Source organism: Rhinopithecus roxellana, chromosome 5, assembly GCF_007565055.1.
Source record: "Rhinopithecus roxellana isolate Shanxi Qingling chromosome 5, ASM756505v1, whole genome shotgun sequence".
In the NCBI taxonomy this organism is placed as follows: Eukaryota; Metazoa; Chordata; class Mammalia; order Primates; family Cercopithecidae; genus Rhinopithecus; species Rhinopithecus roxellana.
In genome coordinates, this window is record NC_044553.1 from 26,868,493 (window position 1) to 26,939,671 (window position 71,179).

At 46.8% G+C, this 71,179-nt stretch overlaps 1 protein-coding gene and 1 pseudogene across 2 annotated transcripts; one reads left to right on the forward strand and one right to left on the reverse strand.

The window, feature by feature from the left end:
• Positions 1–13,276: 13,276 nt before the first annotated feature.
• Positions 13,277–53,262, forward strand: FAM174B (family with sequence similarity 174 member B). Its single transcript, XM_030931450.1, has 3 exons — positions 13,277–13,750; positions 40,007–40,138; positions 51,178–53,262. Exons 1-3 carry the CDS (start codon positions 13,413–13,415, stop codon positions 51,179–51,181), a joined length of 474 nt encoding a protein of 157 aa, XP_030787310.1. The 5' UTR covers positions 13,277–13,412; the 3' UTR covers positions 51,182–53,262.
• A 4,501-nt stretch (positions 53,263–57,763) lies between these two features.
• LOC104668666 lies at positions 57,764–58,860 on the reverse strand (annotated as a pseudogene). Its single transcript, XR_748864.2, has one exon. The product of XR_748864.2 is annotated as a glutathione S-transferase Mu 5 pseudogene (transcript).
• Positions 58,861–71,179: the final 12,319 nt, after the last annotated feature.

The following is a 71,179-nucleotide window of genomic DNA, read 5'->3' on the forward strand; positions in this document are numbered from 1 at the left end:
AACAGGAGGGTGTATCCCTGAGGCTGGAGGGGAATGAGAAAAAAGATGGTCAGGAACGCCGAGCAGCGCCTCTTGGGAAGTGGGTGCCAACGTCACTTGTGAGGTGGAAATGTCCAGAGTAGGTCTAGGATGCATCAACACAGGGGTGAAGGTTTGGGCTCCACACTGTGGGGAACAGAAGAAATAGCCATCCACCTGGGGCCATCTCCAAACTGACCTTTTCCGTGTCCCTATCCCTCAGAGGCTTGAGCTCTGCCTGGGAATTAAAACACAAATTCCTGCAAATGTGAGGTCTAACTCTGCCATCACAGAGAGGCTGACAATGCCAGCTGTGAGAACTGCAGTGGGGACAGGTATGGAGAGGATGTTTCTGGACACGGGGGTGACTGCCACTTGGAGCTGCAGGCAGAAGCAACAGCTAGTGTGTTTTCCCGAGCAGGTTGGGGGATGGCTCACAATCAATATTTACTTTACAAACAGCCATCCAGAGAGTGAACCGCCCTGCCCTTCACCCTCAGTTTTTCTGGTGAAAGATGTCTGTGGCCTGCTTAGTTCTGCCCTGCTGGTCTTCGCCTCTCGATCCAAAGCAACTTTGATGTGTATGGGAAAAGTACTGCACTGTGAAAAGAACTGTGGACAGATGGTCCACCTGAGCTCAAAGATGGGATCCCTCCACGTACGCACCTCAGGACTTTCCATCCTGTTGGAATCTCCTAAAAAGTTGCTCCGTGGGTGGCACTCTCTGAGCAGCACGATTGGAGGGAAGGGCTCTGTCAGCAATATTATGTCGTCACTGGCGTCTGCAGGCTCTCCTAGGGGACACTTGAGAAACTTTCATAGAAATATTTCTCTTTGGCAACAGCCCGCTGTTTCCATGGTTTGACGATACTAGCCAGCTATAAAGTAGGCCAGCACGGGAGAGGCCGGCCCTGGGGACACAAGCTCCATGGCACACTCATGTCCAACCCTGGGGCAAGTTAGATAACCTCATTAGGCCTCCATTTCCTAATCTTCAAAATGGAACAACAGAGTGAGCCTCAGTGGCCTTTTGGTGGTGTGAGAATGAGGGTTAAAGAACTGTGCAAATTTTTGAGTTATTTTGGTGAATAATTGTGAAGTCTTTCGGAGGACATATTTCAGAAACAAATGAATAAACAAAGCAGACCTTAAATGTGCTGATGTTAATTTTGCATAGATCCAGTAACCTTTTCTTTGCTACTCTTATCTATCTAATACTTTAAAAAGAGTCCTCTCATATGATACTGACAGAACATTTTTAACCTGTTTTTTTTTTTAAACCAGTAATAAGTTTACATAGTTCAACATTCCAAATGCATGAAGGGATACAGTTACTATTCCCTTTCCTGCCCCTGTTCCAGCCATCCAGAGTTCCTCTGCCTAGGTAGGGTGACCAACTGGTCCCGCTTTGTCTAGGACTTTCTGTTTTAGTTCTGAAATGTCCTCATCCCAGGAAACCCCTCAATCCCCAGCAAACTAGGTTGGTTGGTCACCCTCTGCTGTAGGCAACCAACATTATAAGTTTGTCATGTGTCCTTCTGAAGACATTTGGACAACAGCAATGTCAGTATTTAAAAAAAATCCTTGTAGGTAAAGAAATAAAATGTCTTTTTCATAAAAAACTAATGCATGAGGCCGGGCGTGGTGGCTCATGCCTGTAATCCCAGCACTTTGGGAGGCTGAGCGGGAGGATCACCTGAGGTCAGGAGTTTGAGACTAGCCTGGCCAACATGGTGAAACCCTGTCTTTACTAAGAATACAACAATTAGTCGGGTGTGGTTGTGGGTGCCTCTCGTCCCAGCTACTTGGGAGGCTGAGGCAGGAGAATCGCTTGAACCTGGGAGGCAGAGGCTGCAGTGAGCTGAGATCACGTCACTGCACTCCAGCCTGGGCGACAGAGCAAGACTCCGTCCCAAATACAAACAAGCAAACAAATAAATATCAAACTAATGCATGATATCAAGGGGATGAGGGAGCCCACAGTAACATGGAGGCCCAAATCTTATCATCAAACATAGTTGTTTTTCCTATAATTGTTCTTACGATTGTAATTTCCAGCTCCAGAATTGCTATCCTTCTGCAAAGGAAAACTCCCTGTCAGTCTTGGGAAAAAGACTCCTGTAAACGTTAACTATCTGTGGCCCCATTTGTCATAGCCATGGTTGATGATAGATTCCATTATCCGTTTGTTTATACTTTATTTTTGTGGAGTTAAAAAAAGCATTTGTGTACTTGGGATTTGGATTTCATAAATATGCTTATTTGGCAAGTCATCTTTTAGATTTCCCTGTGCAAATGTAACTGATTTGGGAAAGCCTCATTTCAGAGAAAGCATAACACAGCCCTTATCACATGTGAACTGAGAAAGACATCGGAAAGCCTTTTCCAGGCTAAAAATAGACCTAGAAAGAGGTGTATTTTAGCTTCGGGACTTTCGCAAACTTTCTGGCAAACTAGCACGTTATTGTTTTATGTATAAGGCACTGACGTTCCTTTTAAATGTTCTAGCTTCAGGCTATCTTACTTTCGTGCAAAAAAGGATGAATTATTTATAAAAAGAGGCAAAAATATCACATGATAACACCCTCGTTTCTGGCGGGGAGTAAAATGAGCTGCAGCTGGTGCTGTGTCAGCTCCACAGGCGAGGTGCAGAGAGCACGCGGAGGATGGGCTTGATTCTCTGATCCCTTGAGAGGGGGGCTAATCTCTGGGATGCAGCCTGTCCCCCTCCAGGAGGGAGGGAGAGACCTTTAATTCTCATTCTCTCACTCATCACTCGTTTTCTCTCTCTTTCTCATCACTCATTTTCTCTCTCTTTTTCTGTCTCCCTCTCTGGCAAACTTGGGAAGGCAAAGTATGGAGACCTTTATAAGCTCAAGTGTGCGTAGCAGCTGGTTTTATGGAATTATTTGTATACACTAACTCTCTCAGCCTCAGCGTCTTCATCTGTGACAGGAGGTGATAACCGTATTTTCTCCTTAGGTCTGATGTAAAGTGCCTGACGCTAAGTCAATGCTCAATAAATATTAGCTGGTATTCAATCTTGCCTGCCTGCTCAGAGACACAGAGGGGCGGGGCAAGTGTGTGGGCTGAGGAAGGACCAGAGATTATAAAGGCAAGGGGCTGCATTACCTGAGGATAGAGGGGTCAGCTGAGGTGACCAGCTCTTCTTGGTTTGTCTGGGACTAACCTGGTTTTAAAAACAGAGTCCTACATCCTTGGAAATCTCTCAGACCCAGGCAAACCAGAGGGTTGGCCGCTGTCCTGAGTTGTTAAGATGAATTATCCCTCGTTTATTCTTCCTCTCGTCTCAATTGAATGCTGAGTACAGTACCAGGGTTCCAGCATGTGTGTGCACAGGCAGGGCAGGAGAGCCACCTGACACACCCTGCGTTGCTCTGCCTGACTCTGGCCACCCCACCTGTCTGTGTTGTGACACAGTATCGTAACAGAACTGCCAGGCCCAGGGTTCCCCGACTACTCTGCCTTCCACCCAGTGGGGTTGTGCAGAGCCTCCCAGCAGGCCCAGGAAAGGTGGGAGGAAATTGTGCAGACTTAAGACAAATGAGGGAAATCCAATTCCTTTTATTATGTGGATGATAACAACTGTGTATAAAGGAGCCTATCTGAGAAGTGGATTTGATCATGACATTTCACTAGTATTTGGGGCCTGCTCTTTATACGAGTGCTTGTGGCCTGCACACAGGAGGTTTCACTGGGGTTCCAGAGGGTTCTCCCGCTACTCAGCTCTACTCTTCCAAAGGTACTCTCTGATATTCCCAGCACCATGGAGCGAGACAGGATATTTTTAATGGATCAGTGCCCCACCGTCTTTGGAGACAACCCCAGTCTCGATTAGGAGTTGGAAAGACTGAGCTCAGGGTCTGTGCACTGGTGCTGGTGTGACCCCAGACACTGTAGGACCCCGCAGACCTTCATTTACTTGCACGTTAACCTGGGAGGCTATGATGGGGTACAGAGGGTTGCTGTGAGGACTAATGAGATGCACGTGAGGTGAGTGTGGCACACAGTGGGCATGCAACAAACACGAGTTCCTGATTCTGAACGTCTCTAGCAATGATTGTGGAATATACTTAGGACGGATCCTCTACTCCTTCCCATCCTTTTCTCTTGGGTCTGCATATGTTATTTACTAGTTATTAGCTCAACAGTTAACATATCTTGTCTGCAAATCAGAATGGCCATGCTTAAGGCTAGAGGCCACATGCCATATATTTATTCCTTTCCCGAAAGTGCCCAGCCCATAACAAGGGCACAAAAGTATCTGTTGCTGTGGGAAGAAGCCTTCCAGATGACATGAGTGCTGCTGACATCTAGGAAGAAATGAAAGATGGGCTGGAACACTCTCTGGGGTTGCTTGCTGGGTTTCTGGCTGAGTTGTATTGGGTTTCCCCTCCACTCCTTTGCTGTGGGTTCTTCTCAGGTAGATGTGTAGTCAGCAGCTCCTCCAAATTGGAATAGAAATAACTCCCCAAGGGCTGACGGGGACCCCCCTTAGCAGGCCAGACCTTTCTTCCACTGCCCACGCACATGTGCCTCTCTCAAGTCCCTAAATTGACAAGCCTCTGTTTCCTCCTCTGCAAAATAGGGATGCTAATGCCTATTTCCCATAGGGTTGAAAGGTATGTGTGATTATGCGCAAAGCTCAATGCATAGTGGACATTGTTATTTGGAATTTCCTTACCCCTCTTCAGCCTACCCTTAAAAATTATTTTCACTATACTGTGTCAGCAGCGTGGGGTGCAGCAGAGTCTGCCTCTCACATTCTCCTTATGCATGCTCCAGAGTTAGATCTCTGGTCATCTTTGTAAGCCCTTTGCCTGAGGGTATGTTAAAAACAAAGGTGAGTCATGTCATATTCATTTTAGGAAATAAAATAGTTAAGATTAATATATGTACTGCATGTAAGAAAACTGCAAAATTAGTACATATTTATTACAGAGCCTAGAAAAGTCTGATGCAGTAAAGACAAAACAAATGCCCCATGATCCCACATCTAGGGATAATTGCTATTAACATGTTGGTATATTTCCGGGGCTGTGCACTGTGGCTCATGCCTGTAATCCTAGCACTTTGGGAGGCCGAGGTGGGCGGATCACTTGAGCCTAGGAATTCAATACCAATCTGGCCAACACGGCGAAACCCTGTCTCTACTAAAAATACAAAAAATTAGCCGGGTGTGGTGGTGCATGCCTGTAATCTCAGCTACTCGGGAGGCTGAGGCATGAGGATGGCCTGAACCTGGGAGGTGGAGGTTGCAATGAGCCATGCCTGGCCACTGCACTCCAGCCTGCACGACAGAGAGAGACTCCATCCCAAACCAAACGAAACCAAACCAAACCATGTTGGTATATTTTCTTCCAATATATTTTCCTGTGTCCTACTGTTTTAAGTCAGCTGCTAGTCACAGAGAATGGAGAATGTCTGTTTTCCAAACGGTTAGTTTACTTCACTGAGACCTATTTCCTGTGGGCTACATATGTATAAAACAGCAAATAGGTGAGAGGTGTCCAAAGGGTGTTCCTGCTCTGAATTCCAAGGTGGTTTAGACATCATTAACTCAGGGATCTAGCTTTGCTCCATAGCTGTTGTCTCCTGGAGGTGTCCCAGGCAGGGTCAGAAACTCCCTCCCTCAGATATTGGTGAACCTTGAAGGCTGGAAAAGTGATTTACAGTTAAATGTTTTCTGCCATTTCAATGATCCTTCTTCATTGCTCTGATATTTTATTAATAATTAACATTTGCTGAGCACTTACCATTTTTAAGATATTTTGCTAAGCATGTTACAAGTGTTAACTTATTTGGTCCTTGAAATATTGTCATGAGATAGGTCCTCTTATTAGCCCTATTTTACAGATGAGGAAACTGAGGCATAAAGAGGTTTAAACAAGATCACACAGTCAGTGGTGTACTGGAATTAAATGACTTGTATTTATTGTGCATACAAAAATATATATGTGCATATATGAATGTATGTACAGTATATAGAAAATATGTACAAATATCTCTCTCTTACCTATATGCCCATCTATCACCTCTCTATCCTTTATCTCTAACATCTATCTATCTATCTTTATATCTCTCTCATCAATATCTACCCACCTTGGCTGGGCGTGATGGCTCATCCCTGTAATCCCAGCACTTTGGGAGGCCAAGACAGGAGGATCACTTGAGCCCAGGAATTCAAGACCAGCCTGGGCAACACAGCAAGATCCTGTCTTGTATTTATTTATTTATTTTTAAAAAACTATTTACTTTTTTGATCTAATTATTTCTGAAGAATTTTCATCTGTGTTTGAAGTGGCTGTTTACTAGTTTTGGCTTTGGCTACCCACATCCAGATGTCCTTATTGTGGTGAACTACCCAGTGGTGTGATCCTTGGTGGAGGAGGACCCCCCTCTTCCCGTTTGGAAGATGAAGAGGATGGGATATGTCCTCTCCCCTTCTTGGACACTGCCATGTGACTGAGGTAGCCAATCGGATGCTGCATTTTAGGACTTTTAATTTCAAGCCAGTGATGCAATTCACAGGCAGTTAAGGAGACACTCTTACAGGCCTGGCGCATTGGCTCACGCTTGTTATCCTAGCACTTTGGGAGGCCCAGGCGGGCAGATCACTTGAGGTCAGGAGTTTGAGACCAGCCTGGCCAACATGGTGAAACCCTCTCTCTACCAAAAATTACAAAAATTGGCCAGGAGTGGTGGCACATGCCTGTAGTCCCAGCTACTCAGGAAGCTGATCTGAGGTGGGAGAATTGCTTGAACCTAGGAGGCAGAGGTTGCAGTGAGCCAATATCTGAGATCGTGCCACTGCACTCCAGCCTGGACAACAGAGTGAGTGAGACTCTGTCTCCAAAAATAAATAAATTAAAAAAAAAATTCACTCTTTGAGCCGTGGTCACAGTAGTGGCATCTACCGTCTGGTGGCTTTAGGAGGCAGTGGTGATGGTGGAGCCTGCGAGACATCTGCTGGACAGTGCTGTTTCCTAACCAGATCCTTCCTGGGTCTGATTTTGGCTTTGGTTCTACAAATCCAGACAGACTCAGTTCCTTGTTTCTTGCTTGTTGGAATGGGCGTTGCAGCCTGTTAAGTATCCATGTCTTCCCCTTTGTTCCTAACACAACCTTTTCTTTTTCTTTAATTTTCCTAGGGGGGGTGCCCTAACCCTAGTTCCAAGGCAAGTCTAGTCCAATCAGGGCATGATAGTCCCCGGGCTGTGACTCAAGATGGACCAATCAGACTGAGAGGAGGGTTTATGTTCCATAGTTGGAAAAAGTATTTTCCTCTCTCACCTGCTATATGTGAGCAAGAAAGCATTCCACCCTGATTGCCACTCCAGCTATCCTTGTGGATCTTGTGACCAGGCGGCCACCCTTCTAAGGTTGAAAGTCAATGCTGTGGCCAGCAGTGGAGAGATTGAAAGATTGAGGACCCTTGACATTATGCACATGGCGGAATGAACCAGTCCTGAAACCTCCCCTCCCAGGCACTTCCTTTATGTGCAAGAAGAGATTTCATTTTCTTTTTTCTTTTTGAGATGGAGTCTCGCTCTGTCGCCCAGGCTGGAGTGCAGTGGCCGGATCTCAGCTCACTGCAAGCTCCACCTCCCGGGTTTATGCCATTCTCCTGCCTCAGCCTCCCGAGTAGCTGGGACTACAGGCGCCCGCCACCTCGCCCGTTTTTTTTTTTTTTTTTTTGTATTTTTTAGTAGAGACGGGGTTTCACCATGTTAGCCAGGATGGTCTCAATCTCCTGACCTCGTGATCCGCCCGTCTCGGCCTCCCAAAGTGCTGGGATTACAGGCTTGAGCCACCGCGCCCGGCCAGAGATTTCATTTTCATCTTTACTTTTGGTACAATGTGATTTAAAAAAACATTTTATGTAAATAATTTAAAAAATATTATGGGCACATCATATTCATGTATATATTCATGGGGTACATGTGATGTTCTGATCGCATGTGTAACAATCACATCAGAGTAATTGGGGTGAAATTTCCTTTTTTATTTAAATCAGCTCAAGTTGAATTTTCTGTTTTTTTAATAGCAGAAAGTATACTAATTGGTTTGCTTGTTTGGTTTTGTTTTGTCTCCCTAAGCTTGTTCCTCTGAAGTTGGCATTTCTTAGAGAACTTTTTGGTCTCAAGAATCTTTTCCCTTCTAAGAAATATTGAGGACCTCGAAGAGATTATTTTGTTTTATATCAATATACATATTGATATTTGCTACATTATAAATTAAAATGAAGTCTAAAATATTTTAAAATTCATTTAAAAACAAAAATAACACATTAATATGTTAACATCAATAAGATATTTTTTGGCTGGGTGCAGTGGCTCATGCCTGTAACCCCAGTGTTTTGGGGTGGGGGGCGCTGAAGCCAAAGGATGGCTTAAGGCCAGGAATCCAAGACCAGCCTGGGCAACATAGCAAGACCCTATCTCTACCAAAAAAAAAAAGAGAGATATTTTAATGAAAAATAGCTAATTTTCTAAAACAAAAATATTAGAGAGAAGCATGCCTTTCTTTAACTTTTTTTTGCAAATCTCTCTAATGTCTGGCTTAATAGAAAATAGCTGGATTCTCATACCTGCTTTTGCATTCAATCTGTTGCAGTTTGTTGTTTTGGTTGAAGAACATGAAGAAAATCCAGCCTCACCTAGATATTTAGTCAGAAAAGAGAGGAAAATTTTAGTAGCCTTTTCAGGTAGTTGTGGAGATTCTTCTTTGATACTATACCAAAATTTGCAGGTAGTAGTTTCTTAAAGATTATTTGCAATGTGGAATATGAAACCATGCAATGAATATTTTATATTTTGTTTCATCAGAATCTATTGGTCTGTCTTATACTCTGAGTGGATCATTTACTCAGAAATGATTTTGTAACACTGTGCATTGGCCATTTGGAAAAATTTATGCAGATCTTTCAAATTTTGATATGTTTCATTACATAATATGAAAAACCCATACTTTTTAATATCACCAAGAAGATCATCAGAAAAATTTTGAAGCATTGGGAAGCTGTCAAGTTCATAGCAAAAACATCCTAATTGACAAGTTTTCTTAAAAATTCTAATTTTCCACGAGGTCAGGAGATCGAGACCATCCTGGCTAACACTGTGAAACCCCGTCTCTACTAAAAAATACAAAAAACTAGCCGGACGAGGTGGCAGGCACCTGTAGTCCCAGCTACTTGGGAGGCTGAGGCAGGAGAATGGCGTAAACCCGGGAGGCGGAGCTTGCAGTGAGCTGAGGTCTGGCCACTGCACTCCAGCCCGAGCGACAGAGCGAGACTCCGTCTCAAAAACAAAACAAAACAAAACAAAACAAAAAAAAATTCTAATTTTCACCTGAAGGCTTGCATTTTGTCATTGGCTACAATACTGTCAGTGGGTGTCCTTGAAGTGACAGCCTCATTTTGCTCATTTTTGAGAAAATGCCTGACAAAGACCAAGTGTAAACTTTGTCAGTCACTCTCTTAATTAAAAATGGTGTCCCATGAAAAAAGTGGCTAGTTCAGTTTGCAACTCTAGGAATTGTAAACATGCTTTTTCTTGAGTCAATCATTATGCATAAGTGTACAGCAGAAGTGATTTATTCCTATTTCCCATTTCATCATGTATAATATTAAAAGGGTCTCAAGGGTCAAGATTTAATAATTTCATGGCTACCTCAAGGGCATTCTAAAGTGAAACTGATTTTTTTTTTTCCTATAGTGTATAGTTTTGAAGAATACAATGACTATGAATATTGTTTACCTTGATTTGTGCTAAGGCACCATCAGTTTTCCTCACTATTGCTTTTGCACTGTTAGTGCAAATGTCAACATAGTGAAAAAGACACATAACATCTTATCATTATGGAATTAGTTTTCACTTCGAAGATTCCCTGAAAGGATCTCAGAGACCCCAGGAGTCCACAAATCCCACTGTTAGAATTTCTGCTTTAGCTTACAGTCAATTCTGGAAGCAACATGACATGCTTCCAATAATCTCCCCTTCTTTGAAATCAACCAGATTTGGTTTTGTTGCCCATTTACCATGTTAAAAATGTCATTGTTTATGGTTATTTGAATTAAAATGTTTTTAAGGAACTCTAATTGAGGACAATTTTTAAGTAAGCAAATGATTAGAAGGAAAGATTCTAAAGTTTCACTTTATGAAAAAAGTCTAACATTTATGCTTTCTACATTCTTGAGGTTAACATTAAACAATCAAGCATTGTTTAATGACTAATGTAGACCATCAGTCCACAAACTGTGGCAAAATAAGGAAAACAGCACTAATATTTTCTCTGTTCTGTGGAAGCTCCCAGTGGCCTTGAGCTGGGTACTATTTGTCCCTACTTTAGATTTTTTTTTTTTTTTGAGATGGAGTTTTGCTTTTGTTGTCCAGATTGGAGTGCAATGTTGCGATCTCAGTTCACTGCAACCTCTGCCTCCTGGGTTCAAGTGATTCTCCTGCCTCAGCCTCCTGAATAGCTGGGAACACAGGCATGTACCACCACACCCGGCTAACTTTTTATTTTTAGTAGAGATGGGGATTTCACCATGTTGGTCAGGCTGGTCTCGAACTCCTGACCTCAGGTGATTCACCCACCTTGGCCTCCCAAAGTGCTGGGATTACAGGCATGAGCCACCGCACCCAGCCTGTTTCAGATATTAGAAACCTGGTATTCAGTGGTTAAATACTTGGCCAAGGCCATTCAGTGGTCAAACCTTTCATCCCGGCTAAGAGGCTCAAAGCTCAGGACCTCTTTGCTGTATCGTGCAGGAATTTCTGATAAGTACAAAAATAAGAGGCTGTGGTGGCTGAGGTTTATGCCCTGGAGAACAGTGCTCCAAAATCATGGACTCAGAGGTATTTCTTTAAAAATTTTCTTTTGTATCTTCTATCATACTGATATGATGATGTTGACTTTTTACTAATGCAACATTTTTAACATACCAGAAGGTATGTTTCAGAGTTAGAAGAGACCTAGGCCAGGTGTGGTGGCTCACGCCTGTAATCTCAGCACTTTGGGAGACCAAGGCGGGCGGATCACAAGGTCAGGAGATCGAGACCATCCTGGCTAACATGGTGAAACCCCATCTCTACTAAAAAAATACAAAAAAATTAGCTGGGCGTGGTGGCAGGCACCTGTAGTCCCAGCTACTTGGGAGGCTGAGGCAGGAGAATGGCGTGAACCTGGGAGGCGGAGCTTGCAGTGAGCTGAGATCGTGCCACTGCACTCCAGCCTGGGTGACAGAGCGAGACTCGTCTCAAAAAAAAAAAAAAAAAAAAAAAAAAAGACCTAAATTATGTGATCTATCCATATCTCTCTTTTTTTTTTTTTTTTTTGAGACGGAGTCTCGCTCTGTCGCCCGGGCTGGAGTGCAGTGGCCGGATCTCAGCTCACTGCAAGCTCCGCCTCCCGGGTTCACGCCATTCTCCTGCCTCAGCCTCCCGAGTAGCTGGGACTACAGGCGCCCGCCACCTCGCCCGGCTCGATTTTTTGTATTTTTTAGTAGAGACGGGGTTTCACTGTGTTAGCCAGGAAGGTCTCGATCTCCTGACCTCGTGATCCGCCCGTCTCGGCCTCCCAAAGTGCTGGGATTACAGGCTTGAGCCACCGTGCCCGGCCCATATCTCTTATCACTGGGGCATATTTAACATGAAATGCATATTTAACATGCATTTCAAAAGTACCTTCTGGATGATGGCTTCTGATAATCTGATTGTTGTCCATCCCCCCAAATCAAAATGAATTACACTGTATGTGGCAGGCAGCTTCTAGGATGGCCCCAATGATCCCTGCTTCCTGATATTCATGCCATTGTGTAATTCTTTCTGCTTGTGTGTGGATGAAACCTGTGACTTGCTTCTAACCAACAGAATATGACAAAGGTGTGAGAATGTCACTTCTGTGATGAGGTTTCATAAGACAGTGACTTCTGTCTTGCTAGGTGACTCTTTCTATTGCTATCTTGACTTGCACACTTTGATGAAGCAAGTTGCTATGTTGGAAGGGCCCCATGCCAAGGAACTGAGGGCAGCCTTTGGCCAACTGCCCCAGGGGAACTGAGGCTCCAGTTCAACAGCCAGTGCAGGGCTGAATCTGGCCAAAAAATGCTGATTGAGCTTGGAAGCAGATCCTTCCCCAGCTGAGCCTTCAGAGGAGACCCCAGCCCCAGCTGACACCTTGATTGCACCTTTGGGAGAGGCCCTGAAGCAGAGGACCCAGGTAGCCTATGGTCAGTTTCCTGACCCACAGACTGTGAGATACTAAATGCATGTTGTTTTAAGCTGCTATGTTTTAGGGCAATTTGTTATGCTGCAATGGACAACTAATACACTGTATTATATTTGTCTCTTTTTCCAGCAGGACCAGAAATGGGCCGTTTAAGGTCCCTGGGACCTTGTCATGTGTGTTTAACTGTTTACCCAGCACTGAAAAGCTTCCTGCCAGGACCCATCTGCAGTGTAAAAGGGGAACCCTGAAGCCCTGGGAATGGCTTCTAGTACTTCAGGTAGGGGTTCTGTGCCCCCATCAATTCCCACCTTTGGACCTCCCACTAGAACCTCCTTAATTGTCTTTCTTCACCTAAGCATCATTTAGCTTTGTTACAAACCAGAGGCAGCAAGCCAACTATTCCCTGGAGAAACTTCAGCCAGGCAGGAGGGCATTAACCACACCAACTGGTGTTCCACAGCAAAGGTATGAATGCAGAGATTCACATCCCAGTCCGGTTCATAAGCAGAGGCGCAGGAAATAAGAAACTCCTTTTGAGAAAGAGGGAAATTAGGGGAGATACTGAAATTATGCGTCGCATAGGACATCAGGCAACCACTTCACTGTCGGCTTCAGTTTTTGATCTGCAAAATGGGAGTCTACTTCTAGGTCCCATAGTCTTTGATTCTTAGTCTGATACAATCGGGGTTACTGTGAGCTGGCTCTTTGGGTACCAAGTCGACTATCAAATGTGGATAGCAGAATACCTGTCTTCAAAGGGGGTTGTAGAATTAAATGAAATAAATAAAACACGTGAAACGTGCAGCACAGGGCCAGCACGAGCGTCATCGTGGCAGTTGCTGCTTCACCACGGGATCTCAAGTCCCGAGGAATTGGGGTCGCGGGCTGGCGGAGCGCAGCCGGGACCCAGGCTGGGCGGCCTGCCCCGCCCACGTGGGGCCGCGGCCCGTCGAATGACTCCTTGCAACGTGTTGGTGGTGGCGGCGGCGGTGGCGCGGGCTCTTCCGGGCGCCGCAGCTTCCTGCCAAGCACCGCGCAGCCGCCTCCGCCGCAGGATCCCCCGGTGCAGGCCTCCGTGCTGGTGCGGATCCTGGGGCTCAGCCGCACGCGCCCTGCCGGATCCTGTGCCGACCCACCGCACTATGCGCGCGGTGCTGCCGGCCGCTCCGCTCCTGCCGCTGCTGCTGCTCGCGCTCCTGGCAGCTCCTGCCGCCCGCGCCAGCAGAGCCGAGTCCGTCTCCGTGCCGCGGCCAGAACCCGAGCGCGAGTCGCGGCCACCTCCCGGCCCGGGGCCCGGGAACACCACCCGGTTTGGGTCTGGGGCGGCGGGCGGCAGCGGCAGCTCCAACAGCAGCGGCGACGCCTTGGTAACCCGCATTTCCACCCTCCTCCGCGACCTACCCACCCTCAAGGCGGCCGTGATCGTGGCGTTCGCCTTCACCACCCTCCTCATCGCCTGCCTGCTGCTGCGCGTCTTCAGGTGGGCCTCCCGCCCTCTTCCTTCCCCCGCCGGCCGACAGGGCGGCATCGCCAACCTGCTGTCGCCGCGCGCCCGCCCCACCTGCACGCACAGGTGCCCTGGTGCGCCCCAGCCAGACCTGTGCCTGCTGCCCTGCCCGGGAGGGTGGGTGGGGGGCCGGGGTGTGCTCGTCTGGATTTTCCTGGTACACGTTTTAGGAATTTTCTTTCCTCTCTTTAACTATATATATAAAATAAATATTTGGTTCCATTTGTTGGCTTTCTGCTAATGCTGAACACTAACAATAGTGCTGCGAATTCTGACAGCTTTTTCCATAATTTATTTTTATAATCATTTCACAGATGAGGAAAACATTTTCAGAGAGGCAAAATGGCTTATCTAAGTAAACTCAGTGGTGGAGGTAGGATATGAACCCGGACCTGTGTAACTTTAATCTCGCTACTCCTTCTCCCTTCTACCATCTACAGCTCCCTCACACCGTGCCTACGTTTTCTTTCTCTTTCTTCTTTCTTCTTCTCCTTCTCCTTCTCCTTTCTTCTTCTTCTTTTTTTGCTACTGAAAGCAGCAGTTTCTAGCGTGGGGGGTGGGAGAACTGCCTCCAGGACTACACTGGAGGGGTGTTTTGCACCAGGGGTTGGAGCTGGGCTTCAGGATTCTTGGTGACCCTTGGTGGCCTCCCTTACTTTCTGTTAGTGGGGTACGCAGACGACTTTCCTAGGCTCCTGCCTAAGTTGCATTAGATGAACATTCACAGGGGCACGAGGGATCTTGGAGAGCCTTTTGTAGGTTGCTCACGTTCAGGGATAAAATGTCTGGTAAATTAGGAAGGATGTCCCAGGTCCTTGATCCCTGTCCATCCTGGTGGACAGGGGTAAGAGGAATGCAAGGACATTTCCTTTAATGCCTGGGAAATCCTGTTTTTGCAGGAAATGAACCAAACCTGTCGTGTTACTGAGGCCTGCCCGCCTGGAAGTCTGGGTGTGTGTGTCAGCTGTTCAATGCTGCCTCCCTCTGCTTCCAAGCCTACACACTGTGCTTTGGTGTTTGATCAGCTGTGGAAGTTGGGCTTCAGGGCTTGCTCTCCTGGGAAGCATTTTCAGTGCAGGAGCAGAAACCAGACCAGGAAAGGGCAGAGTTGGGAGCTGTCTATGTATTGAGCTTTGCTGTCAGTTGTGTGTGACTTTGGGTCCAGGTGTTTCCTTCTATGTAGAATTAGATGCCAGTGGTCTGAGAAAATGGAGAAAGGGGAAGTACGGTCCCACGCTCACCCCACCATTCCCTGCCTTGTCTCAGGCCACATCGTTCCTCACTCTGCTGGTCTCCTTGATGTACTCTGGGTTGAAATACTCCTGTCTTCTTCCCACTCTACCCCCTGGCCTCAATCCTCTGTTTACAAACTCTAGCAGCTCCCTGTGGCACCTACCTAGGTATGACAATACCTGGGTGTGGCATTCGGGGCCCTTGCAAGCTGGCCCCAGTCCACAATGCAGACATCAACTAGCGCTTCTGAGCCTAGTCCCTTGTCACTTGCTCCTTATGCTCTGTGGTTTCCCACTTCTAGCCTAACTATATTCTACAAGTGTGTGCAGCCACCAAGGCCCAGCTCCCATCCTCCTTCCTCTGTATAGTTTTCCCCGACATTTGAATGAGGTCACTATTTTCGGACCTCCTCATCCCTAATCTGTTCATCCTTCAGTCCAACCGTGCCATACTGGCTTCTGCACTCAGCAGAGAGCCCTGGACATTGGGAAGTCCAGTTCATCTTTGTGTCTCCATGCCTGATGCGGGCCTGCCATCCAGCAGAGGTGCCATTGTCATTTACGTACTTCCTGATTGTTCAGTTGGAGTGAAGGTTAATGCCTAGAGCAGCTCTGAGTCTGGAGGTTTGAAACATTTAGCTCAAAATAGGCCATGGAGTCCACAAGGCTGTGTATTTTTTTTAGAAGGTATTTGAACTATTTTGCTAGTCTGCTGTTTATTACTCAGGAGTAGGGGAGAAAAGAAGGCAGCATGCACCCAGATGTGAGGGGTGTGAACCTCATGTTGGAGTGGGTAAGCCAGCACTCTGGCCTGGAAGAGATGGATCTTTAGTGGCTTGGGTGTGGAGTGTTGAAAGAAGTTTACGACTTCATAGGAGAAGCTGGTTATGGACATGATCTGTGTCTTCCCAGGAAGGCAATCTTATTAGGGTGAGTTTTCAGGTGGACAGCTGCCACCCCGGATTCTGATCTAGAGGGGACTTTGTAACATTTTACAGCTTGGAAGGGCCCTGATGTTGCACAGTGCCCATGTGTTTCTTTGCAGATGAGAAGGTTGTATCCCAGGAAGTGGAATAAGTCATTGCTAGATTCTAGAACACTCTGCAAGTCTGTGTAGCCAAGGCAGGGCCAGCACCTCATCTGTGCTATTTGATCTGTACTGTGGCCTTTCCCTTGTCCCAAGCTCCCCTGTAACCTTGGTTAGTCAGTTCACCAAATGCCTGCTGTGCTAGCTGGGGGCCCTCCTTCCTTTCTCCTTCTGCAACTCCTTAGCATGCAGGCACTGAGTCCTGGAAATTCCACCACCTGAGTCTCCTAGAGACTGTCTCACCTCTGCCCACACCAACTTCCCTGGTGAAGCTTCTCCACCTGCCACTGTTTCTACCTGAATTACAATCATATCTCTTCAGCTGGGGTTCCTGCCTCCAACCTTGTCCCTCTCCAGTCCATCCTCTCTCGTCTGCAGGAATGCCTGTCTCATCCTTCTTCCACCCCTCCCTGCCAATTCTCCCTGCATACAAACTCCTTAATGTGTGGGCAAGGCTGACTCTTTAGACCAGGGTGCTGCTTCCCTCTTGAGCCCCCATCTCAGCTCTGCTCAGTGCGCCTCCTGCTTTGCTGGACTTCTGGGGACTTCATTTTCTCCGGAGGCATTGCCTGGCCTGAGCATCTTGTCCCACTCTAACCCTCTGCCTAGAGTCCCCTCTGTCACTAAGACTGTATGGTCAGTTTGGTGCTGTTTGACCTCATTGCCATTGCCTCCTCTGAGAAGCCTCCGCAGCTAGGGCCCCTCTGTGCTTCCAAAGCACACTCGATTTTTGAATTCCATCTCTTCAGAGTCAAGTGTCACTGAACTTCTTCTGAGCAGGACTAGGCATTAATCTTCTGTGTTTCCCTAATACCTAGTGTGGTTCCAGGCACAAGCTGGCATTTAATAAAGATATTTTTAGCAAAAGAATGTTGAGCTCTCAAGGATTTTACATTGCTGATGTCTCTCAAAATGTGCCAGACTAGCTGCATGATTGATGCTGGATACCTGCGAGGTAGGAATTTGTACGGTGTAGATAAAAGGGAGTGTAGTAAGTATGATTGGTTATAAAATGGCAGTCCTAGCCTATTTGTCTGTTTTCGCTGAAGGAGTCACCTTACCGGACAACAGAAAAAATTTGGATCCAAGGAAATTAGAAGCAAAGAATATGTATTTTGATGAAAAAGATGTATACTTTTAATCAAGCGATTCCATTCCATTCCATTCCATTTTCAGATTTGGAAAAGTATGTACATTTTCCACTGCACTGTATATTCTTTGCTTCTAATGTTAATGATTAGAAGAGAAAGCCAAGATGCAACTGCAATGATATTCAGAGAAGTTCTGTTTGACAGTGAAAAGGTTTAAATAATCTAAGTATCCAACAATGGGGCATTGGTTAAGCAAATTATGGTAATCTTTATGGCAGAATATTATGCAGCTGTTAAAAATGATGACATTGAGATAATACTTGCTATATATTTTTGAGTGTGAAACAGGTCACAAAGTGACATGTATAGTATCAGCTCATTTAAATAAATTATAAACATGTATAGATGAATGTGCAAATAAATCTGTGTGATTGTGGATGATTATAATTTTGTTATTATTCATGATACGTTTCTGCATAGTTTGAATTCTTTTACAATCCAGAAGCATGTAGTTATGATGTGTGTATGCTGAGTATCCCTATGTGTATACTCACCTCCTGGCTGCATTCTTGGATGTGTCTTTCTAAGGACCAGTATGAGAGCATCTGGGGTGTACACCTGGGAGTGGGGCTTCTGGATCCTGGGGGGTGCTCATTCTTGATTTCCTTGAGTAGGCACCAGTGTAGGTTTCCATCTGCAGAGCCTGAGGGTTTTCAGATTCTCACATCATATCCAACACTTAGTATTGTCTGACTTTCTAATGCTTTCCAATCTGATGGGTATAATTTGGTATTAATTGTTTTGTTTTGTATTTCTTCATTTTCTACCAAAGTTGAGCCTCTGTCTCTTCCAAGTGTTCTCCTTAATCAATCTGATTTCCCCATCTATAGAATCATGTCCACCTTTTAAAATGTATTTCATCATTAAGGCAAACCATTTTTAGACAGGAGACAAAATCGGAAGGAGGGAAAGCTGGTTGGAGACTGAGTGCCCTCTGCCAGGTACCTTCACATGTGTGAGAGCAGTCCTGTAGGCACCTGGTGTGGTGGACCCCCTGGGTCTGCTACTTGGCAGGTTTATGGGAGCTGAAAGGGAATCAGCAAAGAGGCTGTCTCTAGGAAGTAGAAAGCTGTGTTTCTCCTAATTTTTTGATATTGGGAAACATCTGGTGATGTTGCATGGATTCAGGACAACACACATAAGCCAAGGACTGCTGGTATCAGTACCTTTTGGCACCTACGTTCACTCAGAACACTTTATTGTCTGAGTTCTGGAAGGAATCTGACTTTACACTCTGGTGTCTCATGAGCACAGTGGGGGCAAGTCAGGAAAACCCTGCCACCTTGAAACCACAATGTTCCTTTCATCCTGGGGATCCTTTCCCAGTCTTGGAGAGTCTTCCATCTCCACAATGCAGGCTCCACTTCTCCCAGATCTCTGTTGGCTGCATGCCCAGCCACTTCTTATTTCAAAATCTCTGTAAAATCCTCTTATCTGAAAGGAGGGTTCTTTTTGGTGCTTCCCGAGGGATTGGGAGGTTGAATTCTAAACGGTCTGACATTGCCCAGCTGTCAGTGGAAAAGGTGCACACTGCCATGCCCTGAAGACATTGGAACCACAGATGCTTAGTTAATTTTACTAAGCCTGGTCTTTGAAAAGGACGAGAACTGTCCTACTTATCTTGTATTTCCTAAATTTTTTGTTGTGTGTGTATTTACATTTGTAATAACAGCAGTTATTTAAAAGAAAATATAAAAGCTTAATACTTTTAGCATTTAGGGAAAGTTACCATTAAACATTTTTTTTGTCATTGCTTTTTACTTAACAGTACATCAATGTTATTTTAATAAATTGGAATTTTGGGTGGAGCCATGGTTAGAAGGTCCAGCCCCATTTTCAGATTTGAGAAAGGATGTGGGACTTGTTTAGCATCAGTCAGTCATTTCTCATTGCTTGCCCAAGACTTTGAATTGAAGGAAAAAAACTATAGAAGTGACAAATGTTCATCTTCTTTCATGTTTGATATTATATGCCACGGTGAAGAAGTGTTAAGCAAATTGGATACAGCCAAAATCCAGATTCTTTAAATAAGAGAGTAGAGAGCAAGCCCTTGATTCAGTTCTCCAAAACATCATGGTATAGGGAGAGAACAAGATCACTCAAATGATTCTTAACTGGGGAGGATTTTGCCCCCTGGTGTTATTTGGTCATATCTGGAGACATTTTTGGTTGTCAGGGTGGGGAGCGGCTGTAGGGATAGGGAGAATTTACTACTGGCATCTAGTGGGTAGAGGCCAAGATGCTGCTAAACATACTACAGTACACAGAACAGCACCTCCACCCCCACCCAAAGAATTATCCAGCCCCGAATTTCAAGGGTGCCAGGGTTGAGAGATGCCGAGAATCTCAGCTTCAAGGCCTGCTGGTTGTCTGATATGGGCAGTTTATTGAACCTTTCTGGGCGCCATTTCTCATCATTAATTAGAGTACATGCTTCCAAGGGCTATTGGATGTTTAGAATGAGAGTGTGTCAACTAAGTCTGTGGCTCTCCTTTAAGCAGCCAAGTGTCCTGTTGTATTGAAAAATGCGATTCTGAAAACAGATGTAATTTACACCCAACCTTTTGGTCTTGCTTCTGTCCATAAATGAGGATGCAGCCATATGACCACAATTATCAGGCAGGTGCATCTGTTTCTGAGGCTCTTTCAGATGAAATTGCTGACTCTTTAGCCTAAGTGAGCCTCCTTGACTACTCAATTTCCTGATGAAGGAGCTGCCTCATGGCTGCCCCCATTAACAGGCCTGTGAGGACCTGGCACCTGACGTGGATTCCTTCTATCAAATTGGAAAGGGAAGAAAATCCCTCTTTAAGCCTGAGCCTTCTGACTTATTTGGCATTACCCATAGACTTTCATGACCATGTAGGCTTTGCGTATGGGTGTCTTTGCAAATGCAGGTTCTTCTTGAGACACCAGGCACATCTAGGGGTAAGCAGTGGGGATTAGGGGAACTCCAATGTCAGTATCTGTAGAGCATCCTGTAGGGCGAGTGTCAAGAGAGGGAAACGCCCCTGGATTTAAGCAAAGAAGGCTTCATGGGTTGTGTTAGTACTTTAGTTTTATGGCTGAGGTTTTGGGTCTAACCATTTGCAAAGGGAAATCCTGGAACCGTGAATTTAAGATCATGTTATTATGGTTTCACTTAAAAAATAAACTATAATTAATCTAAGGGCAATCTGCCAGGAATCTAGACTTGCTATTTATTTACCTGAGGGTGCAGGGAGGAGGAAACTCTTTCTCATGGGCAGGTGTGGCACAGAGGAGGGGCCATGGCAAAGTGCTTGGGCAGGGCTCTTGCAGACCTGGCAGAGCCCCTCCAGACCCCTGCCTCTCAGGTAGGGGTTTCTTTGCATTCAGAGCTCCTTCTACCTACTGCTCTACACTCATTGTATAGATGAGAAAACTGAGGCCCAGAGTGGGGAGGGTTGCTTGAGGTCACTGAGTGAGTTTGTAGGAAAAATAGGACTTAAGTCTAGGGGCTTAGGTGCTCAGCTTGGCCCTTTCTGGGCCTCCAAGATGTGGTAGGCTGAGTTTGGCCCTGTCCAGCCAGGTCTCCCCAACACTGAACCCAGCACATAGGAGAAAACATGGCTGAGTAGACAGTGTTCTTCCCAGGGTGTTTAATTAGCACCCACTGTGAACATAGGGGTACCATGGGACACATCAGAGGTCAAGGACCATCCAGCTCAATCTAGGGGATAGGATAATGCCCTTTGTTGACAAAAACCCCAAACTCTGTATGAGTGACCATATTGGCTTGGGGAACAATATCAAGAGGTCCTGAGAACGTGGGCCTGAGGTGGTCAGGTTTCAGCCTGGCTTTATACATTTTAGGGAGATAGAAGTTACAGGCAAAGACATGAATCAATATATGGATGGTTTACTTTGGTTCAGCCCGGAAAGGTAGGGCATCTTGAAGTGGGGCCTATAAGCCTATAGGCCATAGGCAGATTCAAAGAGGATTTGATTGGCAGTTGGTTGAAAGAGTTAAGCTTTGTCTAAAGACTTGAAGTCAATCGAAAGAAATGCTTGAGTTCAGATAAGGGGGGTTGTGGAGACCAAGGTTCTTGTTATGTAGATGAAGCCTCTAGGTAGCAGGCTTCAGAGAGAATAGATGGTAAATGTCTCTTTTCAGACCTTAAAAGGTGTCAGATTTTTAGTTAATCTCTCCTAGATCCACCAAAGGCTTAGCTGCATTAATGAAGATTCTCTACAGATGCAAAAATTTCCCCATAAAAGATGGCTTTGCAGGGCCATTTCAAACTATGTCACAGATATTTTTGGATAAAATTTCATTTCCTTCGGGGCCTGCTATCTGTCATGTGATGCTACACAGAATCAGGTTGGAATTTGGTATCTTATTGCCACAAAGAGCCTTGTTTTGCCAGTCTTATGATCTCTATTTCATTATTGATGCTGGTCATTTGTGCCTAAACTCCAAAAGGGAGGGGTATAATGCAGCATGTCTGACCTTCTTTCTTGTCTAGGCCTGGAATTTAGTTTTTCAGGTTTGAACAGCCAGGTCTGTTCAACTGGCTGGGGGGCTTAGAATTTTATTTTTGACTTATGCCTTGAATGATTCTACTTGGCGGATAAGGAGTCATCCAGTCCCACAGGGGAGCCATGTATTAAAAGCAGTGCTAGGTAAACTGAGAAAGGATGGGTACAGTGGCTTTGGTCAGGGACCAGAATGGTCTGGGAAGGCATGGTGGGGGAGGAGGACTATTAGCACTTGGCAGGATGGGAGGAAGAAGAGGTTCTTCCAGAACCAGATGGGTGAAGCAAGCTTTGCCGAGGGTAGGGTTTGTGAAAAATGATCACTTGGAAATATGTGATGATGATGACAATAATGGCAACTAATATTTATTAAGCCCTTACTGTGTAATAGACTCTGTAATTTTATATGTTTTCCTCGTGCCTATGAGTGGTGCATAGGTCAGTCCTGTCAACAAAAAGAGTCAAGCTCTGTAAAATATTTAAAGAGATTTATTCTGAGCCAAATATGAGTGGCCACTGGCCCATGACTCAGCCCTCAGGAGATCCTGAGAACATGTGCCCAAGGTGGTTGGGGTACAGCTTAGTTTTATACATATTAGGGAGACATGAGACATCAAATACACGTAAGATATACATTGGTTTGGTCCAGAAAAGGCAGGACAACTGGAAGTGGGGATGGCTTCCAAGCCATAGGTGGATTCAAAGATTTTCTGATTGGCAATTGGTTGGAAGAGTTAAGTTATTGTCTAAAGACTTAGAAATGTCTGGGTTAAGATAAGTGGTTGTGGAGACCAAGGTTTTATTATGCAGGTGAAGCCTCCAGGTAGCAGGTTTTGGAGAAAATAGATTATGTTTCTTGTCAGACTTAAAGGGTCTATCAATAATTCCAAAGGGGAGGAGGGTAGAATCAGGTATGTCCGGCCCCCTATCCTTCCCATCATGGCCAGAATTAGTTTTTCAGGTTAGCTTTGGCACTGCTGAGATTCCAAATTGCCATCAGTAGCCTTCCTGAGAGGACGGGTTCATTCAGGTGATCGGGGGGCTTAGAATTTTAATTTTGGTTTATCATCCCCATTTCACAGATGAGAAAACTTCACCACCAAGGCTCAAGTGGTGAAGTGTCTTGCCCGAGGATGAGCAGCTGGGGAAGGGGAGGAGTCTGGTTCACCCTTCCCATTGCAGCTGGATTTTGGAAGTCAATTCTAGCTGGAGGATTTGGGGATTTGTAGTGGGTGAGAGGAGCAAATGGAGGATTTGAACACAGGAGTGAAGTAATCACAGGGCTTCTGTAGAAATGTTGGTCCAGATTAGATTGTACCAAGGATTTACCAAGAATGCATGAATAGTTACGTGGCTGGTGTGGGGGGTGCAGGATGGCTGAGGAGACCTGTGGAAGGTGCTGGAAGGACCACGTGGGAGGACTGGAGGCCTGAGTGGATGAAGAGGAGAAAGAGGAACGTGTTAGACTTTCCTGAAGGGCCCAGAGAAGAGGGGCATTGTGAAGGATGTGGCCAGAAAGGGAAGGGTGTAGGTTTGGTGAGGAAGAAGAGGACTCACAGGTGAAACTTACTCATAAAAACTCCAGCCATGCAACTGGGTCTTGGGGCTGGATGGAGGGGGCATTGGGAGCATCTGCCTAGAAGGAGTGGGTGGTGAGGACTGACATTCCCACGCCTCCCCTACCTAGGCTGCAGGGATAAGTGGTACTGAAAGGGCCCCTTATGACATGTGTCCCAAAGTACTGTGACCTCGGAGTTTCCAGGCAGTGGTCAGGTCCCCTGGGTCCACCAAGGGCCCCTCTGAGTCATCTTGCCACTGTCCTTAACTCCATGGAGCTGCCCCTAGAGGCTACCTTCTCTGCTTTAAACCTCACTTCCCTCCCCTGGCACCTTATATAAAAGCAAAGCAGAACCAACCCTTTGCAAACACACCCGAGAGCTGGAGGAACAGGTCTTGGGGCATTTGCTGTTGCCAGATTTAATGCGTACTGCTTTTGTCTTGGAAGAGTAAGCATTGGATCTGTCGCTCAGGGACTGAGAGAGGAAAAGAGAAACAAGGTGGGGAGCAGATGGAGGGTAAACACTTTACTGTAATGAAGAAAACCTGAAGACTTGTCATTGAGCTCTTCAGGCTTGTCTGGACCATGCTGGATGATCCTCTATGAAGCATAAGCCCCCAGGGGCACAATCTGTGCAGTGTGCTGCATGCCCATCCTGGGGTCAATCAACAGTGCTAACACTTGGTTAACTAACCCCAATGGGATGGTGCCCAGGAGGGAGAGGAAGCAGCTAGGTTATATAAATAATGGTCAACATTCCTTAGTCATGGTTGAACTGTTGGTGAACAGAGATGAGGAAGGATTTGGTGGAACGTGCATATCATTACATCTCTCTGGACTCATGATTTTGAGCCAAATTACTAAATATCACTCATGCTTGGCACATAGGACCTAATGAACCATGGTCAGGGAACCAAGTCAGAGATGGTAAACTGATGGCCTGGGGCCGAAAAATCTGGCCCACAGACATTTGTTTTGTTTTTTGGTCTGCACGGTGTTTTAAAAACTAAGATAGTTGAGAACACTTACAAGTTAGGAGCCTTTATATAAAAATCTAGATTTCTTGTTTCTTTTGACAGAAGGGGATACGTGGAAATGCAAGACCTCTTTTCCAGGGGCAGCTGGACACGAACTGGGTGGCTGCCACTCCACTTAGGCTGGGCAGGGTGCCGCTATTTGTGCCTTTTTGACTTGAAGACAGAGCATTGTCCACCACTTGTCACTGTTGTTTGTTCCCTTGTTTAGGTCTCAGCAATCCTGCTGCTCTGGTTTCTTTTGTCTACAAGGCCTTGGGGCATTTGAGTTATTGACCTGGTATGTTGAGCCATGGTACTTGACTGGGTGACTGGGTGCTGGGTGCTGGAACAGAGGGGCTACAGTGTGGTGGGAGGGGGTGCCCCAGGACAGGGGTGAGGTGAGGGTGCATCCAAGGTCTCCCTAGCCTCTGTGTTGGGGAGGGATCTGCCGGAGCTGGATTGTGTTGGAGCTTGGCTTCTGGAGATCTGGAGGATCTTGCTGCACTATAGGAAAATACTTTTGCCTCGTGTGACTTATTGTTTGTCTGAAGTGGCCCATCTGCAGTGGAATAAGATGAGATTTCTATCACACTGGTGTTTGCCTCTTAGTGGCTTGTCAAAAATGCTCTAGGTGGAAGGTGTCGGGTGGCACTCAGAGGGCTGTGCCCAGGGCAGAAAGGGAGGTAGGCTGGTTATTGGGAATGTGTTTTGGTGGCAGGCCATGGTGGCAAGACCCTGGCTAGCCTGTTGATTGTCCAGGGGCCTCCAACACCTGCTTCCTTAGAGGGTGGGGCAGAGGCTAGGGCTGAAGAGTGGGTTCTGAGTCATGTTCTTCATTTCTTCAAGGGTAGCTGGTTTTCTAAGGGAAGCTTTGTTACTTCTTGTGTCCTGAGGAGGAGGTACAGCGTAGAGCTCAGAGGGTAAAAGCGAGGCAGGTCTGTGTCCTCAGAGCATCAGAGGGACTGCCTGGCTCAGGGTCGCCTGCTAGTCCTCCTGTCTACACTGGCAGCACCTATGTGCTTCAGTCTTCCTCTCCCACGATCCATTTTCATTTTCTTGATTGCTTTTTCCAAATGTCAGAGTTCACATTTGCTGTTTGTTGACAAGTAATATAGTTTTGGCAGAATGCTGGTCCTTGGGCTACAGAACTACTTCAGTGGGCTTAAAAATGGAAACAGCCAAGGTGGAGGAAAGGTTTGAGTCACTGATTTTGGGTTCTGAAGTCACCAGTAGAGCCGGGTAAAGCCACACGGAGGTGGCCATGGGTGGGCTCTGGGGAAAGGGTTGCCTGCCAGAGGGGCAGCTGACATAGACTTAGTCCATTTCAAATTTATTTTAATCATTTATATTGAATTTTATTTATTTACTTGGTTTTAAAATAGGTCATATGTTCACATGGTTCAAAATTCACAAAGAACAAAAGAGGATATAGCAAAAAGCATTCTACTCTTTAGCCACACAATTTTCTTCACTTTATGTTGTCAATTTCTTGTCAAATCTTTCCAGGGAGATTTTATAAATGTAGAAGCAAGTGAATGTAATATATACATGCATACACACACACACACACACACACACACACACACACACACACACACACTCCTTCCCTATTTCTTATAATGACTTTAGTGAGATATAACTTATACACCATATTCACTCATTTAAAGTGTCCAACCCGGCCAGGCATGGTGGCTCATGCCTATAATCCTGGCACTTTGGGGGCCGAGATGGGAGGATTGCTTGATGCCAGGAGTTTGGACCAGCCTGGTCAGCATAGCCAGACTCCATCTCCCTAAAAAAAATAAAGTGTCCAACTCAATGGTTTTTAGTATATTTACAAAGTTGTGCATCTATCACTGAAATCAATTTTAGAATACATTCATCACTCCAGACTGAAACCGTGAATCCATAGTAGTTAATCCCTATGCATCTCTGAATTTTCTTTATGTGTATAGATTTCCCTATTCTGGTCTTTCATATACATGGGGCCATACAATGTGTGGTCTTTTGTGAATAGCTTCTTTTATTTAGTATGATGTTTTCAGGGTTCATCTATGTGTAGCATGTATCATTTCTTTTTATTGCCATATAGTATTCCATCGAATGGGTATACCATCTTTTATTTACCCATCCATCAATAGATAGATATTGTACTAGCCTGTTCTCAGGAGCTGCTATAAAGAACTGCCTGAGACTGGGTAATTTAAGAAGGAAAGAGGTTTGATTGCCTCACAGTTCTGCATGGCAGGGGAGGCCTCAGGAAACTTATAATCATGGCAGAAGGGGAAGCAAACATGTCCTCTCATGGTGGCAGGAGAGAGAAGTGTAGAGCGGAGTGGGGGAAATCCCCTTATAAAACCATCAAATCTCATGCGAACTCACTATCATGGGAACAGCATGGGGGAACCACCCCCATAATCTAATCACCTCCCACAAGGTCCCTCTCATAACACATGGGGATTATGGAAACTATAATTCAAGATGAGCTTTGGGTGGGGACACAGCCAAACCAAATCAGATATTTAAGTTATTTCCTTTTGGGGGCTATTGTGAATAATGCTGCTCTGAACAAGTGTATGAGTTTTTGTGTGGACATATATTTTGATGGCTCTTGGGAATATACCTACGAGTGGAATTTCTGGGTCGTGTGATAACTCCATGTTTAACCTTTTGACAAACTGCCAAATGGTTTTCCAAATTACTGTACTAGTTTACATCTCACTAGAAGTGTATAAGGGTTATGATTTCTTATATCCTCACCAACATTTGTTATTGTCTGTCTTTTTGCTTATAGCCATCCTAGGGGGTGTAAAGTGGTATCTTGTTGTGGTTTAATTTGCAATACACTGATGGCTAGTGATGTTGACCTTGTTTGCATTTGTGTATTGTGCATTTGTAAATCTTATTTCAAGAACTGTCTATTCAGGTCTTTTGCCCATTTTACATTGGGTTATTTGTCTTTTTATTATTGATGGGTAAGAGTTCTTTATATATTCTACATACAAATACTTTGATCAGATGTATAGTTTGCAAGTGATTCCTTCCATTCTATGGGGGTGTCTTTTCACTTTCTTGATTATATCTTTTGAAGCACAAAAGTTTTAAATTTTGATGAGTCCAATTTATGTAGTTTTTCCTTTGTTGCTTTTGCTTCTGGTGTCATATTTAATAAGCCATTGTCTAATCCAGTGTCACAAAGGTTTATGCTATTTTTTTCTTTTTTTTTTTTTTTGAGACGGAGTCTGGCTCTGTCGCCCAGGCTGGAGTGCAGTGGCCGGATCTCAGCTCACTGCAAGCTCCGCCTCCCGGGTTTACGCCATTCTCCTGCCTCAGCCTCCCGAGTAGCTGGGACTACAGGTGCCCACCACCTCGCCCAGCTAGTTTTTTGTAGTTTTTAGTGGAGACGGGGTTTCACCGTGTTAGCCAGGATGGTCTCGATCTCCTGACCTCGTGATCCGCCCGTCTCGGCCTCCCAAAGTGCTGGGATTACAGGTTTGAGCCACCGTACCTGGCCTATGCTATTTTTTTCTATAAATTTAGCTCTTACATATAAGTCTTACGTACTTTTATGGAAACTCCATTTTGAGGTAATTTTTGTATATGGTGTGAGTTAATTTTTTTACATGATTTGTAGGGGTCCAACTTTATTCTTTTGCATGTGGATATCTTTTCTATCTCTTACACATACACTATGCTTGTCATCTTGCTTTATAAAAATATCTTGTGTGTCTGGATGGTTATTCCTTGTCAGGCTATAAAAAGCTCTTCATTCGTTTATGTAGGTGCTTAGTGTTCATTATATGGATGTAACATAATTTGTTTAATCAATCTCCTGTTAATGGACATGTAGGTGTCATTTCACACATGTGGAAACATACCTGTAGGACTATTGGGGGAAACCCCACCCCCAATATTCAACGTGGGTTCTTTTCTATTTCCCTAAGCATCAGCTGGTCTGAGAAATAAAGGGAAAGAGTACAAAAGAGAGAGATTTTAAAGCTGGGTGTCTGGGGGAGACATCACATGTCAGCAGGTTCCGTGATGCTCCCTGAGCCATAAAACCAGCAAGTTTTTATTAGCGACTTTCAAAAGGGGAGGGAGTGCACAAATAGGGTGTGGGTCACAGAGATCACATGCTTCGCAAGGTAATAAAATATCACAAAGCAAATGGAGGCAGGGTGAGATCACAGGACCACAGGACGATGGGGCAAAATTAAAATTGCTAATGAAGTTTTGGGCACGCATTGTCTTTGATAACATCTTATCAGGAGACAGGGTTTGAGAGCAGACAACCAGTCTGACCAAAATTTATTAGGCGGGAATTTCCTCGTCCTAATAAGCCTGGGAGAACTATAGGAGACCGGGGCTTATTTCATCCCTTTGGCTTTGACCATAAAAGACAGCCACCCCCCAAAGTGGCCATTTCAGAGGCCTCCCCTCAGGGACGCATTCTGTTTCTCAGGGATGTCCCTTGCTGAGAAAAAGAATTCAGTGATATTTCTCCTATTTGCTTTTGAAAGAAGAGAAATATGGCTCTGTGCCACCCGGCTCACCAGCAGTTAGAGTTTAAGGTTATCTCCCTTGTTCCCTGAACATTGCTGTTATCCTGTTCTTTTTTCAAGGTGCCCAGATTTCATATTGTTCAAACACACATGCTCTACAAACGATTTGTATAGTTAACGCAATCATCACAGGGTCCTGAGGCGACATACATCCTCCTCAGCTTACGAAGATGATGGGATTAAGAGATTAAAGTAAAGACAGGCATAGGAAATCACAAGGGTATTGATTGGGGAAGTGATAAGTGTCCATGAAATCTTCACAATTTATGTTCAGAGATTGCAGTAAAGACAGGCGTCAGAAATTATAAAAGTATTAATTTGGGGAACTAATAAATGTCCATGAAATCTTCACAATTTATGTTCTTCTGCCATGGCTTCAGCCGTCCCTCTGTTCAGGGTCCCTGACTTCCCACCACATAGGACAAATTCCTAGAAATGGAATTGCTGGTTAAGGGCTATATCTTTTGTAACTGATGGATATTGTCACACTGCTCTCTGTATGTGTTGTAACAATTTACATGTCCACAAACAAGTAATGAGAGAGTGTTTCTCTACATCCTTGCCAACAGTGTGTTTTCAGACAGTTCTATTTTTGCTAAATTAATAGGTGAAAAACTGAATCTCTGTGAAGATCAAAATTACATTTCTCTTATTGAAAGTGAGATTGGACAATTTTTCATAGTTAAGAATGCAGAACCATTTGGGTTTGTGTGTATGTGTCTGTGTGTGTGTGTCTGTGTGTGTGTGAACTGCCTGTGTTATGTTCTTTACCAATTTTTCAATTAGATTATTGATCTTTTTTATTGGTTTGTAGGGACTATATATATATTAAGGAGATTAAATTTTAAAACATTTATAGTGAGTTAGCCAGGTGCCATGGCTCATGCCTGTAATCCCAGCACTTTGGGAGGCTGAGGTGGGTGGATCACTTGAGGTCTGGAGTCAAAACCAGCCTGGCCAACATGGTGAAACCCCATCTCTACTAAAAATACAAAACTTAGCTGAGTGTGATGGTGCGTGCCTGTAATCCCAGCTACTTGGGAGGCTGAGGCAGGAGAATCACTTTAACCTTGGAGGCAGAGGTTGCAGTGAGCCAAAATCGTGCCACTGTACTCCTGCCTGGGTAACAGAGTGAGACTCTGTCTTAAAAAAAAAAAAAAAACCCACCAAAAACCAAAAACCAAAAACCAAAATTTGTAATGAGTTGGAAATAGTTCTCCCAGTATATCATTTACTTTGACTTTTGTTTGTTTGTTTGTTTGTTTGAGATGGAGTCTCACTCTGTCACCCAGGCTGGTGTGCAGTGGCACAGTCTCCACTCACTGCAACCTCTGCCTCCTGTGCTCAAGCAATTCTCTTGCCTCAGCCTCCGAAGTAGCTGGGATTACAGCCGCCCACCACCATGCCCAGCTAATTTTTGTATTTTTAGTAGAGATGGGGTTTTACCGTGTTAGCTGGGCTGGTCTCGAACTCCTCCTGACCTCAGGTGATCTGCCCACCTCGGCCTCCCAAAGTGCTGGGATTACAAGTGTGAGCCACTGCTCCCGGCCTATTTGCCTTGACTTTAAGACATTTTTATGTGTTTACATTTATCATCCTTTTTAAAAAACGGATTTTGGAGTTCTCCCATGTTTTCTTCTAGTACTTTTACGGTTTTATTTTCTACATTTAAGTCTGATCTAATTTATTCTGATATAAAGCATGAGATATGGGTGGTTATCAACAAAGTATTGAATGAATTACCTTTTTCTCACTCATTTGAAATGCCATCTTTATCCTATACTAGATTCCAGTGTGTATTTGGGTGTATTTCTGGACTTCCTATTCTGCTATAGCATCTGATTGTTAATGTGGGAAGCCACTGTGTATTAATCTGTTCTTGCATTGCTATAAAGAAATACCTGAGACTGGGTAATTTATAAAGAAAAGAGTTTTAATTGTCTAATGGTTCTGCATGCTGTACAGGAAGCATGGCAGCTTCTGCTTCTGGGGAGGCCTCAGGAAGCTTCCAATCATGGTGGAAGGCAAAGGGGGAGTAGACACTCACATGGTGGGAGCAGGAGCAAGACAAAGAGCAAGGTGGGAGGTATCACCCACTTTTAAACCACCAGATCTCTCAGGCACTCACTATCATAAGAACAACACGAAGAGAATGGTGCTAAACCATTAATGAAGGCCCACCCCCATGATCCAGTCACCTTCCACCAGGCCCCACTTCCAGCACTGGGGATTAGAGTTCAACATGAGATTTGGATGGGGACACAGTTTCAAACCATATCACGCTGTGTTCAGTTATTGTAGTTTTACAGCATGTTTTACTATCTAACTCCTTTACAGAATTTTCCTGGCTATTCCATTCTTGCTGCTTCTCCCATCTCCATGAATTTTGGAATCAGCTCATATAGATCCTCAGCAGAAATTCGTTGGTATCTTACTGCATTTCCCTAAGCTTGCAGATTAATTTAGATGGCTTGAAATCTTCATGAGACTGAAACTTCCTAGTCGGAGGCACAGCGTGCCCTCCTTCTGTTGACACAAGCTTGTTTTGGTTGCTTTTGGTCATCACAGGAGCTGGCTGGCAACCAAAAGAACTTGCAGGGGCACCTCTGGGTCCTGAGAAGTGTCTGTTGAGTGCTGAGTCGTAGGGTTGGGGCACATCCAGAGGTCCGAGGTGAGTTCCTACCCTCTTGCTGGAGTGTGAAGGGCTCATGTTGTGGAGTGTGATGGACCTGGATTTGAGCCCTGCTTGCTTCCTGGGGCAGGTCACTCAGTGCCTTTTGGCTTTGGTTTCCTTGCTTTGATAATGGGAGCTCTTCTTGCCTCACTGGCTGGAGGCTGTGATGAGATCACATGTGCATTACCTGGCGCTCAGGGTTGCCGTCTCACACTGCCTGCTGGTACATCCACAGTGCTGTGGATGACGCAGGAGGGGCCTGCATGCCTGGAGGTCATGTGTAGATGGTGCCCAGTGGCAGGGATGTGCCTATGAAGAGGGGCTGCAGGATTCAGAAGAAGGAGAAAACCCAGCCTGGTTGGGATGTCCTGGAATGGCCTCAGGAGAAGTGAGAAAGCCTGTGGCCCCTTGGAGTAAGTAGAACAAGAGGTGTTAGAGGCTCTGTCATCAGAATCTGGACCACACCTGCTAGGAAGTAGAAATGGATGAAGAAATTCGGGTTCATGATGAGAGGCTTGCTCAGAAGCACACCAGCAAGGGAATTGCAGGGCTGAGCACTGAACCTCAGTCTCTGCACTTTGAGTCGGTGGCTCTGACTGTCACACTCAAAACTGAATTGAGTCTAAAGGGTTTAGTCCTGTTTTGTTTTCTTTGTGGGGAAGGGCGAGGAAGGCAGGCCTCGCCCCCTGTGGCCTGCTGGGGGCTGGTGTCCTCCCTCGGCCTCATTGTTTGTATAAGTGGGATGTATGAGCACTCACACGAAACCTGTTTCTGAGCAGCTGGTGAACAGTCCGTTGAGTAAACAAACCCTCTGCCTTCAGGATTATATTTCAGACTAAAGTAGTTTTGAACCTCTCCTCTCTCCTGTTAGAAATGAGTTTTGGTTTGGATGGAACATTGCTTTATCTCTTCTAGAAATTACCTGGCCTTGCCTGTTCCTGTGAAGACAGTGTGGACATTTATTTATTAATAAAATGACTTTACATCTCAACCAGGTTGAAGCCTCCTGGTTAATAATAGCCTGTCTCAGAAAAGAAAGATTCCCGCTGTGGAAGATGGGCCAGCAGTGTCTTTTCACTTCTTTATTTCCCGAAGTTCCTTTTTCGATGGGGAGTGCTAGCTGGGCTGCCCTCGTAGGCTGCCGTCTCACTGGCCCCCAACACCACCCAGTACACAGCTGAGGGGACAGGCTTGTGACGTGGGGGCACCAGGCTGCAAACCCAAGTCTGATTGCAAACCTGGGCTCTTTCTAGAACCAGGCGCTTTGTCCTTGAGCTGCGTGTGTCTCTGGGTAAGATGAGGGTCCTGTTCCCACGGTTGGCCCACTGCCCGCAAAGGGACCCAGGGGACTTCAGCTTCATCACAGCCATGTAGTCTCTGCCTTCGCCTCAGGCTCATGGCAGTTCTGGGAGGCGCGGTCGCTGGATGTTTGTCCTCATTGAAAGCCTGCTCATAGGTAGCCCTAAGCCAAAAAATCACTCTGCTTCTGTGTGTATGGTTCATTGTTTCTATAAGGGGCAGAGTCCTGGGGCTTAAACAGGCTTGAGGATATAGGAAAATTATACTTACATGTGGAAGGCTAACTATTAAAATATGGAAAAAGCCCCAAGAAGGTGTTGTGATTACAGTGGTGGTTTCCCTTCATGCAGTGCCTTCCCTGAGACCTCGAGGCAGTTAAGGTTTGCTAGGTTATGTGTGACAGAAAACCCGGCCCCAGCTGGCTTTGGTGAAAAAGAGAGTTTGTAGTTTTTTTTTTTTTTTTTTATTGAGACGGAGTCTTTGCTCTGTCGCCCAGGCTGGAGTGCAGTGGCGCGATCTCGGTTCACTGCAAGCTCCGCCTCCCGGGTTTACGCAGTTCTCCTGCCTCAGCCTCCCGAGTAGCTGGGACTACAGGCGCCTGCCACATCGCCCGGCTAATTTTTTGTATATTTAGTAGAGACGGGGTTTCACCGTGTTGGCCAGGATGGTCTCGATCTCCTGACCTCGTGATCCGCCCGTCTCAGCCTCCCAAAGTGCTGGGATTACAGGCTTGAGCCACCGTGCCCGGCCTAAGTTTGTAGTTTTTAAGGAGAGCTGGCTTAGTAGTCAATTTAGGACTTGGTCTCTCTCCTTCCAATCTGCCCTCCACCATATTGCCTTTATTTTCTGTTTCTAGATGGTGGCATGATGGCTTATGTCATCTGGGCCTCAAGGCTAGTGGGAGGGGCACCCATCTCCCCTGTTCCAGCCTTCACAGCAGAGGGTCATTGGCTCGGGTTGGTCGTGCCTGCCCCTCCCCACTGCCCTGCTCCCCTGCCATTGCCATGGCCTGGTGATGGCAATACCTGGATTGGCTCAGGCTCCAGGCTCACGTCCACTCCTGGAACTGGCGGTGTGGCCAGGCCCATGTGGGAGGGGGCTTCACCCAGGGCACAGAGGATATAGATGCCAAAAGGAGGGAGGAAGTGGTTGTGGGCTGGCTGCAAACCAGCACACCTCCTGCGGGAGTCACAGTTTAGAAAGGGTTTATTAGAAGTGTGTCCAGATCAGTGTGGAATATGAAAATGTGAGCTGTGCAAAGTGACATGTTCCAGAAAGTGTGATGAGGGAGGGCAAAGAGTTTTCTAGTGCTGAAGTCAAGTGGCCGCGAAGTCTGGTGTCACGTGGAGTGGGGCTCTTGTATAAGTGAGTGGGAGTGACAGAGCAGGGCATGCCAGGGATGGCTCAAGGCCACCTATTGGGGAGGTCTGAGCTGGAGCACCCCCTGGCCCTCTAAAGGGTCATATGTGCTCACTATGCCCTGTGATTTTCCTGAGTTGCTTCCATAGTCTATACTCTCAAGCCCCATGCAGCCTATCTCCGCAGCACATTTCAGACCATGGGTAGTTGTGTGGCACTTTCACTCAGCCATGTGGGAAGGAGGCCCCACTGCAAGTCTTCTGGTCACTGGACTGCCTGCTTCAAACCCTGGCTCTGCCATTAATTAGCTACATGGCTATGGGTAAGTCGACTTCCCTGAGCCTCAGTCTCCTCAGTTGTAAGACAGGGATACCAGCAGCACGTGCCTTGCAGGGTGCTTTAGATGTTTTGCATTTGATCACAAATTTAAATTGCTTGGCTGGCACCCAGGAAAAATTCAACTTTTAGGGACTATTATTATTATTTTGAGTCAGGCTCTCACTCTGTCACCCAGGCTGGAGTGTGGTGGCGAGATCTCGACTTGCTGCAACCTCCGTCTACTGGGTTCAAGTGATTCTTCTGCCTCAGCCTCCCAAGTAGCAGGGACTACAGGCGTGATGAGCCACTGTGTCCAGCCTTATGGACTATTATTTAAAAAGACATGTTAAAGAATCTACACTTAGAGAAGAAGAGCCAGACTTGATTAGGTTTTTTAGGCTTCGAATGCACTTTATTTTCCCATTTCCTCACGTTCTCTCTCTCTGAGGCAGAACTGCACTGTTCTGTGAGCCCACTCTTCAGACAGGCTTGTGGATCTCAAGGTATGTGGAAAATGCTGATTGGCTCTGTTCCTAAATTTCCCGGCTTCTGACTGGTGCACAGTTAGTAAAGGAAGAGTTCTTTTAATTTGAGAAATGTGCTGGGCATGGTGGCTCATGCCTGTAATCCCAGCACTTTGGGAGGCCGAGGCAGCAGATCACCTGAGGTCAGGAGTTTCAGACCAGTTTGGCCTACATGGCGAAATCCCATCTCTACTAAAAATCCAAACATTAGCCGGGCATGGTGTCAGGTGCCTGTAATCCCAGCTGCTCCAGAGGCTGAGGCAGGGAGAATTGCTTGAACCTCGGAGGTGGAGGTTGCAGTTAGCCAAGATTGTGCCACTGTACTCCAGCCTGTGCTACAGAGTGAGACTCTGTCTCAAAAAAAAAAAAAAAAAAAAAAAAAAGGTGTGAAGATTTCCCGCACCCCCACTCCCACTGCCCTGTCCCTGTACCCCCAACTCCATTTATACACTGTGAGGTTTCCTGCCCACCATCCACAGAGACCCTTGTCAACACAGCCGGTGCACCTCAGCTGGGAACGTGTCTCAATGTCTTTAAACTTCTCAGAAGTCTCAGTTTTATCCCTATTAACACACCCAGCAGTGGAAACAGCAGAAATTGCTCTTCTTTTGTAAAGAGAGTTGTGTTTCAGAGAGTTGTTTGAAATGTAATTTCTTCAGCTCATTATGTCAAAACTGGCATTTGAAGCATACATGAGGACTCTTGCTAATAGCCTTTTGTATTTGGATTCTTCAGGGAAACAGAATCAATAGGGGGTGTGTGTGTGTGTATGTGTGTGTGTGTGTGTGTGTGGAGAGATAGAGAGAGAGAGGAGGGAGGGAAAGAGAGAGAGAGAGAGACAGAGAGAGAGAGAGAGAGAGAGGGAGAGAGAGAGAGAGAGAGAGAGAGAGAGAGAGAGAGAGAGAGAGAGAGAGAGAGAGAGAGAGAGAGAGAGAGAGAGGCTTATTGTAAGGAATCAACTGATGTGATTATGGAGGCTGACAGGTCCCGGGATCTGCCATCTGTAAGCTGGAGACCCAGGAGGGCTGGTGGTATAAGGTCCAGCCTAAATGCAGACAAGCTGCAGAATCACAAAGAGCCGATGTTTCAGTTTGTGTCCCAAGGCAGGAAAAAACTGATGTCCGAATTGGAAGGCAGTTAGACAGGAGGTGTTCTCCTACTCCCTGAGGGAAGGCTCTGTTTTTTTATACTATTCAAGCCTTCAATTGCGTGGATGGGGCCCACCTCCACATTAGGGAGGGCCATCTGCTGTACTCAGAGCCCGTTGATTCCACTGTTAATCTCATCTAGGGCCATCCTTGCAGACAGTGTGACCAAACGTCTGGGCACCCTGTGGCCCACTCAAGTTGTCATAGAGCATTAGCCATCACACCTTTGGTATATAATCTTGGGATTTTTTATTTTCTGGGGTTGCTTGGCTGCAGAGGCTGGCATTAAAGCATCATGGGCCACAGTGATCTAGATGCTAGTGTAGTTTTCTTCCTTCTCCCGTGGGTTGGTGTTCAAGGGCCTTATTTTAGCTCAGCAGGCTAATGTTCTTATTGTAAGACTCTATACATGAACAATAAGATTATAGAGAAGGAAGGTGATTTTATAGGTTCCGGGGATTCACTCCCACAAGGCAGGGCCAGGGCTGAAGTCAGAGCCTCCAGAGTCTTCTCCCAGGGTCAGCCATCAGTCCTGCCCCAGGGCCAATGACTACATGAGGCATCAAGTTCCAAGTATGCAATGAGGTTTGCAAATCCGATTTTGCATTTTCTGGGCTTTGCGATGCCTGAAAAAAGAGTCACAAACATGACTATGACTCCTCAGCCTGAAGCCATCTGGGTGTGTTCTTTTGAAGGTCCACAGGGGACTTTCTCATGTCCTTGGGTTTGCAGGACATTTCCTTTTCTACTGTTCCAGATGCTTGTTCAGCTGCGTGTCAGAAATGGACAGTCCAGCCTTGCCCCTTTGCAGAAGCCAAGCTTTCCTGCCAGATAGCCGCAACTTGTCCGGACAGAGATTTAGGGCTGTCTTCCTGAGAAAGGCATGTAGATAGGGAGTTTGACCCTAGACTCAGAGGTTTGAGGATGGGTGGTTTTTCTTGTGGTTTTGTCTTGGATTGCTTGTGGCATTTGGATCCACTTCTGGGCTTAAATTTCCCCCTTCCAGTGTTGAGATGGAATTGGTCCGGGATCATAAGTCATCCAGGGCAGAATGCAGAGATTTATTTTACTCCTTTGGAGGGAGGTGGAGAGAAGAATCTCTTGGGGGAGAGAATGTGAATCCAACTGTTTATAAAGTTAGCGTTTAAGTCCCACACAAAGCTTGCTTCCTAAATACTGTTGTCCCAAGGCTACTGGCAAGGTGACTGGCTGTATGCCCCTTTGGTTTATCCTCTTACCACCAGGCTTGGCATTTGCACCATGCTTTATCCTATGTTCAGAATCCAGGTAGATTCACACCCATGCTTGTGCGTGTGTGTGTGTGTGTGTGCACCTGTGATGAAAGCAGAGAGGAAAAATGCTGTGTGATGAGGCTTGGGTGTCATCAGACTTTACAGCTGATTTTTCCCCCTCTTCCAAAATCCTACTCCTTTTCTTTACGTAAGGAAACATGAGAAGTGGGTGCTATGGGTTGTGTAGGTTGCTTTATGCCAAAGACATGATGTGACACTTTGGTAAACCATGTTTTTGGTAAATCGTATCAGTTAAGACAAGACCAAGTTGCTGTTGCTAAGAAATTTTTAGAAAACCTGAAAGTGAAGTTCTGTTTTCATTCATTTTGCCAACTTACTGGAGAGTTTCTCTGTGCTGAAGACAAAGAGATCTCGCATGTGTCTTTGATGTGGTCTCCACTCAGGAATAGCTTACAGTCAGCAAGAAGAATGTGTAGGGAACCTGATTCTTCAGTGCCCCGTTCATGACTTTCTGGGTTGGCTGGTTTCTCATAGACAGTATTAAATATTCTGAAAAAGGAGGGACATCAGTGAATACAAAGCAATTAGGAAAAAGTTCAAGAGAATGGAGGAACAAACACAAAGAACGTTAGTCATCACACTAATAGTGTTATTCCCAGTGGCATCCTAGACCTTCCAGCCATGTTCTGATACATATCGCAGCCTTTGTGCAGAGAGTCTTAGGCTAGAGGCTGAAATGGCTTGTGTCAGTGCTTTCCCTGCAGCCCACGGTGACTCTCTACCATCCTAAAGGTAAAAACATAGTGTTAGGTCTGGCCTGGTGGCCCATGCCTGTCATCCCAGCACTCTGAGAGGCTGAGGCGGGAGGATCACTTGAGTGCAGGAGTTCGAGACCAGCCTGGGCAACATAACAAGACCTCATTTCTACTACAGATAGAAAAAAAAAAATCCAGCCAGGTTTGGAGGCATGCACCTGTAGTCCCAGCTTCTCAGGAAGCTGAGGTGAAAGGATTGCTTAAGCCTGGGAGGTTGAGGCTGTAGTGAACTATGATTGCACCACTGCACTCCAGCCTAGGTGGTAGAATACGACCTTGTCTTTATTTTACTTATTTTATTTTGAGACGGAGTCTCATTCTGTCGCTGACTGCAGTGCAGTGGTGCAATCTCAGCTCACTGCAACCTCTGCCTCCCGGCTCAAGAGATTCTCCTGCCGCGCCTCCTGAGTAGCTGGGACTGCAGGCGCTTGCCACCATGACCAGCTAATTTTTGTATTTTTAGTAGAGACGGGGTTTCACCATATTAGCCAGGATGGTCTCAATCTCCTGACCTCGTGATCCGCCTGCCTTGGCCTCCCAAAGTGCTAGGATTACAGGTGTGAACCACCACACCCAGCCAAGAGGCTGTCTTTAAAACACAAAACAAAACAAGGAAACAAAACCAGAACACTGTAGTGTTGTAACCATTTTCCTCGTGAATCCTCATGATGGAAACAAAATTGCCTCATTTTCACAAGTGCTTGACCTAGGAGAAATGATATAGTGTATTTAACTCCTCTTTATCATCCCTAATAGTGACTTTTGCCAGGAGCCTGCTGTGTGCAGGCATAACGGCATCATCTCATGCAGTTCTCCCTCATCTGTGAGGAAGACTTTTCCTATCCAATGCGGTTTGTGAGCGAATGGAAGCTCAGGGAGGTGAACTGACTTGCCCCTGATCACACAAGCACAGAGCAGCCCGTTTCTGACCCAGCTCTCCCCTGGCTGGCCTGTAGGGCGGCACCCTCAAGCATCAGGCTGTGACAAACCTGGTCCTCATTGGACATCTTGATCTTTGGGGTTTTTTTTAAAAGCATGACTTTTGCCTTCTTAAAATACTGCGTTTGTGGCTGGGCGCCGTGGCTCACGCCTGTAATCCTAGCACTTTGGGAGGGTGAGGCGGGTGGATCATGAGGTCAGGAGATCGAGACCATCCTGGCTAACACAGCAAAACTCCTTCTCTATGAAAAATACAAAAAAAAAATTAGCTGGGTATGGTGGCGGGTGCCTGGGACTTGGGACGCTGAGGAAGGAGAATGGCGTGAACCTGGGAGGCGGAACTTGCAGTGAGCCGAGATCGTGCCACTGCACTCAAGCCTGGGAGACAGAGTGAGACTCCGTCTCAAAAAAAAAAAAAAAAAAAAAAAAAAAAAAAATATATATATATATATATATATATATATAATTTGTGTATTCTTTATCTTGCTTACTGAGTTTTTAGTGCTCAGGCCAGGGACCTCTGCTTTAAGGGTTAGCAAGGCCAGTCACTCACTTGAGGTCCCATGATCGTAAGTGGGTTAGCAGGGCGTTCACCGAATCTGCTGGGAGTGGTCTCAGCAGCCAGGCTGGAGGCAGCAGCGTGGTTTGCCTTCTGTCAGATCTTCATGCTCTCAGACAGAGGAAGGAAACCTGACTTAACACCAGCTGCTAAGTTGCTGTCAGGTCCTCTGGGGCTTGGGCCCAATGACTCTTTCTCTCCCAGCTGTGTTCTCATGAATGTGCTGCTTCTCCTGCAGGTCAGGAAAGAGGTTAAAGAAGACCCGCAAGTATGATATCATCACCACTCCAGCTGAGCGAGTGGAAATGGCGCCACTAAATGAAGAGGATGATGAGGATGAGGACTCCACAGTATTCGACATCAAATACAGGTACAGGGTGGAGACAGAGGCTTCCTCCTGGGCTTGGGGCAGTGGGTTGGTGGGACGTCAAGGTCAGGCATGATGTTCATGTGTTCTTGTTTTTTGGTTAAGTGTTGGGTCCTGGGGTGTTCTGCACATGGAGAGACCTGCTCTGATCTTGTATTAGTCCATTTTTGTGCTGCTAATAAAGACATACCTGGGACTAGATAATTTATAAGGAGAAGTTTAATTGACTCAGATTTCCACATGGCTGCAGAGGCCTCACAATCATGGTGGAAGGCAAGGAGTAGCAAAGTCGCATCTTACATGGATGATGGCAGGCAAGAGAGCTTGTGAAGGGGAATTCCCCCTTATAAAACCATCGGATCTTTTGAGACTTATGCACTGTCAGGACTAGAGCAGCACGGGAAGACCCACCCCCATGATTCAATTACCTACCAGGTCCCTCCCACAACACGTGGGAGTTGTGGGAGCTACAATTCCAGATGAGATTTGGGTGGAGACACAGCTAAACCATATCAGATCCCTTCCTAGAACACACTGCACCTGGAAACCCAGCAGAGAATTGCTTATTTATTGCTTTTCCCAAATGAGAACACAAAGTCACCTTTAAAGAAGGAAAAGGAGGATTGTGCTTCAGACAACAAGCTAGATGTCCACTGGCAGTGGGGGTCCGGCCCAAGCAGCCATGTGTGCCACACACCAGGCACCCAAACAGAAACTTATCTTTCAGCCTCACTTATGTCAATAGCTGAGGATGTGGGTGACTGGGTGGGTGGCATTCCTGCTTGGATGGAGTTTACTGATGAGCTCCAAAGGCAGGTGACTTTGTGACTTTAGGATTGTAGTGTGGGTTTTCAGATCATTTTGAGGTGTACTTTGAATATGTGAGCTTCTTAATGGAAGAGGTGAGGATGAGCATAGTTTTGAGACGAGGGCTTGAAGATCCAGAGAAGGGGCACTGCTTGACCAAAGTCCCAATTAGTAGTAAAAGTGGAATAGAAATGCAGGCTGGTCCCTGTCTGGGCTCCCCAGATTCCGTGGCTTCTACATGTCCGGGAAGGTGAGCCTTCCACACCTGTGTGCCTCAGCACAGCCTTGGCGGTCCTTGGCCCTTCTGCATAAATCAGTTGTCAGATTCAACAAGACAAATGTTTGGGATTTTGATTGGAACTGCATTGCCTGTAGATCAATTTAGGGAGAATCAGCACTTTTACGTTGACTTTTCCAATCCATGAATAGGGAATGGATTTTCCATTTATTAGGTATTTAAAAAAAATGTTTTTGGCCGGGCGCGGTGGCTCAAGCCTGTAATCCCAGCACTTTGGGAGGCCGAGACGGGCGGATCGCGAGGATCAGGAGATCGAGACCATCCTGGCTAACACGGCTGAAACCCCGTCTCTACTAAAAAATACAAAAAAGCTAGCCAGGGCGAGGTGGCGGGCGCCTGTAGTCCCAGCTACTTGGGAGGCTGAGGCAGGAGAATGGCGTAAACCCGGGAGGCGGAGCTTGCAGTGAGCTGAGATCCGGCCACTGCACTCCAGCCTGGGCGACAGAGCGAGACTCCGTCTCAAAAAAAAAAAAAAAAAAAAAAAAAAAAAAAAAAAAAAAAAAAAATGTTTTTCAGTACTTTCAAAAATTTATGTATAAATGTTTTATACATTTTTATTAGATATATTTTTACAGGTGTTTTACATTTTGATATGTAAAGTTTTTACTTTAAAGTACTATTTTATTTATACTCATATCTGGAAAAAAGACTATTATCACGTTTACATACATACTGGGTTTGGAAGCTGAGTTTGTTAGTGAATCACACCTAAATCTTATGAAGAACTTGAAAACATTAAAATGGATTGGTTATGGATAGCAGAATGGGAGAAAAATCCCCTTAGCTGTAATTTGCATGTTAGGTAAAGGGCAGCACCCTTTGAAAATAATCAAATCAATTGGTAATATTTATCCATACCACAAAATAATGCACAGTTAGCCCTCTGTACCTGAGGGTTCCACATCTGCAGGCTCAACCAACCACAAATTGAAAATATTTGGGATCGGGCATGGTGGCTCATGCTTGTAGTCTCAGTACTTTGAGAGGCCGAGGAGTGCAGATCTCTTGAACTCTGGAGTTTGAGACCAGCCTGGACCACATAGTAAAACCCCACCTCTACACAAAAAAATAATGCAAAAATTAGCCAGGCATGGTGGTGCATGCCTGTAGTCCCAGCTACTTGGGAGACTGAGGTGGGAGGATCACTGGAGCCTGGGAGGTCAAGGCTGCAGTGAGCCGTGAGCATGCCACTACACTCCAGTCTGGGCAACAGAGCAAGACCCTGTCTTAAAAAAAAAAAAGAAAAAAGAAAATTTTGGGAAAAAAACAATACAACAGTGAAAATAATGCAAATCCAAAAAACAATATAGTATAACAACTATTTACCTTGTGTTTACATTGTATTAGGTATTAGGAATAATCTAGAGATGATTTAAAGTATACTAGAGAATGTGCATAGGATACATGCAAATACTATACCATTTTATATAAAAGACTTGAGCATCTGTGGATTTTGGTCTTTGCGGGAGGTCTTGGAACCAATTCTCGGAGGATACCAAGGGATGACTGTGTACATAGGAAAGTTAGTGACTCTATTGATTTTATTGCTAAGCCATTTTATCTGTCTCACACTCAATACAAAGAAGTAAAATATAATGTGAAGAAAACCATGTCCTCATCACTATTCACAGTCAAGAGTACACTTCCTCCTGCAGGGCTGGGAATATTGTACAATAGGGAGCATTTAATGGTTCAAGTGGATCAATGTAGTGTTTTGATTCTGAGCCACTGAACAGCATCTCATCAATCTTTGGTGACTGAGCTAACTCCATGGGAACTATGATAGACGGAACGATTTTTGTGGTATCTCCACATCCCACTAAATAAGAGAAGACCCTAAACAAAGAAATATAACAATGAATCTGCTCAGAAATTCTCTTTATAGACTGTTTCCTAGAAGGTGGGAAAAGGGGCCTTTCCCTGAGGGCATAGACATCTGTATTATTGTGGCCTGGTTGCTGGATTGACATTGTGTCTGGTATGATGAAGATAAGGCACACATTGAAACCAGTGTCAGATTAAGAAACTTCCACAGCTTGTCTCAGTTCTTCAAACAATGGAGCGAGTTCCTTTTCTAGGCTGACAATGAGTGCCATATGCTGGCTGTGAAACAAACTAACTACTAAAGGTAAACTACTAAAGGTAAACCACCTGGTGGGTATTAAAGTTAACAGACAAGTCCAAGCTTGTGTTTTGAAAGTCCAGGTTGGCTTGCTGGCTGGCGTGTTGCAAGGGCAAAAGTAAGTGAGACCCCTGGTCTCCAGGCATGCTCTGGGTCATTTTCGTTGGCCACTTTAAAGATGGGCATTGCATCTCTATCTGACACAGCAATAGGCGGGACCCGTCAACACTTGGTGGTTTTGTTTTTTTTTTTTGAGATGGAATCTTTCTCTGTCACCCAGGCCAGAGTGCAGTGGCACTGTCTTGGCTCACCGCAACCTCCACCTCTCGGGTTCAAGCAATTCTCCTGCCTCAGCCTCCTGAGTAGCTGTGACTACAGGCATGTGCCACCATGCCCAGCTAATTTTTTGTATTTTTAGTGGTAATGGGGTTTTACCATGTTGGCCAAGATGGTCTCAATCTCTTCACCTCGTGATCCACCCACCTTGGCCTCCCAAAGTGCTGGGATTACAGGTGTGAGCCATGGCACCTGGCCAACACTTGGTGGTTTTCAATACAGGAAGTGTTAGCTCCCTGAAGCACCTTAGTGGTGTCTCCTCTGCCCCTATTCTAGGCAGAAACTCTGGACCCTGCAGATCCCTTTGTATTAGTTTCCTGCTCCAGACCATCAGCCTTAAAGAACCCCTTTGCCCCACCGATCAATCTCCATGCCTGGGTTTCTGCTTCTGGGGCTGCCAGGTTCTCTCTGCTGTCATTCTGGGGACAGTGTCAAAAGCAGATTTCTCTGCAAGCCACCACCTCATGATTCATGACTTTGTCTCTGACATCTCTTAAAAAATATTATCTTTAAACTTTTTGTTTATTGCAGTTATTTTTAAAAGATACTGATTTTTTAACAAAAATCCAGCAACCTTGCTAAACTTTTATTAATTGTTATAGGATAAATGTGGAATCTTTGGGTTTTCTGTGTAGATATGTCATCTGGGACTAAGAAGAGTCCCTGTCCCTGCTCCCAAGTCCTTAAACATTTTATCTCTTCTTTTGCCTTTTCTGCTTTCCTTCCTTGGAAAGTTTGTGCTGTTTGTGGTTGAAATAAAATCAGAATGTGAGTGAACTTGGAGGTGAGTCACTAGACACAAGCCCACTGCAGTCCTCAGGCCTAAAGATGACTGACTGTTTAGAAAGACTAAGTAGTGCTGGTTTTTCTTATTACAGAGGTAATGTTAAGCTGTAGAAAATACAGATAATAAACAGGAAAGATACAATTACCTATCATCTCACTACTTACCAGTAACCACTAGAGTGTGTGTGAGGACATGTATGTGGAACTTTCTTTTTTGTAGAAATAAGACTGTATTATACACGCTGTTTTGGCATGTGTTTCTACCCAAACAATGAATCATGAGCAACTTTTCAGGTCAATAGGTGTGAAAGAACAAAGAGTTTAGGACGTTGCATGTTTGGTTTGATGTTTTTGTGAACTTCTTTGTCTGCACATGGCTAATCTGTTCACAGATTCTTGTTTTTCCCATTTAGACACAACTCAACCAAATGTTTCAGTTCTCTCTAGGAAACAGACTACATTTAAATCAGATGAATCATGACTTTGGGTTATTTTATGATTGAGTGGAAAGAGGAAAATCATGTTTTTGGCACCAGGGCAGTAAGGCAGAATAACCTGCTTCTTATTCTTTCCCCGGTAACTCTCTGATAACATCTTGTGACCTAGAGCCTTTACCTATCAGCCAGGATTTTTTTTTTTTTTTCTCGAAGTTTTCAGCCAGGTAGGAAATGAAGGAGGAATAAGAATACAGGCAGGGTAGGAGATAAGACCTCAAGTGTGTAGGGCCAGAGTTTGGGGAGGGAGGGAGGTGTTCTATAGAAATGAGTCTCTAACTCTGTACTTAAAAAGGCTAATTAGAAAGGAGAAATGATAGCTAACTGGAGTATAAGAGTGCTCTGGGGTTTTGAAATGGTTCTATCTTTCAAGAGGCATTTGGGTTTCCGCTGCATGTGTTTTGAGCTTTGTTGCACAGTGTGCAGTTGTGTGGATGCTCTGGGCCTCTTTGCATTCCCGGTTTATTACAGGACTTTGTTATCCCCCAGGACGAGAGAGATGTGGGCTCTTCCTCCTGTGTGTGTGGCAGGTGGCCCAGCAGCTGTGACAGGCGCAGCCCAAAGGCACACTGCTGGGAGAACGCGCTGCTCCTGCCAGCCCTGCCTCCCTGCCAAGAGGGAGGTCCCTGTCCCCGCTTCTTATATGTGGAAAAGATGTGGCCCTGTGGGGTGTGTGGACGTGCATTCTAGAAATCCCTGCTTCCCACCCTCTTGTGGGTAGGGCTTCCTTCGGGAGTATAATTAGAAACCCATGAGATTTCCGCTGTAATGCTGAGGGCTTTGGCTGGTGTCTTGTCTTGGAAACCAAGGGCATTTTTGTGTGGTTTGCAGCATGAGGCCTCTGCAGGGTAGGCAGGGAGTATGGGAAAACAGACCTGGCTTGCTACCCGGGAGCTCTGAGTCCCCATGGATGCCCTCATGGCAGTTGTTAAACACACTCAAGGCAGTGACTTCCTACAGCTGCTTCTACTTACTGAGGACCTCTGAATGGCTGGGCACCCCATGCTTCCTCGTGGTCTTCTGAGGGTGAACTGTTAGGAGCATCGACAGATGGACAGCTGCCTGGGCGGTGGGTATGGAAACAATGGGCATCATGAGCTTCTGAGGCCTGGAAGGAACCGGAGAGGAGCCAGTGACTTGCAGCGTAACTATCTGAAACAGCATCGGAAGCCATCCCCAGACCAGTTTGAATAAACCTCTGCCAGTCCTTTTCCTTGCAGAATGCAGAGCGTATGTGTTAAAAATGGGCATTGCACGGAGAATTTTTGTTTCTTTGGAAAGCAGTATTGGCAGCCTGCGGGCAGTTTTCATTTAAGGTGTCTCGCTCAAAGCCAGGGCACCTTAAAAATTCTTATGTCTTATGTCTGCAAGGATGGAGCCTATGTGAACAGGAATCTGATCAAACAAACAAAGAGGAAAGGGAAAGAAAGAGAAAGAAAGGAGGGAACGAAGGAAGGAAGGAAGGAAGGAAGGAAGGAAGGAAGGAAAGACGGACGAACAACACAAATCGTCCTAAGTATCAATGCTTTTGCAAAAGCAAGCCATGTTTTTCAGATGTTCTTTTCTTGTGTGTCCCTGGATGGAAGCAGTAGAACTGCCAAAGGTGTCCCTGACACATGGTGGTGGTGTCCCCATGTCTCTCTGTCTCAGACATACTCACAGACAGGCCAGGCCTCCTCCCTCCGGCTTCTCCGTTGTTCACTCGTGGGGCTGCTGCGTCCTCTTCCCAGGGTGTCCTTGCCGGCTGCACAGAGAGGTTAGCTGGACCACTGCCAGATGCCACTGACAGGTGCTGCAACAAGTGTTCCTGTGTTGACAACTATTTCACCTGTCAGACAAGCTTCTTATAAAACATGGGCCAGACGCAAGTTGGGACATGTCAGTCTCCTTGTGTGGGATGGTTGTAACCCAGTGTCATCCTATAGCACAGTGGGAAATCTGAACAAGCCTGGGCCGTGGCAGCTAAATATGCCTTCACTTCCTAGAGATTTTGGTGGGGCTGGTGGTCGGCATTGACTCTTTCTGACTTACCTTAATGATGAAATGTCACTAGCAGTTTGGCAGTTCTGGGGAATGAGAAGTGGGGCTGAGAGAGGCCTTTTGGAATCTCTGCTTGTCATCTAGAGCGTGTCTAGTTGGTGAGCCTGATAATTCCCTTCACCATGAGTACAGGCTAGGTAAGCCTGGCCTTGCCCTCAAACGGCCTGTGTTGAGAGTGGGAGACAGCAGGAGCATGGCCACTTTTTTTTTTTTTTTTTTTTTTTTTGAGACGGAGTCTCACTCTTGTTGCCCAGGCTGGAGTGCAGTGGCACGATCTTGGCTCATTGCAACCTCTGCCTCCCGGGCTCAAACGATTCTCCTGCCTCAGCCTCCTGAATAGCTGGGATTATAGACGCCCGCTACCACGCCCAGCTAATTTTTGTATTTTTAATAGAAATGGGGTATCACCATGTTGGTCAGGCTGGTCTCGAACTCCTGACATCAAGTGATCTGCCCGCCTTGGCCTCCTGAAATGCTGGGATTACAGGTGTGAGCCACTGCGCCTGGCCGAGCATGGCCACTTCTAAGACCACCTGGCTCTCACAGAGGAAGGAACAGGTGCTGTGGGCAGCCAGGAAGGGGGCAATAAGTTCTTCCCAGAGGAGGTGAAACTTATGAGTTTGAGAGGACCAGGAAGTGAGCCCAAGGTGGCTCAATGTGCAGGGAGTGGTGAAGGCATTCCAGGGAGAAGTAACAGCAGGTGCAGGCACAGGGACGTTTGAGCCAGCATAGGGATGTTGGGTGAGTGGCAGCTTTGAGCCTCTGCCCCCCAGGCCACTCCTCGGGGGAGCCCCAAAGCTTCTGGCCCATAGATGGCCACAGGGAAACAGCTAGATGACATTGAGAGAGCCAGGACTTTACAACCAGCCTCCTCTGGAGACAGCCTGTTCCCTCCACTATCCCTGGAGTATTGTTCCTGAGTCCCAGTCACCCCAGAGAGCCTGAAGGCCCAGCCAACTACATGGCTGAAACTTGGGGTATGGCTCTACCATCTCCTGGAGAGACCCAGAGAGCCAGTGGCCAGGCCTGACCTGGGCAGGCGTTGGCATGTGCAGGTGGACTTCTCCCCATGGAGGAGCGTGAAGGATTCTGCGATGAGCAGTGTGGCTCCCTACCTTGTGTATGTGTGGGCGTTTCTTTTTTTTTTTTTTTTTTTTTTTTTTTTTTTTTTTTTTTTGAGACGGAGTCTCGCTCTGTCGCCCGGGCTGGAGTGCAGTGGCCGGATCTCAGCTCACTGCAAGCTCCGCCTCCCGGGTTTACGCCATTCTCCTGCCTCAGCCTCCCGAGTAGCTGGGACTACAGGCGCCCGCCACCTCACCCGGCTAGTTTTTTGTATTTTTTAGTAGAGACGGGGTTTCACCATGTTAGCCAGGATGGTCTCGATCTTCTGACCTCGTGATCCGCCCGTCTCGGCCTCCCAAAGCGCTGGGATTACAGGCTTGAGCCACCGCGCCCGGCCGTGTGGGCGTTTCTTAAGTACACGGATAGAGACAGCAACCTGAGGGTGAGGCGAGGGCAAACAGCCTGATAGGGGATCCCCATAAGATTCAGAGCAGTTCCGTGGGATGCCCAGACACTCACGGAGGTGAATTTCACAATGGCAGTGGCACAGAGTTTGCATCTGCATTGATTGTGCCGGCTGCTTTCTCCAGAGCCCATAGGCCTGCTGTGGCTAGATCTGCTCTGGCACAGCTATGGTGATCAGGTCCCTGCCCTCTGCTCTGATTCTTGGTCTTTGAAATCTTCACTGCTCCTCCTCAGTTCCTGTGCCCCCACCCCTCATCCTCGACTTTGACCTTGCAGCAAGAGGCAGTGGAAGGCCTGATGGTGGAGTCAGACCTGGTAGGAGCCTTAACATTGGGGGTCCTTAGTCCCTTCCTCTTTGCAGTGGGGGGTATGAGTGCTTGGGCTTCAAGATGTTGATTTGAGAGGATAGCTCCCCCGACTCCCCAACCCACAGAAGGGGCCAGGGGATCAGTGTAAGAAAGCCAGCCTCCTGTACAACTTGGACATGGCTTGCTGGAGATTTCTCTCTTTCTCTAGTCTGTTGAGTAGGGTATTTTTTAAAGATGATCTTGCTCTGTCACCCAGGCTGGAGTGCAGTGGCAAGATATTGGTTCACTGTAGCCTCAGCCTCCTGGGTTCAAGTGATCGTCCCACTCAACCTCTTGGGTGGCTAGGACTACAGACACACGCCACCATGTCCAGCTAATTTTTGTAGTTTTTGTAGAGACAAGCTCTCATTATGTTGCCCAGTCTGGTCTCTAATTACTGGGTTCAAGTGATTCTCCTAACTGGACCTCCCCAAGTGCTGGGATTACGGGCATGACCCACCGTGCCTGGCTTATGTTTTTTCTTTAAACAACTTTTTATGTGGAAAAAAAATTAAATTTCACGCAAAAATAAAAATAGTGTAGGGAACTCCCTTGTACTTTTAACTCATATTTTCCTGTTAACATTTTTTGCCTGTTTGCTTTCTGATTCATCCATGTATATATGTGTGTGTGTGCACGTAAACGGTTTTTACTAAACCATTGGAGGGTAAGTTATATATATCATGGCCCTTTCCTACAAATAATTATGTATTTCCTAAAAATAGGATGTTTACATCTTCTAGTAAATAGCTACCTGATATGGTAATATATTTGGCATTATGTAATATTATGACAGGCAGTTCATTATTTTGTAAATTCTATTAAATCCTTGTTATTTTTGCTCATGTAATTATAAAATGCCCATAATCAAACATCAAGAGGTGATGGTGGCAGCTTTAACTGGTCAAATTTTCCCTCCTTTTCTAAAGTCCCTTTAGATGATGTCTTGAGCAGATTCAGATTTTTTTTTTTTTGAGACAGTCTTTCTCTGTCACCCAGGCTGGAGTACAGTGGTGCCATCTCAGCTCACTGCAACCTCTGCCTCCCGGGTTCAAGTGAGTCTCATGCCTTAGCCTCCTAAGTAGCTGGGATTACAGGCGTGTGGCACCACACCTGGCTAATTTTTGTATTTTTAGTAGAGACAGGGTTTCACCATGTTGGCCAGGCTGGTCTCAAACCCCTGACCTCAAGTGATCCACCCACTGTGGCCTCCCAAAGTGCTAGAATCGATTATAGGCCTGAGACACCACGCCTGGCCACAGATTCAGTTTTTAAACTTATTTTTTGAGACGGAGTCTCGCTCTGTCGCCCAGGCTGGAGTGCAGTGGCGCAGTCTCGGCCCACTGCAAGCTCTGCCTCCCGGGTTCACACCATTCTCCTGCCTCAGCCTCCTGAGTAGCTGGGACTACAGGTGCCCACCATCACGCCTGGCTAATTTTTTGTATTTTTAGTAGAGACGCGGTTTCACTGTGTTAGACAGAATGTGATCCACCCGCCTCGGCCTCGCAAAGTGCTAGGATTAGAGGCTTGAGCCACAATGCCTGGCCTAAACTTATTTATTGTACTTCTTATGTTGTCTGACACTGTGGTGTGGGCCTGGGGTTTAAAGGTAAGGAAGCTTAGACGTGGCTTTTGTCTCAAGCTCCCAGTCTAAGCAATAAGCAAACTATGGCCCAGGGGCCAAATCCAGCACGCTGTCTGTTTTTGTACAGCTCAGGAGCCATGAATGATTTTCACATTTTAATGGTTGAAAAAGAACCAAAGGAAAAATACTATTTTATGACAAGAGAAAGTAATATGCAATTCAAATTTCAGTGTCTATAAATAAGATTTTACTGGAACACAGCCATGGCCAAGCATTTCTTGCTGTGGCTGCTGTTCCACCACCGCAGCAGGGTTGAGGAGTTATCACCGTGATTGCGGGACTTGCAGAGTTTACAGTATTTCCTCTCTGGATTGTTACAGAAGAAGTTTTCCAACCCCTAGTGTAAACACCCTGGAAGTGCTGGCAAGGAGGGATAGATATAAGGAGAAAGAGGTTATGTTCTAGGGAGTCTGTGTGGGGAGCTGGGGGAGGGATCCTTAGTTGGGAGCTGAGGGGAGGGAGGGGGTTTGCTGGAAGAGTGGATTGTGCCTTCCAGACAGCACCCTCAAAGGTCCTGTGGCTGGAGACTGTGACCTTTTCAATGGCTGAGAGGGTGAGGGATAGAGATGTTCAGGAGGGGTCAGAATGGGTGCGGGGCTCTGCCGGAAGGGGCTGACTCTTGTCCTTCCCTTTCTTTTAGGTAAAACCTGTTTCCCAGTCTGTTGGCATCCTGTGGAAAGTTGGTCAGCTGCAACCTGGGGTGTGAAGACCTGGAAGCCCTCTCGCGTCAGAGGTGTTGAAACCAAAACGAATGTTATGTATAAAACCCCAGCTCCATCGTGGGTGTCAGACGTCTGCTCAGAGTGTCACTGGCAAGCTCGTTTCCACATCACCACAACGGAGTTGCTTCTGCCACCCTTTGGGCGCCCCTTTAAAGTATCCCCCATTTCTACTCCCCGTGTAAGAGGCTTTGTGCCTTGCTATGGAGCAAAGGGTAGAAACATGTTGATTTTAAAAAAGTGTTTTTAAGACAATTGTTGACAATAGTAAAAGAGATCAGGAGGATCAAGAATCTAAAACAAGCCTGAAGGATGTCCAACTGTGTATTTAGAATTTCTGACATTCTTCTCTACTGGATCTACACATTGGACCCCGTCTGATCCTTTGCTGTTTTTTTGGCTTGGTCAGGTCCTGGCCTCATTTTGGCATTACCCGTGTCAGAGTTCAAGGTGGATGTGCTTAGAGCTGGTCAGCCCCTTCCAGACCTGGACATGTCTGTGGTTCCTTTCCATCCCTCCCTCCCTCCCTCCCTCCCTTCTCTCTCTCTCTCTCTCTCTCTCTCTCTCTCTCTCTCTCTCTCTCTCTCTTCCTTCCTTCCTTCCTTCCTTCCTTCCTTCCTTCCTTCCTCTTTCTTTCTTAAAAAAAAAGGTTCAGCAGAAATCAGCATGGCTACTTCACAAAGAATTTCTAGTATCAGGGAGAAACTGTGTCTGTGTGCACTTGTGCTCACATGCACATGTGTGATAAAAGTTTCTCCTTCTCTGAAGGGAAAGGAAAGTGCTAGGCAGCTTGTGATTAGCAGCATTCTTTGTGCTTTTTTGTTGTCCCTCTGCTCTGTCACAGTTCTACGTTGTTTGCATTAGAAATGTAATTTTTAAAAACCATTTTAAAAATGAACGGTGATTCAGCTGGCTGGAAAAAAGCACACTGTCAGGGGACTATATTTGAAGTCAGTCTAGACTGGGCTGGACTAGAAACCCACCTGGACCCAGGAGACCCAACAAGACCCAGGAGGTCCCTGCAGGAAGGCAGAGGTTCAGGTGAGAGTGGCTCACCTCTGAGCTGGTGAAGTGAGGACTCGCTGGTGATGTGACCCAGAGATCTGCTGCTGGCTTCTGGAGACAGGGCCTTGGGCTGACTTCTCAGGTTGATTGAGGCCTCCCGACTAGCAGTATTCCCAGGCTAGAGGTGATTGGCTGCAACAAAGATGCTTCTATTAGTCTATTAGCAGTGCCTTTGGGACCCTGGGATTTTGCTGTCTCTAGAAATGTGTTTTTTATTTTTTAATTTTTTATTTCCCCCTTTTTTCCTGGCATTGCTCCAGGGTTTGTGTATTTGCCTGTTTGTTGTCCTACTCTCTTTTTTTGGATGAAAACTCCAGCCTTTCCTGACTCACCTCCATCTTCAGGTTCTTCAGTTTTCTGAGAAGAGTGGGGATATGTGGGAAGGGGCATGGGAGCTCGGCAGCCTCCACCTGCCAGGAAGGCAGTCTGGCCTCTGCAGGAAAGAGCAGAGCCCGTGGGAAGCCCTGCGTGAGCATGGCGCAGCCGGCCCACCACGCATGGCATTGCCAGCCACGGGGGATCTGCGTGTAGTCTCTGCTCCCTGCATTTCACCTTCTTTGTTGACTTTCCTTCTCTATTTTCCCCCATCTGTTTGCCAGAGGGGTGGAACTGGCAACAGAACAGCCGTGGCTGCTTTATCTCTCCTCTCCACGGTATACTCAGGCCTGAGTGGTGACTCACAGGAGCCCAGCCACCTCGCAGCTGTTCGCCCCCTCAACCTTTGAACTGGAACTGCTGGCTCATACAGGGTTTTCGACAACTGCAGCTGAATCTCATGGAAAAGCTGGATTCCTCTGCCTTACGCAGAAATACCCGGGCTCCATCCGCCAGGGGCTTGCCACTGGTCCTGGTAGAAGTGGCAGCTGCTGAGAGTGACCTTCCAAATCCTTGGTGGCACTTCAGCACTACAGGCTCTCCAATAAAAACCCTTTAGACACAAACCATGTGTACCTTGGGCTTGGATGTTTTCTGTGGTGCAGGCCAGTGAGGCGCCTTTTGTGAAGACAGATGTGGGCCCAAGGCTGAGGAGGAGGGCAGGGATGGGAGCTGGGTGGGAGGTATTTGGATCCTGGTGATTTAGAGAAAAGCTTGGAAATGAAAAAGGCTTGGGGGTGGAGGGGCGTGCATGCTGTTTTTACATCTACGTACACAATTTAAATTTACATATACAATTGGAGGCTCACTTGCTCATTTCCTGTAAGCTTACTCCTTGGCTAGGAAATACTGAGCCCTAATTGTTTCCAGAGAATCTTGGGGCATCTCCAGAGAAGATAGAATCAATCACATAAAAAATTGCTAGCTTGTAACTGCCTCATACCCAGCTTGCTTTACTCTTTCTATGAGTAAGTGTGGAATGTATCTGGGCTGGGTGCACAGCGAGGTGAGCAAAAGCCAGAGGAAAAGCCCATTTGCTGTCGTTCCAACTGGTTCCCTTGGAGGTCACCAAGAAGCTGGGGTGTGGTCTGTGTCCCTCCTCTGCGAGGAGCTACTCCTGTGCTCGGTCTTCTCTACAACCACAGCGGTGACTAAGGTTCTCCAGGGTAGCTCTTTCTCCAAACAGCTGCGTGGGAAGCCAGTCCTGGAGAGTGGGTTTCCCCACCATCTCAGTCTTCTCAGAGAGTGTCCTCCACTGAGTACCCATCCTGTCAGGTTGGCTTGTTCAGACGCCCGGGGACAAGCCAGCCTGACGGGGAGGAGGGTGTTTCAGCGTCCGCAGCGGTCTCTGCGTGGCGGAGGGTCAGCGGGTACTGCAACTTGCCTTTTGGTTTTGAAGATTCTGTTGAGGCTTCATCCTCACCTTGACCTCTTCTACAAAATCTGTTTCCCCTGCTGTGCCGTGGAACACCTGCGGGAAGCCAGTAAGTTAAAGTCCTAACATCAAAGCCTCTCCCTCTACTGCTTGCATCTCCTGTTAGGAAAGCCTGAATTGTATGGTTATTCTTACACCATGTGGGGTTGGGGGATGCTTTATAAGGACATGTCACATTAGCCTCAAAGGGCCCTTGATGCAGTGGTAAGTTTGTGTCCCGTGCTTGCCCCCTTTGGTGAAATTCTTGGGTGTTGGTATCATTTTAAGGGAATCAGGGGAAATTACCCAGAAGAGCAGGGTCTATAGGAGAAGAGGGGTAAGCATCAGCGACCCAAACTTGCTGGTGAGATTTGGCAGCTGAAGCTATTTAAAGAGATTGGCGGCTGGGCGTGGTGGCTTATGCCTGTAATCCAGCACTTTGGGAAGCGGGTGGATCACCTGAGGTCAGGATTCGAGACCAGCCTGGCCAACATGGCGAAACCCCGTCTCTACTAAAAATATAAAAATTAGCCTGGTGCGGTGGCAGGTGCCTGTAATCTCAGCTGCTCGGGGAACTGAGGCAGAAGAATCACCTGAACCTGGGAGGCAAAGGTTGCAGTGAGCTGAGATAACGCCACTGCATTCCACCCTGGGCAACAAGAGCGAAACTCTGTCTCAAAAAAAAAAAAAAAAAAAAAAAAAAAAAAAAAAGAGAGATTGGCACCTTGATGTTGCCAGTTGCTGAAGAGGGGAGAGGAGGGTTATGTTACAAGCATCACCAACAAAGAGCATTGTGACTCATCAGAGGGGAGAGCAGTAGTAAAGACTTTGGGGATGATGCTGGGCTGCCTCCCCAGCCACCCACCTTCCCTGCACGCACTTCTTGTAGCAGCATCATGAGTTTGCAGGTCCAGATGTTGCTTGTATTGTAACCACAGCTCCCTGTGTCCGCCTGTGCCTCCTGTATTTGGGTTAGATATTTTCTTATGCAAATAAATGATTTAATCTTTTCAGGGTGAGGGGCGAGCCCTGGGGACCTGGAAGGTGTTCACTCCAGCACCACTAGTTCAGGAAAAGGGTCTGCCCCATAAGACCCCCAGGCTGCTCCTAATGACAGGTGTGAGCCAGTGCTTCCCTCCAGCCTGGTGGTGCCACAATTGCTTGTGGTTTTTATTTATCAGAGAATTCAAGAACACCTGATGTGGACTCAGTGTACACAGCATACCACTTGTGAAAACCGAGTTTGTTTTCCATTATTTTCAAGAACCAAATAGAAGTGACTGTTGGGGTGGCTGTCGTGAGCCACTCCCTGCCTTGCTACCTGAGTCTTCTTGGGTCCAACAAGTACTTGGGTGTGACTTTCCTTGTAAAGTGCCTCAAAGTTTGCTGGTATTTCTTGTTACGCTTAGTTGGTTTATCAGCAAGCTCATTTTCCCTGGGATGGGTTTTTTGATGAGCCGAGTTGATGTGGACGGGAACACAAGGAGCTCTTGTGTGTCTGTTGGCAAAGCAGGTGGCCCACCGTCTCTAGTATAAATGTCTCAATGCTGATCTGGCCTGGGGTGCTGTGAACAGGCTTCCTATTGTGAGCAGGTAAGAGTGTTGTGAATGAATTATCCCCAGAGTCTGCAAGACAGCCAGTCAGGTGGTGCTGAGTGTGGTGGGAAGAGGAATCGGATGCAGAAGAGGAATCGGATGCAGGCATGTGTTTCCGGCCTCACTGTTCACTCACGAACCCTGTGATCTTGGCCCCACTTTTTCCATCTGCACTATAGGAACACACCTCTTTGGTTATTGTGATCATTAAAATATGTAATTGAGCCAAATATCTGCAGGTGCCTGGCACCACCAGCACCACCAGGAATGGTCGTCACCAGCACCACCACCTCCACCATGAATAGTTTTTGAGTTCTTCCTCTGTGCCAGGTGCCTTTGCACACACACTTATTCAGTCCTAACAGCATCCTTTAGGTAGGTATTATTCCTGGAGCAGACTGATCATTTCCATAGGCCCAGGGCTGTTTCCCCTGAATCATATTCACCTCCCTGGCTATCCATAAGAAAACATTGATTTGCTTGGCACTTTGTCATTCTTTGAGTCCTGCCAACACGGTGGTGAGGTAGGTGTTTGTCTTCATTTTGTACACACAGGGCTGGGTCTAGGAAGGTCAGTCATGGCACAGGGTCACATGGTTTCTAAGGGGTAGATCTCAAACCACCAGTCTCCTGCCCTCTTCAGCACTTTCCCTGAAGGGAAGAGGAGGGGACTTTTCTTTTGAGACCAAAACTGCTCACACTTGGGATAGCATAAGACGTCAGCTCTGGGCCAAAGAGACAAGGTCATATGTTCCAAGAGGGTCCCACTCTGGCTGCAGCTCCCCAATGGGGAAAGAGGTCTGTAGGGCAAAAGGGACATTTTGGGACATCCCCTGGACCCCCAGATCCTTCCTTTTCTATAATTCTCTGCCCAAATGCCCCTTTGCTAGCTCCCAGGGCCTGCACTGGGTTTATCTTCCCTAGGGCCACTTGTATGCCCATGCCTTGGCTGAGAATGGCCAGCTGTGACTGAGACGTGGACATGGCTGGAGCTCAAACATGCAGCCCGGGGTGTCCACATTCATGTGCAAGGCCCCTTGCTACAATGCCTGGATGGGGATGGCAGGAGAAGGGGAATGGGCTGCAGACCAGGGGCCTCCACTGATATCCTGGCCTGAGCCTAGCAGACCTTAGGAGCAGGTCAGCTAACCTGAGACCTGACTTGGGCTGTGTGTTTGATTTCCATTTCCATTTTCAGTTCTGCTCTCATCACCAAAGAGCCCACTCTGGTGCCTGTGATGTTATGACAGACCACAAGCCAAATTGGAGTCTGGTTCTGGGGGATTTTCTACGTCTCCTCTTTTTTCTTATCAAGATGTAGAGATGTGCTTTGAGGTCGCCACTGTTCCAAGATCACATTGTTTTTCTTTGTGATGATTCTGTTTCCTACATTGTAAGGTTTTGAGACCGTTTCTTGATTCGGCCAGCCTTTACATCAGCTCTCATTATGTGATGCTGTCACTTTCCCTCTTAGTCCCCTCAAGGTCTTGGTCAGCGTCAGCGCACTTTTCTCTCTTTCCTTTAGTTGGAATCACCATCCATGGAAAATAAATACTGGAAATGTTTTGGAATTGAAAGTGAAGAAGAGCAGAGTTGTGTAAGCACTACATAAAGTAACCAATGACATGGAATAAATAATCTCTGTTTCATTTGAAGTCTACTCCAGGGCAGTCTACTGCCTGGCAAATCAATCGCTTTCTATCCACTGTTCACCCCACACTGGTGGAGGGGCGGTGTCCCTTTGCCAAGATGCTGCAATGCCCAGCTTGCCCATGAGGCAGTGGGAGGGTTGAATGAGATAAGGCACACACAGTGGGTGCTTGATAAATGGGTGTCATCTTATGCATCCAGCAGGTCTTCAGAGAGCCACAGGCATGATGCTGGGGCCTGCTGGAATGCAAAGGTGAACAAGACAGGCACACTCCTGACTCATAAGGCTGTTGGTGTAGGAGGGAGATGAGGTTTGTACACAGAGCACAGGGTGGCCGCCATCTGCTTTTACTGAGGCATCCCAGCAGCCAAGAGCATCAGTTACTATTTTTTTTTTTTTTTTTTTTCATGGTTCAGGCTTTACTGGGCATCACACAGGGCTGGGGTAGGGACCTAGCAAAGGAAGCAGGGCATGCAGATGGTCTTTGAGGACAGTGCTAGGGAGCTCAGAGATCAGTCTGGCTTCTCAAAGAAGAGACAAGCACTGACAGGAAAAGCAGTCAGGTTGGCATTAGTGCAGGAAAAGAAAGATGTTAGGAGGGGGACTTTGATGGAAGACAGTGGGGAGCTGAAGCTTTAAAGAGCCTTGATGCAGGGAGGGATGATGTTAGAAGAAAGGAAGCCAATGAGGCCTTGGGGAAGAGAAGAGAGTAGAAAGAAGGAGAAAGAAAGAAGGTGGGTCCAGGGAGTCGGGCTGTTCTCCAGGGTCACAGGCAGCAGGGTCGGCTCTTCCCTCCCATCTTCCGGCATCACGGGGCCCTATGTGCTGTTCCACGTGGCTGTCGTTCCGAACAAAAGACCTCGGTGGAATCGGCTGGACTTCATGTAGGCAGAGATCTTCTTCAAACCCTCAAAGCGGGAGATGAAGTCCTTCAGGTTTGGGAAGGCATCCAGGCAGCTGGGCTCAAATATACACTTCATGTCAAGGACATCATAGGTGAGGAAATCCACAAGGGTGATCTTGTCTCCTGCAAACCATGGCCGCTTCCCCAGAAACTGTGAGTAGAGCTTTAGCTTTTCAGGGAGTTGCTCTAAGTACTTTGGCTTCAGTTTCTCAAAATTTGGGTCAAAGCAGAGTCTGGCCAGCTCCATGCGGTTGTCCATAAGCTGGTTCTCCAAAATGTCCACACGAATCTTCTCCTCTTCTGTCTCCCCACACAGGTTGTGCTTGCGGGCAATGTAGCGCATGATGGCGTTGCTCTGGGTGATCTTGTGAGTCCCATCAATCAAGTAGGGCAGATTGGGAAAGTCCAGGCCCACCTTGAATTTTTCATTCAGCCACTGGCTTCTGTCATAGTCAGGAGCATGTCCCATGAGGTACTTCTTTTCCTTGTAGTTTGAGTCTGTGTATTCCAGGAGCAGGTGGATGGCGTGGGCCAGCCCGTGGATGTCCCAGTACCCCAGGATCATGGGCATGGTGCCTGTTGGTGTGGATTCTGCAGACAGGCCTATTTATTGAGCTTTTAATATGTTCCTGGCATTGCATTGAAGACTTTACATGCATTGTAAAGACACTCATTTGCATAGTAAGACTAGCTTGGACTCTGAAGCCAGACTTCCTGGGCTGGAATCCTGGTTCTAACATTTGCCACACAAGGCCTTAGGCACATCTCTTAACCTCTCTTCGATACCCTCTCTTTGTCTGTAAGAGGGAAACAACAGCAGTACCTACCTCATCTGGATATTATGAATTGGATGTTTTGATGTCTTTAAAGCACTACCAGGCACATAGCACTAATTCATTAATGTGTCCAGCAACACTACCAAGTAGTTTCTCTGTTGGGATGTTTACTTGTCAAGCTAGGAAACCAAGGCTTTGGTAATAAACGCACCCAGATCCCTTGCTAGCAGTGGTCTGTCTGCTGCTTGGAGGCCTGGATGCTACCCACAGTGCTACATTGCCACCCAGTGCTGGGACTTGGCCTAAGGTCAGGGCCAGCCCTGCAGAAGGGTGGGCCCTGATCCCAATCAGGTCCCTCGGCTCTCCGCCTTGCGAAAGCTACGGAGTTGTGTGAGACTGCAGAGGCCCAGAGAGAGTGCTGAGGTGGTGGTGGGGGGGGGTCCCTGAGGCTGTTCTCTTCCTTGGAGGTAAGAAGTTGGTGGTGACTGGTGCTTGGGGGATTGGGGCCCATGGATGTATCTCTGGCTAGAGGAGGAGGATGAAGGTGGAGAGGAGGCCACAGAAGGGCTTGTTTGTTCACCTGCATAATCCAGCCCCTCCATTTCTTTTCTTTTCTTTTTCTTTTTCTTTTTTAATTTGGAGAAAAGGTCTTGCTCTGTCACCCAGTGGCATAATCATGGCTCACTACAGCCTCAACCTGCCAGGCTCAAGTGATCCTCCCACCTCAGCCTCCCAAGTAGCTGGGGCTACAGTCTCGTGTCACTACACCCAGCTAGTTTTTAATTTTTTGTAGAGACAGGATCTTACTGTTACCCAGGCAGGCCTCACAGTCCTGGGCTCAAGTGATCCTCTCTCTTGCCTCGGCCTCCCAAAGTGTTGGGGTTATAGGTGTGAGCCCCCGGGCTGGCGACAATATCCATTTCTTAAAAGCAGAGTGAATTCAGCTTCAGGGAAGCAAAGTTGGGCAGGATGGAATATTATACCCAGTAGAATGAGATCTCCCTCTTGTTACCTTTATTATGGGCATTTCAGAGGTGGCAACTTTGGGTGACACAGGCCCACCATCTTAAGGGTTACTGTCCATGTCCCCAATGCTGCTGTCATCTTCCCTAAGGGGAGCACCTGTGCTCCCCTTTATCCTTAGATGTGGGGTTCTTATTTAGATTTGTGGGGCACCTTGATTCCAAATAGTCCCATTTCTTTAATGAGCATTTAGGAAACTGTCACATCATGTGTCCTAATGTTGGTTCAAGACTTGACCAGTTTGATAGACATGAACTAATTCCAGTGTCTTCTAGATTCATTAGTTAAAAATAGGACTTGGAGTTATAAGAAACCATTTCAGTTGGATTTAAACCAAATAGCTGAGTTTTGATAAAAAGTATATTTATTATAAAAGTGATCTTTTAACTGGTGAAAATTTGGAAGACTGGTAATTATAAAGAAGATAAAATAAGGTATCTAGATCATAACTCTGATCAGCATTTTGGTAGATTTCTTTCCGAACTTTTCCCCTCCCTGCCTCCCTCCCTTCCTCCCTCCCTGTCTCTTCCTCTCTTCCTTCCCTCCCTGCCTTCCTCCCTTCCCTCCTTTCTTCCTTCTCCCCTTTCCCCACTTCCCTCCCTCACTCTCTCCCTCCCCCTTCCCTCCCTCCCTTCCTTCCTTCTCCCCTCTCCTCACCTTCCCTCCCTCTTTCCCTTCCTCCCTCCTTCCTTCCTTCTCCCCTCTTTCTCTTTCTCTCCCTCCCTCTCTCCCTCCCCCTTCTCTCCCTCCCTCCCTCCTTCCCACCCATCCATCCATCCTTCACTCACTCATTTGCAAACATGTATTGAACTCCTACTTGTGCTAGGCACTATGCTAATTGGAAGGCTCAATAAAGTGAATCTGGGGAGGACCAGGACACATCACTGCCAGGGATGACAGAGAATAAAGTGCTGTGACAGGGACATGGGGCATCCGATGCCTGACAAGAGAGGGACCGACTACCTGGACAAAGAGTGACCTCTGGCGTTGTGTGTGCCTTGCCATTGTTTCCTCTACAAAAGTGGGTCATCTGACCCGATTTTTTCAGTTAATTTTATGAGCATTGTCCCATGACCATTAATATTTAAAACAGCCTTTTAAGAGACAGCCTTCCCATTGTCTTTTGTGGGATTGCACTACTGAGCGACCCATCTCCAACCTGTATTGGCAAAAGCTATGAACGAGAGAGGCTTCATGGAAAAGTACAAAGGGAGAGGCCTTGGGGTCTGACCTGGTTCCCAAGAGCTCAGATTCTGGGTAGTCTCCTTTCCTCCCCCCTTGTTCCTCCCCTTGGACCCCCTTTCAGTCTTTCAGTCTGAACCTTAGAGAAGGATGCAGCCCACCTAAGTGCTGAGCCCCACTTGCTGTGACCATCAGTGTTTCTGCATGGCGACCAGGGAACATCTGCTCCCTGCCAGGCCCAGCGATTAGGACCAGAGTATGTGCAGTTCTGATCCTGTGTTCTCCCCTCCCCTGGCAGAGAGAAGCGCAGCGACTGTCCTTGTGTCATTTGAGCAGAGCCCACAAAAGGCAGCTGCTGCCCACGGGAAGCCTGTCAAATGAGGGCTCAGTGGGCAATGTGAGCTGAAGCTCCTTGACCACGACAAGCCTATCAAACCCCACTGGCTTTCCCCCAACCAATGCAGGCTACAAGTACCCCAGTGACCCTGATGTGCAGTGAGTCTCCCTGAACCCTGTCCCTGAAGCAGCCATCGTGTAGGGTATGGATTCAATTTTATTTTCTCGCAGGTGTCTATCTAATTGTCCCAGCACCACTGCCTTTGGATGCCACTTGTGTCTGAGTCTACATCATTTGTCAGAGTTTTATGTATCATTTTTCTGAGGTAGTGATAGTCATCCTCTGGACGAGGTCCTAGAACCTGGAAAGTTCCAACCTGAAAGTCTGTACCCAGGGACAGGACCCTGTTGGGCAGGATGACAACGAGGAAGTTTCTAGAGCGGGCGTTCACCCTGAAGGGGCCCTTGGAGATCAAGGAGTTCAGAGTTCTCGTTCCATACCCAAGGACACGTGGGCTTGGAGAGTTCATATAAATTCCAACCATTTTCTCCATGGGAGGGAACGCTCTCTCTGAGCCTGGACATCTGTCCTGGAGCCCTAAGCAAGTCTCTGCGGGAGGCCAGTGGCTTCCTCTCCCTGCAGTTCTTCCTTCTATACCTGTGCCTTGTGGCTTTCCTGCTCGCCTCAAAGGAGGATATCCAGGGCGTATCAGGTATACACAGTCATCCACATCCAGACTGTGAAGGGCGTGGCCACTGCACGCAGGACCAGAGAGAGGATTTGGACACGTCTGTAAATAAGCCTCAGGTTCACAGCATGGTGCCTTTCAAGGGAGGCACTGTAAGTTCACTGAGCAAGGGACCCAAGAGTCTGAAACCCTCGAACGTCACCCTGTGGGGGACCAGGACACATTGTGTAGGGCTGTGACCCCAACTGGATGGTCAGACCCAGTGTGGCCTCTGGCGTGGGGGCTTCAGCTGTGTGTTTCTCGGTCTGGAGACCCTAGCAGCAGAGCCTACCCAAGCTGTGGGGAGGAGGCTCCACTGCTGGGGGTTCTTTGACAGGGTGTTTGGTGTTAGAGGCCCAGGACCAGAGCACCAGGGGCCCCCGTGGGAGGAACCAGGTGTAGGAATGTCACCAACCAGCCCAGCAGCGACTGTGGGAGGCCCGTGGAGGCTAAGTTAAGGTGGTGTGGAAACGTCTGGGAAGTCACCTCGGGAGCCTGGATGGAACGCGCCGTGTTCTGATTCAGTGGATCTGCTGTCTGAGACGCTGCATTTCCAACAAGCTCCCAGGAGTTGCTGGTGCTGCTAGGCTAGGAAGCACATCTTAAAGAGTGAGACTTTTAGGCTGCTTTTTTTTTTTTCTACATCCTGCTTACAGCTTCTGATTTCTAGCCCTGGAGGTGTAGGCCACAGCCCCGAGTAACCCAAGCCCCACCTGCTTCTCTCCAGGGTTCCCCAGCCCTCCACTCTTCTCCCAGCGTCATTTACATCATCTTTGATTCTGGGTTTTGTCTGTCCCCTGATCCCCCTCTCTTCTGCAGCACTTCTCAGATAACCCCTGTATTAAAATCACAGAGACCAGACACAGATGCCCCGGCTGGGGGATCACACATCTGAGCCTGCAGACAATTCCAGATACCCAAGGCCAGGAAGGCCCACGTGAGGATGTCACCCACCCTGGAGGAGACTTGGATGGGGTGGCAAATTTCTGTTTGGAGGAAGAGGGTTTCCAGAATGGCAGATGCCAGAAGATGGTCCTAATGTCTGAGGAAGGGCCACGTAGTCTGATAGGATGGTGGGTCGTGAGCACACTCAGATATTTGGCTAGGTCTTTCTGATGAGTGGAAGAGACTTCAAAGAGTACTACAGAGTGTCCTTTCCTTCTCAGTAGCCAACAGGTTTAAAAAAAACCAAAAAACGCTTGATTCAGAAAGAGAGGGTCTAGCCGTTGAGGAGGACAGAGTGTATCCTGCAGGGCCTGCCTCGTCTTGCATGACAGATTGGCAGAGAGGAAGTCTTGCCATGATGAGGGCCTGCCAAGTGTGATGGGCAGGTCCCAGGGAAAACAGGCACTGCTGGGCTCCCCAGGAGCCAGTGCATCGAGGAAAGACCAGGGCCCAGGGGGAAGTTAACACACATAAAAAGATGCTGCATGTACTCATGTGTGTGATTGGGGTTCACTCTGGGCTATAGAAAGATGAGCTTTAGGCCAAATAATCACTATCTATACAGGGGAATGATGGCAGTGGGACATATGAATACAGCAAAGGACTGTATTTGGAAATTAGCTGGGCAGTGACACAAATTGGCCCAAGAAAGATATAGATGCAGAGGAGAGAAAGAAAAGTATTCTGAAACTCTTGAGTGTAATGTCCACAAAGCAACAAGTTCAAACTTTGCAAGTCGATGCAAAGAATCCTGAGACAAGTGTGTGAGGACAGTAGACATGCAGGTGGGGGATTGCAGATGCCATGAGGAATTGCAGACTTTTGTCCATAGGATTCTTCAGATTTGTAAGGGTTCCTTTTGTATGTGGGGGTCTACATGGTATACGAGAAAAGGCAAATGGGTATATGGGCAGCTGAGTGGATTCTCAGCAGGTCGGGAGGAGGACAGCAGGATGGTCCTTAGTCTGACCCCCAGGAAGAGCCAGCAAAGAGGACAGGTGGCAGGTAGGAGCTGCCTGGCTCAGGTCCCCTTGTAAGTGCTCTAAGTCAGGGGGTATAGGGATGGCTGCCGAGGGAGTCTTTTCATGTGCCCCATATCACTGTCCAACAAGACACACAGAGACCTCTCTTAGCCCAAAGCAAGATGGTATGGGGCCTCTGTACACTTGAGAGGACAGAGGAAATTGGCACTCTAGAAAAGCAGCGTGAAACTCAAGAGATCCTCCTGTCTCTCTTCCCAAAGAGCTTTTCTGGCAGATTTCCCTGCCAGCTGACGTACCCCAAGCCCCACCTGCTTCTCTCCAGGGTTCCCCAGCCCTCGAGTCTCCTCCCAGCATCATTTGCATCATCTTTGATTCAGGATTTTGCCTGTCCTCTTCTCTCCTCTCCTTTCCCAGCGAGAGGCTCACTGGTTCCCATCATTTCTCCAGCCATTCCAAGTCTCAGTCCTTTCTTTCCCCCCTGGCAGCCCCTGTTTCTGTCCAGACCCTGAGCTCCTGCAGAGTTTCCTAACTGGTCTCTTGGCCTCTAGGCACTCTCTGCTCTGCCCTAGGGCCCCTCAGACACCTCTCTTGGGGGCATTTTTCTCAAGCACTATTTGGCCCAGGTCAAACAAACCTTCGGTGGTTCCCCATTGCCAACAGGTTAAAAGTCCAAACTCTTTAACTTAGCTTTGAGGTTCTCTGAACCCTGCTCCCAGCGCTTCTTGCCTCTTCTTGCACTGGCTTCCAGCATAACCATTGCATTTCTGCCTAGCTAACTTCTTCAATTCATCCTGAATGTGCCACGCCTACCCCCCCAATCTCCCAGTGCATGGACCTCTCCAGCCAAGGTCCATTTCAACTTCCAAATCAAGTTCCACTTTTAAGTGGTGATGTTGCCTACTAGGAGGCCAGGCTCCCTTGGGATTTAAGGTCTAGGGAACTCAGATGAAATTCCACTTTGCATGATTTCTTCAGAAGTTTGTGACTGCGTGGCTGTCACAGCCTCCTGGTTTCTGCCTTCTGTACATCTCTCTGCTCTGTTTACCCCATCATCTGGGTGTAAGATGTGGTCACAATTCAACTGCACAAAATACTTAGGGGTCGTGTTTTGATATTGTGGCGAACTGGGCATGTTCTGGAGAAAACCAACCTTGTATATGGCAAACATACATGCACACACAAGTATTTTTTAAAAAATTCTTCCTGCCCCCTTGCCACTGGAATGTTGTCTCAGCCCCAGGTTGGCATCCGGCCTCAAAATTTTACTGCTGTGGCTCTTTCTGCGCACACTCTTTGACCTCTCATTCAATGAGTCCTCCCACCCCTTCCCCCAAGCCAGCCCTCTGCACCCCTCTCCTGTCAAAAAGAAAAATCAAAATCCTTCTGCTTGTCTCATGCAGTTTGGTTCACCCTCTCCTCTGAGCCTTGGAATAGGCTGCATTAGACCTATGGGACCTCACCTTCTGCCATAAGCACCGGTCAAACTCTCCCACCCCCACCCAAGCAAATAGCATTCTTTCTCTAAGAAGGCGCCAGCTATTCAGACATACCCCATGTACTTGGTTATGCCTGTGCAACATCACTCCATGGCTCCCTGGTTCAGCCTTTCCTGGGGTGGTCCAGTTTCATTATGGGCCCAGACCAGACTGTCAATTCTCTTTGTGCCAACCTTAGGTCTTGCACTTGGGCAGTGGGGCAGTGACCACTTTTGATAGTGACAATGATGGTAGTATGAGAGCCCACTGCTAAGTCACTCTGGGAGCTTTTTTTGAGAGGAAGATAGAGTCCACCAGCACTTTAAGAGTACTCTGAAAGTGCCAGACAGCCCAGGTGCCTGAAAAGTCTCCTACAAAAGGAGGACACACAAGAAGAGGAAAACACAGCCAGATAAAGAGAGGGGTTCCCAAGATCGCTGGAGGAAAGGGAAGTCCATCCCTGCAGATGTAGTAGGGGGAAGCCTTGGGGCTGCCTGTCCCAAGTTTCATTCATTCATTCAAAAATATGTATCTGAGTCCTACTCTGTGTCAGGAACAGTTGCAGAAACTGAGAACACACTAGTGGACAAGACAGACTTGGTTTCTGCTTCTGTGGCAGTTATACTAAGGGAGGAGACCACCCCTCGTATTGTCTAATGCCCAATTTCTGCCTCCAAAGAAAGAATAAGTAAAAACTAAAAGGCAGAAATGAAATCCACAAGCAGACAGCCTCGTTCCACACCCTGGGCCTGGTAGTCAAAGATTGACCCCTGACCTTATTGGTTATTTGCTTAAAAAAGCACTGTGAAGATCCCTGTCCTGTTCTGTTCTAATTACCGGTGTATGCATCCCCTAGTCACGTACCCCCTGCTTGATCATGACCCTCTCACACGGACCCCCTTAGAGTTGTGAGCCCTTAAAAGGGACAGGAATTGCTCACTCCGGGAGCTTGGTCCTTGAGACAGGAGTCTTGCTGATGCTCCCAGCCAAATAAACCTCTTCCTTCTTTAACTAGGTGTCTGAGGGGTTTTGTGTGTGGCTCTTCCTGCTACAATACTACTCAAAAGGCAGACATTAAGCAAATAAAAACCTCGTGGTTGTGCCGAGAGCTCTAAGGGATGATGGAGGGATTGCCGAGTGTAACCCACAAGCTCAGGCTGTAGTCAGTCCTGAATCGAATTCACAGGGACAGGAAGGGACATGGGCGGGGCCAGGGAGGACCAGGAGGGAGGCTCAGGAGAAATGGCCAAGAGGTGAAACGTGTCCCAAGTCCAACATGAGGGAAAACTTCCTAACGAAGAGCCTGGAGCCTATTCCCCAGGGCTAGATACCCTCTCTGGGACTGGACTAAATGATTGCTGAGAGGTTCTTACAGCTTCTTGCAAAGAAATGTGGGAAGGAAATTTGATGAGTTTTAATGGTTCTAATTTGTATTTTTTGCTTATTTCACTTAGCCGGAAGAGGCTTCCGGCATGGAAACAACTGATTTCACAGAGAACCTGCAGCTGGATTCAAGTTCGACCCAGAAAAACTGACAGTGAGGGCTACCCAAAGTTTGAGGAGGGATTGCATTTGTTCCAGCCTCATGAGTCACACAATATTACACCATCCTTGTGGAACAACTTCCTTAAGTCTTTTTGAGGGAGTGACCTGCCAGAGTTTCTTGTGGGGAAGGCTTAGAGTATGGCTCTTTCTTCGCAGGAATAATTTGAAGCCTGGGATGCCGCTATCATTCTTACAGAGAGTGTTTTCTTCTTCTGACAGATGCTGCTGGCAGTACCAGCCTGGGACACCATAATCCAAGTTCACAGCCTGAGTTTCCCTGGATCAACCTGACAACACGAAGTTAAGTTCCAAGTCCATGGAGGGTTGGTTTACTTCGGGCTCACCCTTATTCTGAGAGTATAGCCCTTCAGAATTAGTGTAAAGGAGATGAGGGGGACCTATTTGGGCCCCCAACTTCGGTGGCACTGGGCTGCGACTGTTGTCTGTGAGCCCTCAGACGGGCAGTGTATTTATGAGCGCATTCTTTGGATCCACCAGTGGCCTCAAGGCAAAAGCAGCTTTGAGCACTGGGCTTACTGTCCTGCATTCTCTTCTCTATGACTGACTCTGCCCCGTCATTCTTCACTGTCTTGTTACTCTTGTTATCTCTTTGATGTCTTTAAGAAGACTGTTCTTTTTTTTTTTCTTTTTTTCTTTTGAGAAACGTGGCCTTGCTTTGTTGCCCAGGCTCCTGTACTCAAGCGATCTTCCTGTCTCAGCCTCCCAAAACGCTGGGATTACAGGCATGAGCCTCCACGCCTAGTATGTATGTATGTATGTATGTATGTATGTATTTATTTTCAATGTCCCACCCTGCTTTCATAACTGTCCTCAGAGGATAGTTCCAATGGCCCTGTGGGCTGTTTCGAGAAGGGGAAATCTTAGCTACTTTTCTCCACCTTTCCTTGTGGTGGGGCTTCTTGCCAGCTTCAGAGATGTATAGGCTGGGGAAACTGGAGTGCAGCAGAGCCTGGAGGAGGGGAAAGGGCAGAGAGGAATGTGGCTGTGCCCTAGGGTGAGAGCGGAGGAGGCTGGTGCTTCTGGTCTACCCAGAAGAGCCTCCAGAACTGGCATCTACATTCATCTGCCATGGAGTCCATATTTCTTGAGGGGCTTGGCAGATAGGGACAGCCCAGAAAGAGAGAGGAAGAGTCACGAATGCCAGAGTGACCTGCAGAACTCAGAGGATCAGAGAGGTGTGGGGGGGTCAAGCACCAGGGAGGCCCCTCTGCAGACCATGCTGATGGCCTGTGGGACAGATGTCTTTCTTTCTTTCCTAACGATTACCTTGGCCTTAGACTTTTACCATTTTTGGATGCCAAGGAAAATCAGGCTTCTGAGCTTGCGAAGGCTGAGTAGAGTTCCATGTGTCTCCTCTGACTTTCATATGGCTTCCAGGAAGAAGCATCCCCTTTAACTTCATAACTGCACAGGTCTTCTTTCAGTTTGTAAGAAATCTATCTATTCACTTATTCATTCATTTCACAAATATTTACTGAGCACCTCGTATGTGCCGAGTCCTATTCTGGGCACTGAGGACATACCAGCCTCCAAAACAGATGGACAGATAAAGCCCGCCCATGTAGATTTCACATCTCAGGAATGTTTCCCTGCATGAGGGTTTGTTTAGAGATCTTTCACCTGCCTAAGTCATCAGGGTAAGAGTTTGCTCTGCTAGTAGTACAGATTCCACAACTGCCTACCAGGTATACTTGCTTTTGTGCAAGGACGATTTTCTCTCCAGTACTCGTATTTTTTTAAGGAAGATTTTCTCTCCAGGACACGTATTTTCCAACAGCCCAAGATGCATGGAGTCTCTTTAGCTTCTATCACTAGCCTTCTGGGAGTGGGCGGATCCCTCTGCCAAATTTACACCTGCAGGGTGAGGCGGGTTGCATAGCAAACCAGAGCTCAGTGTTGAGGCCCACAAGGCTTCCATCAAGAGAAGAATGCTGGTGGAGGATAACGGGTGGGTCTCTCTAGATATTCAGAGGGGGCCTGTGGCTTATTGCCTGGGTGGGCCAAAATGTCAGCTAAGGGAACTACAGCAGAAGCTCATTTAGTTGGAATGTTAGGATCTGAGACCAGGTAATGACTTTGCTGGCTGGGGTTTAGATGTCTGTCTAACTTCACAGGAGTACAGAGATTGAAAACACTTGATCCAGTCACAATATCTTCTGGATACATTCATTTGCATTCTCTTTCTGTTACACAGATTAAGAAATGGGCCTGCCTCAGTTCTAGTGAAGCTCTTGTGCCCCAGCCTTAGAGGTAGATGGGTGAGGCAAGGGTGATTTCATGCCTGCCTTCTAGACAAGAGGGCAGCCTGTGTGTCTTGAGGGCCATGCTTCTCCACCTACCTCCGTGAATAAAGCAGTTAGTGGGGGTCCTCCAGGTGTGGCTATATTTGGGGATATTTTAACAGGAATGCAGAGAGGCTATAGATCAGGTTCGACAATTTGCTGCCTGCCAACACACACTTTACTTGTGTTTTAAAATGTAAGCTCTGGAAACATCCTACAAGGTTCACAAGGACGCCTTAGTAGCTGACTGAAGGAAGTGTCTTTCTCCAGCCCAGGTAGCATTTCTGCCAGTCATGGCTGGTGCTGGGCTGACAACAGCAGTTTTCTTTCTAAGACCCAGTTCCCTTCTGGAAGGAGAATTCTAAAGGTGGAGGAAAAGCGTCATCTCTTCTAGAAGCTCTTTGTTTTTATCTTTCTTATACCATATTAGCATGGTGGTATTCTCCAAGGATCTTGGCAGGCAAGAACTGGTTTGGTTACTGTATTTGATTGCTTTTGTGGAGTCCAATAAAGAAGACTATTGTCTCTAGAAGGTCACTGGAAACAGGGATATGGCTCTCTGGTAAGCACAACATTAAGACCAGTGTGAGGCTGAGGGTGTCCTGAAGCCCTGCTCTGAGGTAAGAAGACTTCTGTTCACGATTTCAGTCAGAATCAAACAAGGTATGCCCAGAGCTGAGATGCAGCTGAGCCAAGCAAGAGAGGGCAGTGTCCTACAATAAAGTGCTGATATGTATCTCGCTACCATGTGCTGAATTCATTAGGGCAAGGGCTGGGTTCTTCTCCAGCATTTGTATCCAGTTCTTTTCCAGCAGCTGGACTACTTACGAAACTCTCAGTAGGCTTTTGTGAATTAAATTGTATCCTAAGATACCTCCTTAGAATTTCCAAATCTGTCTTCAAATTCAAATGGAGATACACATAGCAGAGGCTGACACCTCCAAAAGAGTTTGGAGGCAGTTTACCAATATGTTACCCTTCGTCCACATTTCTACCTTATTCTCTCTTTTCCTCAGTTATTAGTACTCAGAATTCTAAGTAGTTGGGTGTCTAGTCACTCAGTTGACTGATAGAAGAAAACTTAGTTCTTTGAGATTATGTCAGGGTGGACCAAACTGCATTAACAAATAGACCCAAAATATAATGGTTCAAACACAAGAGATGTTTATTTCTTTCTTTCATAATATTCCAAGGCAGACATTCCAGACTGTTGGAGTAGGGGCAGGGGAGAAAGTTTGGCTCTAATGTGTCCCCTCAGGAAATAGGCTGATAGTGGCATTGCCATATTCCAATATTAGCTGGCTTCCAAAATTGCTATTACCATTGTCATTATCAGTATAGCTCATGGGACCTGGGGAAGAACAAAGAGGAGAACATCTGGGAGGTCTTATGGCCACTTGGAAGTGGTGTGCATCTCTTCTGCTCACATGGGAAAGAACATAATTAGACACACCCAAACGTTCTGACTGAGATGTAGGGAGTGTACCTAGCCACCTTGGAAATGGAGGAAAATTTGGGTGGGAGTAGAGAGACTCAGGATCTTGGATCTGGAAGAGGTCTTAAGTATGAACACATCCAATGGCCAACCCAGGATAAGCACTGGCCTTCCTACTGGATTGCTC

Excerpts from the sequence above, each read along its gene's own strand:
- FAM174B (XM_030931450.1), top strand. The coding sequence starts at position 13,413 with ATGCGCGCGGTGCTGCCGGCCGCTCCGCTCCTGCCGCTGCTGCTGCTC. Across the intron at positions 13,751-40,006 it reads CTGCTGCTGCGCGTCTTCAG|GTCAGGAAAGAGGTTAAAGA; the intron begins GTGGGCCTCCCG and ends CTTCTCCTGCAG.